At 32.4% G+C, this 60,948-nt stretch overlaps 7 protein-coding genes, 1 long non-coding RNA gene, 1 other non-coding gene and 1 pseudogene across 20 annotated transcripts in view; 5 read left to right on the forward strand and 5 right to left on the reverse strand.

The window, feature by feature from the left end:
• LOC107935542 (transcription factor TGA2) overlaps positions 1 to 1,483 on the reverse strand; it is a 5,360-nt gene extending 3,877 nt beyond the window's left edge. For 2 of the 9 annotated variants that reach the window (XM_016868162.2, XM_041109821.1), the window contains exons 1-2: positions 227 to 322; positions 15 to 152 (exon numbers count right to left, since the gene is read on the reverse strand). In XM_016868162.2, the coding sequence (XP_016723651.2) occupies positions 15 to 152; positions 227 to 307 (219 nt within the window). In that variant the 5' untranslated portion in view covers positions 308 to 322. Of the gene's footprint in view, positions 1 to 14; positions 168 to 193; positions 368 to 1,229 lie in introns of those variants that run through there. The other 7 variants (XM_016868160.2, XM_016868159.2, XM_016868165.2 and 4 more) reach the window with 7 other exon arrangements.
• Positions 1,484 to 16,702: 15,219 nt separating this feature from the next.
• On the forward strand, positions 16,703 to 16,853 carry LOC121225813 (U4 spliceosomal RNA). The gene has a single exon (XR_005923717.1). It is a non-coding gene; the product is annotated as a U4 spliceosomal RNA (small nuclear RNA).
• A 4,803-nt stretch (positions 16,854 to 21,656) lies between these two features.
• Positions 21,657 to 22,746, forward strand: LOC107935517 (two-component response regulator ORR10). The gene is made up of 3 exons (XM_016868131.2): positions 21,657 to 22,026; positions 22,110 to 22,323; positions 22,404 to 22,746. Exons 1-3 carry the CDS (start codon positions 21,921 to 21,923, stop codon positions 22,582 to 22,584), a joined length of 501 nt encoding a protein of 166 aa, XP_016723620.1. The 5' UTR covers positions 21,657 to 21,920; the 3' UTR covers positions 22,585 to 22,746.
• Positions 22,747 to 24,444: 1,698 nt separating this feature from the next.
• Positions 24,445 to 26,621, forward strand: LOC121225499 (uncharacterized). Its single transcript, XR_005923377.1, has 2 exons — positions 24,445 to 25,210; positions 26,226 to 26,621. It is a non-coding gene; the product is annotated as an uncharacterized lncRNA (long non-coding RNA).
• Positions 26,622 to 27,250: 629 nt separating this feature from the next.
• On the reverse strand, positions 27,251 to 28,612 carry LOC107935502 (polygalacturonase-like; annotated as a pseudogene).
• A 575-nt stretch (positions 28,613 to 29,187) lies between these two features.
• LOC107935501 (polygalacturonase) lies at positions 29,188 to 30,687 on the reverse strand. The gene is made up of 4 exons (XM_016868120.2): positions 30,272 to 30,687; positions 29,889 to 30,178; positions 29,564 to 29,792; positions 29,188 to 29,406 (listed from the first exon to the last, which is right to left on the reverse strand). The coding sequence occupies exons 1-4, from the start codon at positions 30,665 to 30,667 to the stop codon at positions 29,188 to 29,190; spliced, it is 1,134 nt and encodes a 377-aa protein (XP_016723609.2). The 5' UTR covers positions 30,668 to 30,687.
• A 2,512-nt stretch (positions 30,688 to 33,199) lies between these two features.
• LOC107935500 (polygalacturonase) lies at positions 33,200 to 34,951 on the reverse strand. Its single transcript, XM_016868119.2, has 4 exons — positions 34,350 to 34,951; positions 33,946 to 34,235; positions 33,630 to 33,858; positions 33,200 to 33,472 (listed from the first exon to the last, which is right to left on the reverse strand). The coding sequence occupies exons 1-4, from the start codon at positions 34,794 to 34,796 to the stop codon at positions 33,254 to 33,256; spliced, it is 1,185 nt and encodes a 394-aa protein (XP_016723608.2). The 5' UTR covers positions 34,797 to 34,951; the 3' UTR covers positions 33,200 to 33,253.
• A 3,688-nt stretch (positions 34,952 to 38,639) lies between these two features.
• LOC107935493 (reactive oxygen species modulator 1) lies at positions 38,640 to 41,429 on the forward strand. Of its 2 annotated transcripts, XM_016868113.2 has the most exons (4): positions 38,640 to 38,764; positions 38,850 to 38,964; positions 40,642 to 40,679; positions 41,155 to 41,429. In XM_016868113.2, exons 2-4 carry the CDS (start codon positions 38,892 to 38,894, stop codon positions 41,266 to 41,268), a joined length of 225 nt encoding a protein of 74 aa, XP_016723602.1. In that variant the 5' UTR covers positions 38,640 to 38,764; positions 38,850 to 38,891; the 3' UTR covers positions 41,269 to 41,429. The 2 variants fall into 2 exon arrangements, with proteins under 2 accessions (XP_016723602.1, XP_016723603.1); XM_016868114.2 differs by having other exon boundaries at positions 38,693 to 38,964.
• Positions 41,430 to 48,817: 7,388 nt separating this feature from the next.
• LOC107935551 (E3 ubiquitin-protein ligase DIS1) lies at positions 48,818 to 51,823 on the reverse strand. Of its 3 annotated transcripts, XM_016868180.2 has the most exons (5): positions 51,525 to 51,823; positions 51,204 to 51,263; positions 50,541 to 50,766; positions 49,625 to 50,011; positions 48,818 to 49,396 (listed from the first exon to the last, which is right to left on the reverse strand). In XM_016868180.2, the coding sequence occupies exons 3-5, from the start codon at positions 50,757 to 50,759 to the stop codon at positions 49,076 to 49,078; spliced, it is 927 nt and encodes a 308-aa protein (XP_016723669.2). In that variant the 5' UTR covers positions 50,760 to 50,766; positions 51,204 to 51,263; positions 51,525 to 51,823; the 3' UTR covers positions 48,818 to 49,075. The 3 variants fall into 3 exon arrangements, with proteins under 3 accessions (XP_016723669.2, XP_040965758.1, XP_016723670.2); XM_041109824.1 differs by lacking the exons at positions 51,204 to 51,263; positions 51,525 to 51,823 and adding an exon at positions 51,091 to 51,109; XM_016868181.2 differs by lacking the exons at positions 51,204 to 51,263; positions 51,525 to 51,823 and adding an exon at positions 50,860 to 50,967.
• A 5,242-nt stretch (positions 51,824 to 57,065) lies between these two features.
• LOC107935550 (uncharacterized) lies at positions 57,066 to 60,409 on the forward strand. The gene is made up of 2 exons (XM_016868179.2): positions 57,066 to 57,796; positions 60,042 to 60,409. The coding sequence occupies exons 1-2, from the start codon at positions 57,305 to 57,307 to the stop codon at positions 60,084 to 60,086; spliced, it is 537 nt and encodes a 178-aa protein (XP_016723668.2). The 5' UTR covers positions 57,066 to 57,304; the 3' UTR covers positions 60,087 to 60,409.
• Positions 60,410 to 60,948: the final 539 nt, after the last annotated feature.

Below are 60,948 nucleotides of genomic sequence, written 5' to 3' on the forward strand. Positions count from 1 at the left end.
GAAACAAAATCCACCTTATCCAAAGTGCCAATATAGCTGCGATCGGTAGGAAATGGTTGGCCACTTGCATTTGCAGAATTAAACACACCGTCTGCATTGCCACATGTAAAGCCGAGATAAAGGTTTGCCATCCACACCCTCAATTCTAAAAGCTGTGAAATTGTAAACTGAAAAGAATAAAGAGGGAATTTACAGAAGGTTATAAAGCAGTGACTAATTCCCTCACCGTGGATGCTCTCAGAAGACGTAAACAGCTGGCCTCGAAATGTGCTCTATTCCCATGAGCAGGGATCGAACCCCTAACCATGTGGTTAAGGGAAGAGGTTAGCAACCACCACACTACACTTTGCGATTGACTCAGGTGTAACTGTTAGATGCACGTATGTATCTAAATGGGTATGTTCAATCAATTATAAGTTTTTTCGTGTATTTGGAGGAACCTTGGAGGGTCATATCCTCATACACATCAAACATAGATGAATAACATACAACTCAACATCGAACATAGGAAAAGGGAAAATAGAAAATGGAGACATTTCCAAATACAACCTCAGTCTCACATTTCTACGAAGAAGCAAATCAAGATTTGCAAAGGTAGACTATCGAAAACCGAACATCCAAGCAAAGAATACAAACACCGTGGCCTTCCACAGATTAAATTTAAAACATATTGCCATCAATGCCATGGAACAAGCAAAACTCCTAAATACCATAAAAGCACTAGCTAACAATTTAGAAGACTATACTAAAAAAAAGGAACTTCTTGAAGGGTATTTGAAGATAATTTCAAACTTTTTTGAGGACTCATAACCCTGTTTAACACCAATACCATGTAACAAAAGTCACTAACAAGTGTGCTCTTTGGGCAAGTATTTCTAGGCCTCTTCACACTCTATGAGCTCAAAAGTAAATGTATCAAAGAACACAGCTTCATATATAGCAAACTCTTTCAAAAACCAAAACCAAATAATAAGTGTAAAGGACTAAATTTGCAGCAACCTAAAATTACATAAAAAATCAAAAACCCAAATTAGAGAAAACCTTAAAAAATCCAAATTGACCGTCAAAACAAAATCATACCCAGAAACCAAAATCAATGAAAAAAAAATCAAAATGCATAAAAAGTTTCAACTTTTCCAAAGTAAAAGAGTAAAAATTAGTCAACTTTCATGATTGTAATCCAAAATGATAACTTTAAAACAGAAAAGTTTAAGGACGACAAAACTCACCTGGTGAAAATTTGAGGATGATGATGAGGACGAATATGAAAATTGAAGACTTTGAAATTGAAAGTATTAATATCAGTAATTACTTTGGATAATGATATTCCAATCTGTAGACGTCCACTGAGAAATAGTTCCACTTCCCGAGAGCTAATGGTTCTTTAATTTTGCCTTTTCGATTAAGGAGTACTATTTTTAGTGGGTCACATTGACTTTACTTTTTGGGTTTTTTGTGTATTTTTTTCCTTCTGTTGTCACTGTAAATAGCGCAGAGATACGGACAGAGTAAAGAATACAGCTATGCTTTGCTACACTGTTTCTGTAAGAAAATTAGCTTTGGATTTCTGTCTCCGGTTTGCATATGCTGTTAGTCCCTATACTTTGAGCAACTTTTAGATTTAGTCTCTATACTTAAAAGTTAAAATTTAAGTTTACTATTTTTTATTTAAAAATCACATTCCAATCATTAAGATCGTAAGTATTTTCTGTCAAAACTTATCAATTTACAATTTTAATTAGATTGTCATCATATGACGTGACATATGATTGATAAAAAATAAATATATTGAACTGTCAATTTTTTATAGAAACTTCCAACGATGATAATGATTGGACTAATATTTTTAAATTGAAAAAGTAAGACAATTTAATTTTTAACTTTTAAAGTATAAAAACCAAACCTCAAATTTTACACATATATAAGGACTAACAACATAGTTTAAGCTAGTTTTTATCATCATATGCCTAGTTTTTATATATTTATGTTGAGTGGAACAACTATGACTCACACAGTGTTAAATTTTTAAGTTGTTAATTGCTTGTACCGTCAACTTAGAATAAAAGTGCATGAGAATCACTATTGCTTAGAATTATGAAAACTGTGTAAATAAAATAACGTAAAACACAGGTTTGTTTACATAATTCGATTTTTTTATATCTGTAGAGTCTAGTTTACTATTCAAATATAGAGATCTCACTTTTATATCTAAATGTCTAGAATTAGATATAGTCCCTCCCCAACCCATAAATAAGGGGATAATACGTATTCATGCACTTGAACTTACGTCTTCCTTTATTAGCACCAATGTTCGTACCAATCGAATTAAAACTCAATTAAGAGAATGTTTTAATATATTGTATATATGTATATATATACCATATTTTATATTTTTATATCAAATATATTATAATATTTTATAAGAGTAAATATTAAAACCACATACAAACTCTTACCAAAAAACCTTTATGCTAGCAAATGTGTAAAGTTAGTGTCATTTCGGAATTTTTTTTGTCAAATCGATTGAATTTAATTTTTATACTTTTTGAATTTTAAAATTTTAGTCTTAACTCAAACATAATGGTTAAATCTATTTGGTTAAATTCAATAATTAGTCATATACTATACATACAATTATAGATTTAGTCCATATTCTCCAATTAAATCCTTCTAAGTCTCTATACTTTTTCAAAATTTGAAATTTAAGCCTTGATCCAAGCAAAAGTTGTTATCTATTAACAGGATTTTAGTGAACAATATGTTATATATAAGGATTAAAAATACCAAATTAAAGTATAAGGATTAAATCCATAACATTAGTAAAGTACAGGGGCTAATAGCAGAATTTAACCAAGAAAACAAAAAAAAAATTCCCTCAATTGTCGCTGTCTCTCTCGAAGGTCTCTCCAGAACCTTTCAGTCAACATGGAAAATAAAATACATCAGGACGACGTCGTTGCATGTGTCAGCATGATGTAATTTTTACGACTATTCCACGAGTCGATCCATAATTCAAAATTTAATTGTCAGGTCTTTTTTCAACGTGGAAACCTATTAATTCTTTTTGACTTTTTGAGAAAAAAAAATCCAATGATACTTATCATTAAATGCTATGCTTTGTTGTTTAGTCTTTTTCATAGGACTTTTTTATATGAGTTTCGATTTTTTATATAATATTTATAATTATTTATAGTCTTTTATCAATCTTTAAATAAGATAATAATATGTTTTAGCGTACTGAAATTCATATTTTTTTTACACTGATAACAATATCAATACCAACTTAATTATGACTCAATCCACTTTTTTTATTGTTGTTTTGTGAGGTTTGTAGATAAATTTGATAATTGCATATTTTATGCGACAACTTTTACGGGGTTGGAGAGATATTGGGATGTATAAAGTAGTGGAAGAGAAGGTAGATTTAGGGGTTGTACCTCTTACGAATTTTCGCTATTAGTTAGGGTGTCTGTATCCTTCACCCAATAGGACTGGCTGTAGCTTTTTTGTTGGCTGTGTCATCAACTACCATCGTTGAGGTTGCATGTTGTCTATGCATTTATAGCAATTTGTTTGCTATCTTGGGCAAGGGGTCTGACTACTCGCACATTTCCAAACATCTTCAACCTTGTATTAAGTATAAAGTGCCCATTTAATTGGTTGTTTTATTAGAAATTATTCTTGGGTAATTTTCCGACAATATGGCTAAGGTAAAGTAGTGAGTTCTCTCAACTTATTTCTTTTTAATTTCTATTAACTTAGTTGTCACCTAAAAATAACGTATGAGCATAAATTAAAGAATTAACTTAGTTTCATTGGCATTATATGATTGATGAAAAGTAAACATGGTCACAAGTTGTTTGTTGTTGTGATGAATGACTTGATTATTATCTGATAATAATTGATTTTTTATGAGAGAAGTGTAATGATTACCGTGAGATAAAATAAGATCATATTGGGAGAACAGATATTATCCCAAAGAGATAAGGATATCCTATTAGGGTAATACACTTATGACAAGATCGTTGGACGATGATTAATCGACTTGCTTTCGTAATGGTATGTTGTTGGGGAGAGCTCAATCACGATACTATAGTAGAATGACTTCGTGACTAAATGAGATTATAATTAATAGGCGAAAAAATACTATAGTAGAATGACTTCGTGACTAAATGAGATTATAATTAATAGGCGAAAAACTGGAACTTAATTATAAATCATTTGAGTCTCAATTGCATATGGCCAATTGGTCCATTCGTAAGCTTCTTAAAGACAAAAATGAATTGCATGTTGAATCAAATGAACAAAAATTGTGAAATAGGAAACATTTGGAAATGATTAATGTTTTCTCCAAAATGAAAATGAAAATGGGGAAATGAAATTATTTGGAAATGAATGTAGTTTCACTTGATTCGACTCAACTCAAATTTTATTTCAGTAGACTCGATTTGAATTTTTTTTAAATTAAGTTAGTATGATAAAATAGGACTCGTCAACTCTATTAAATGGAATTTTTTTACTCGATTCGATCAAGCGTTCACCCTTATATCAAAGTATGAGTTATATATACATAGTTAGTCACTCAAGATTGAGGTGAGTTACACTATGAATATCACAAGTGAATTAATCCATAAACAAATTCAAGATAAATTCAACTTGGGTCATGTCCGATATATTGTCAATCCAAACAATCACACTTATGTTTCTATCTTTCTAGTAGCCAATCGCTCTAATACCTAAGACAATGTATCTCCTCAATTGGACTCGATAAACAACATAATAGTCCCTTGAATCAATTGTTCATTTGATTCCTCAAACCATGGATCATTTAAACTACCTACTAATATAAGTTGTTTTCTTGCATCATAATTAATACAAATGATACAATTTAATATTAGTTAAACTTTAGATAATAAATGAGTCAATGTCTACTTTTTTATTTTACTTTTCGTGCCAAAATTATTAATGATAATTATATAATTATTTAGTCATGAAAATTTTATTAACCAATTTGATTGAAAATTTACAAACATAATAACAAGATAACTATACTAAGGGCACAAAATCTCAACAAAACCCTCCACATTTTGGCTCAATAACAAAATCAAGCAAAGGAACCAAATGTCTATATCATTAGACTTTGCTGAAAATTCATCATTGAGTTGATGACACTACTAAAAGTAATGTAAAAGTAATGCACATTTGCACGTACATCTATTCATGTTGTTAGTATGGGGTAATCTAGTGCAAACAAACATGAACCAATACCTCATATTGAGAAGCAAAAATCATGACTTAAAATACAAGTATCCCTTACTCTTGCTAAATTTCCAAGTAACCCAACCCCATGTCAATGACTTGACAATAGCATTCAATTCATGGTCAGTAAGAAAATTTCCAATGAAGTCATCTTCTCAATATCAAGGACTCCACGTCCAACTTGAACAATCTCATTATAGGTTCTGATAATATTTACTATTTTTGACATAATGTCTAAAATTATTTATAGCCTCTCTCCAACCTATAAATAAGAGGATAATGCACTTCAGCGCACTCAAACCCACGTCCTACTACATAGATAACAATATGTATGTCAATCGAGCTAAAACTCAATCTACAGCAATTATAGAATGAATTTTGAAGCGAAAGAATTTAGCAAAACAAAATTAAGATTCAATGATAGCTTAAAACAATAATTTTATTGCCAAAATACTTGTAGTGAAATGAAAGAACAAAAAAGTCCATTGGACTTGGAGTTGTACAATCCACAACCAAAGTCTACAGTATACAAACAGTTGTTAAGAAGGGCCCAATGCTTTGAATTTGTTCAACGAAAATTCCCAGTCCAAATCCACTTGTTTTTCTGGCCATTTTCTAATTTTCTCCTATGCAATTAACATCATCGTTTGCACCATAAATTTCTTTTGTTCAATTTCCTCGAATACTATTGATGATAATCATAATTTAAGAGAAGGTCCTTACTACATTTTTTTTAATATACCTATACCCTTCAAACTCTTAAATCGAAAGAAAATTGTGTATATTTTTTCGTTACATTATAGAAAAATGTTTAAATTTTTATTTTAATTTCTTTATTTTATTTTAATTTGAGATTTAATTTCTATACTTTAATTTCTCTCGAATGGTTGATTCTTTTCGAAGGACAGTGGGGAGTTGCTATTTGAAGACCCCATTTCTTGTTTGGTTGCTCTCTACTCAGTATTGTTAATGTTTTGTTTGAGCAGCCGCCGGTCGGAATCCCATGGCTGAGGGTTTCCTTTTTGTGTTTTTCTCTTGACTGTTGGTTCATTTAATTGTCTTTTTACTTTGTTTAATTCATCAATAAATAGGTCGGCTTTTGAGATAAAAAAATAATTAATATAGTTAACTTTCTTTAATTAAAATGTTACGTGATTATATATAATTTAAATGCTATAAAGGTCTTTAAGATTAACACATCTTTTTGTTTGCCTTACTCTTTTTTCCTTATTATAAGAAAATGGACAAATTTTAGGTTTGATCCCTGTATTATAATTTAATGTTTGACATAATTTAGTTCATCTACTTTTATAATGTCTTTAATTAGTTAGATAGTTAACATTATTAATTATTTCAATTACAATGCTAACGTCATTTTTTTAAGAATACTATCAAGTAATCACGGGTTGAAACTCAATATCTATTAATGTTTAAATAAATATTTTACACATGCAAAATAAGATTTATAAATAAAATCTATAGCGCCTGATAAAATCATAAAGGGGATGATTTGATGTAATAGGTCTAATCAATGTCACAATAGTTGAGGTAAATGTCATGTAAAAATATAATGTCGGTAATGATAATATATCGTAAAGAAAAGAGAAATAAAAATAAATAACACATAAATTTTTACGTGGAAACCCTTTCGGGAAAAACTCACGGGAAGAGGAGAAAAAATTTACTATGTCGAATTCGAATGATTACAATAGGAGTTTCGACTACATCTATTTATAGGTTGAAAAAACCTAATTCTAATCAAAGTCAAATATATTATGTTAATAGATGCTAAATATATTATACTCATAAATACTAAATCTTTTAAAAAGAATATATATTTTGTTTAACTTGACTTACAAATAATATCTTAAAATTTACGTCACACAACTTCAACATGTCATAATTCTATAAACACACAATAAATGTATGTTTGCAAAAAGAAAAGCACATGTCATGGATTTCTTGGACTTCCAAAGTTCCCAACTTTAGTCAAATGAAATTTCATATTCCAATGTTTGATAAAAACCACATGAGGAATTGGAACTAAACATGCAAAACAAATCTTTTGAATGTAAGCAATTTGGTGGGGAGGGAGGGGAATCCTTTTTGGACTTCTAAAACCTCATAAATCAAATCAATTAAAACACATTAGGTAGTTCAAATTCATTCAATCTTACATTATAAATTATTTTGGTTTTTTTAATAATTACATCTGTTTTTATCCTTATGGTTTGGATGATATTTAGATAAAATCTTCTCAACAATGATTGTTTTAGAATTTAGATTCAATCTAAATGTTTGAGAAAGAATCGACTGTTACTTAATCTTTCGACTATTCGAAGACCGGTATGGTAGATTAATTCCCATTGATGAGTGGAAAACTATTTAAATAAAAGAATAGAAGAAAACTATTTAAATGTTGGTTTGTATATTTATGACATTTGAAGTTGTTTCATAAAAAACCGAACTATAGTAAAGAAGAAGAAAAAAAAATAAGAGCTTTCGATTACTGCGGGCGATATAAAGAGAGAGGCCATACAACAATAATTTTAACAGCTTAATAATTTAAATAAAAATTTTTAAATAATTCAATAATTATTTATAAATATACAAACCATGAATTTACCCTAAAATCAATCTAAAATCTAACTTCCAAATATGTAAAATGAATCCGACAGAGTGTGAGCCATCAGAGAAATTTGTAGATTTGTGTGCGCGAGTGGCGACTGCATGCGTTGAAAGCCTTCGTAGAATCATAGATAAAGAGTTTCACACTCCATCCATTGAACTAAGACGCCTTTTTATTATAAATTGAATGTCGGCTCCAAGATATGCCTTTTACCATTCTTGGACTTTGCTGTATCTTTCATATTCTTTCTTTAATTATTATTATTTGTTTATTTTTCTCAATGCATCTTATCATATGATATGGTCTTCTTCGTATCTACCTACATGTGCATCACAGTCACACGTATATGCTTTGTATATTTACGTATCTTTTATCTTTATTAATTTAAAATATTTTATCAATTAAATCTTAACTTAATTGGTATAAGTATTTTTGTCAATATAAAAACTCGTATCTTTATATAAGTCTTATCTTCTATTTATAGGTTTGAATGCACTTAAGCGTGCTATTCCTCCGATTTAAAAGTTGGCATTGTGTAAAAAAAAAGAAGATAAATATCAACTTTGATTCAATGTACAATTTAATACATTAACTTTAGTTCAAATATATACATTTAAAAAAAACGAATACACTAATTTTTTTTCTTCCGCTTGTCTTCAGCATGACATACATAATTTAGTATATTATAAATAAGGTCAAATCATGCTTTTAGTTTGTAAATTGTGGATGTAGCATCTATATTAATCTAAATTTAATCAATTTTAGATTTTGTACATTTTGAAATTTAAAATTTCAGTGTTAACTAAATGGTACCCATTAAATTTATTAAGTCAAATTATATTATTTTCAAAATTTTAGCCAGCTAACTATTTTCGTACAATATTCACACACAGACAAAAAAAGTCATTTTAGTGAATAATTTTAATGACTATCGTTTAAGTTATGTTTAAAATTTCAAATTTGAGAAAATATAAAGACTAAAAGTGATCAAATTGAATAATACAGATTAAATCCACGACTTACACATAATATGAAACTAATAACAGAATTTGATTCAACGGATTTAATTACTATTTTTTCAGGTAATGACTGAAATTTCAGAACTTAAGAAATGCATATAAAGTTTTAAGAGTTTTAAGTTGTATATATATACATCAATGAGTGTTGGGTATAGTGATAAGACATATTATATTTTTAAGAAGATACGTAAGTTCAAACTTTAGAAACGACATTGCTAAGAGGTATAACTATGAACCCTGAATATAAACTGTAAAACGAACATAAAAACACGAAAAAAGTGTATATATAATTAATACAAAAATACCCCTAAATATAAAAAATCTAGAAATTAGAGTTAAGAAATCTCCTTAAGATAAGATTTGTGCCAAGAATGTGAGAATCCATTTCTATTTTAAAAAAGAAAGGATGGAGTGATATATTATTTAATTTAGATATTTCTGGAATGGATAATACGTGTCTCCCATGTGCCAAATGAGGTTTGGAGTTGGATTTGCTAAAATTAGGGAAAACAAATAGTTTTGGAATAATTATGTATGAAATTAATCAAATAATCATAGGAAAATATTTAAGTATATTTTTTTATTTTAAAAAATTTTAGAAATAATTATAGATAAAAATTAATAAATCAAGATTTTGTCGCATTTTCATTTGTAAAGTCTAAAAGTTCAATTGGACATCGATTCAATCGTGTATAATAAATGTTTAATTTTACTTTTGTAACCAAAGCATCAATTGACTTTAATATGAATTTTTAATAATTATATTTGTTACATAAATGTTTTTTCAACCACATCGTGGCGTGTTATGCAAAAATTAAATCAATTGAAAATTAATAATTTCAATAAATATTATATTATCCTATAAAACTTTACGTTTAAAATTTGACTTTTGTTTAGAATAAGGTGAAATGTTTAAAAATTAAGGATAAATTGTAGAGTTTTTTTTATAATTTATAATATATATTTATAACAATCTAATTAACATGGATTTTTTAGAATAAGGTGCTGAATAATTGTCTTTAGTGCTCACTTTCGAAATTGACATGAATTAAATTGAGAGGGACCAATTTGCTTAATTTTAAAATTGAGAGAGATTGGAAAGATTTTGTTTACCAAACTTATTCAATTATACAGCACTAATACATCAGATCTCATCAGAACTCCGCAATTAAGCGTGCTTAGGCGAGAATAACACTAAGATGGGTTACCTCCTAGGAAATTCTCGTGTTGAGGACAAAGCAGCTATTATTCACCTAAACAATCCACCACCAATACCACGAATTTGAATATTGAATTCAAACTAATAATGGGCAATGAATGAAATTAGTCAACATCATTAACTCAATGCGTAAGAAAAAGAAAAATGGTGGGTGGGTTCATAAATTTGGGAATTTCCACATCTTCATTCACTTGCTTCCTTCTTGGCAATTCTCATTAATTTATGGACGGAAAATAATTTCCCCTATTATAAACGTGAGAAAGATTAATTTTGTAGGGTTTTCCCCTATTGCCCATCACTTGGTCCCCATTTTTGTAAAAACTAATAAATAATTTTTTTATATATATAACTAGATTTTATCGTACCCATAAGTCATAAAGTGGGTGAACTGAAATATTTTATATTAAAAAAATATTTCAACAAATGATTATTAGTGGAGTGACAATGTTTTTTATTTAAATTTATCGGCCTTGTATTTGATCAAGGGCAAAGTCAGATAACATTTTTAGAAATGGCCGAAATTAAAATGTAATTTTTACGATAGTAAAAATATAATTTCACCATTTTAATAGTCTATATTTTTATAATTTTTAAAATATTAAATCATTTTTTATTATTTTTAGAGGCTCAAAGTGCAATTTTACTTTTACTAATTTAAAAATTTTAAGGGCCTAAATAGAAAATTTTTCATTTAAGGGGGCTAGGACCCTTGCCAGTCCCCCTAGCTATGCCCCTGTGTTTGATTCTCAAATAATGTTTTTCAATTATTTTATTTGAAGATTATATAAAAAAATATATGAAAATACCCTTATAATAATATTAATTGCCCTTTAAAGTAAGGATATTTTAATAATTTCATAACTGAATTGGTGTCGAGTTGACTCGTGACACTAACTCAATCAATCATTTTATATACAATATAGATACCTTGTTGCCATCAAAAAGTTTAATTAAAGCTTAAAGAGTATGAAAAGCCCCTATACTTCAAAATAAAAATAAAGCAATCTAATCCTTCTATGAAAAAACACATTTAATCGTCTTTTGACCAATGTTTTCATTTTTGACCGTTATTGATGCTAATTCGTTTGGTTTTTGTCCATGCGATGATTCATGTGGTTGACTTTTGGTGATATTGATATTATTTTGTCGTATATGTCACGTTAAAATCTTATTTTAAAAAAAATTAAAATGCAAAGAAAAAAAACCTTAAAATATAAAAAGAATTAAAAAAAAGAAATAAATTTATTATTGAGTGAATTTTCAAGATCAAGTCTAGACAATTTTTTAAGCGAATCCTAATCAAATTTTTATTTCTCATCTTCAAGATAATGTATTGACAACCCTTGAAGCAAACTTCGTAATTTTACATCAACTCTCAAATACTTTTAAATTTAAATTAAATCAAATCAAATCCAAACTCGTTTTAAAATCAAGTTTCGGCAACACTTAAATTAAACTACATCAATTCAATAAAAAAATTTTAAAAGATTCATTCAAAAACTGTAACTCATAATTTCATAATAACTCTTTTAATTTGTTTCAAATCACTATTCAACTTAAAATTTGTGTTAATAATTGTGGAAGTAGAGTTTGTTTTTTTGTATTTTTTTAAAAATTCAATTTTATTTTTAATATTTTATTATATTGATCATAATGCTCTTTTTTATTTTTTAATATTTTATTTCATGTACCATGTATTTAGCTTCATGACAATTTCTTTGAAAATTATTTATTGTTCATAGCATCCAATTTTTTTTAGTATATCTAAAATATAAAATTAAAAAAAGTACAAAATCTTTTCATACCCTTAGCCTTCAATTAATTATTAAAAATCTCAATTATTTGAATTTATTTTTAAGAGCTTCAATGAGTGGAAACTTTTAGTTTTATGTTAGTGTACGTGTGTGTATCAAGGGAGTTTAATTTTGATATATTTTTAATTTTAGATTTTAACAATTTTATTATATATTATTATCATATATATGTTTTTTTAACATAATATTTACAATTCTTCCCGAACCCATTAATAGGAAAATAATGTGTTTTAGCGCATTGAAGCCCACATTTTTTTACACTAACAATAATATTTATATCAATCGAGTTAAAATTCAATCAGACATATCAAAATGACTTTACAACCAATCTTCGACATAAAGCATAAATAAAACATTTTTATATTATTCTCCTACTATACCTTTTCATCCAATAAATAATAACCATAACGACCAAAATAAAACACAAAAAAGAACTCGACATAAACATTTTTAATTCTCATAAAATCCACAAAAATTATTCACAACAATAAATATGTAATTTCGATAATATTTGATGCGGCCAACCAATAAGTATTAGGTGTAATGATCAGATATATTCTTAGAAAAAAAATAAATGTGCAAAACTTGTAGATGACATTGATAGAAATAATAGCCACAAACTCTGAATTGTAAGACAAACATGAAGAATTCAAAAACAAAATTAATATTAGAAATGGATTGATGGGTCAGACTAGTTAGATCAGGAATCAATCAGTACATCAGTCTGGAACAAGATAAAGTTTGGATTAACCTACCGATAGATCGGAGATCGGAAACGGGTGATTTGATTTAATCAACAATAACAAAAAAAAAATTTAAATTAAAATTAAATTTAGAGTTTGGGTTTAAGGATTAGATTAGAGTATTGATTTTTGAATTTATTTATAAGTTGATTAATAAAGTATGGTGATGTAGTTCACTCTGCATCAAATATTGGTAGAATATAATAAGTGATTTTTAAAAAAATACCCAAAAATAATCAGCTGAATATATTGGGATCTGTCTACTTTGATACGGAACATCAGCCGATACCAGATTTCTTGGTCAAATAAAACAAACACTCTCATCTCTTAAAATCAACGGTCCAAATGAATCCACTCCCAATTTTCAATTAATATATATTTACTCTTAGCTAAACCCATGTTCCATTTTTATTTCATTTTTCACATCCAAAAAAGAAGAAGTTTTCTTTCATTTACCTCCAAATGACAAAAATATCTTCGACGGCGACAAGTTTGATTGAAGCAAAGCAATTGTATCATTAAAAAGATGTCTGGATGTTTTCGGCCTTTCGGCTTTGGTGGATTGTTATTGCTGGCGGCATTGACGGCGTCTATGCTTGTTCTTCCGTTGGTGTTGCCGCCGTTACCTCCGCCGCCTTTGATGCTACTGTTCTTTCCCGTTGGGCTTATGGCGGCACTCGTGTTCTTGGCGTTTTCTCCGGCGGAGACTGTTGGGAATGTGGTTGGGAATACTTTGTAAGAAAACGAATATAGTGTATGTGTGCTTTGGTAGAAAGGTGGTCGGCGATTTGTTGGGCGGCGGGCGGCTCAGCTGAGTCTCTATAGGTTGTTGATTTTTGATGACTTTTTTTTTTTTTTATAATTCTATAACATTTATATCACTTTTTCCTTGTTTATTATTAAATATGAAATCTTTTTTGAGAAAGAAAAAAATGGAGAAGTATTGAGAAACATAGATTAAAATATTTAATTGTGAATAATTCCCATTTTCTTCCATTTTTATTGTTTAATTGTGCAAAATTCTTCCATTATGCATGAAGTTTCAAGTATTGTATATTTATGTGTTGGCCGAATGATTACAAATCATCCTCTTTGTCTCCACCGAAAATGTAAAGTATGATTTAGTTTCAATTGATTGCGAATAATTTCTTCTATACATCCACATGATGTTAAATTTTTAGATTATGTAATATTATTATTTAAAAGTTCTAGAAAAATTAGGACTATCTTGATAAATATGGAAAATAATCTTAAAAATATTTGTAATTTTTATAAGATTTGATTTTGTAAATCTAGAGAATTGAGTCAATTCCTTAATAATCTCAATTGTAGATAGGCTTTAATCTCGATTGTCGATGTAACTCAGCCTTCCTCCTCATTTGTCTCCATCTCATCCCATTCTTTCTTGAGTAATAGAATACTTTGAGAGTACTAGGTGTACACTATTTTTTTTGTGACATTTTTTGTTCTTTTGTTGCTCTTTCGTTTTGAGTTGCTTCCGCTTTAATTTTCAGTGCCTTTGAGAATTTCTAGCAAGAATTCTCACTTTAAGAGAATTAGGCTTAGGCAGATTTGAACCCAAGAAATCACCTAAGGTTGCATGGATTGTGAGACTAAAATTTTAGTCCCGTGACAATTGATATTAGAGCTAAGGTTTCGAAGGCGTCGTTCGAGATGACGAAAGGAGTAGAAGATCAAATTGAGCCTATAGAGACCCACAGAAAGTCTAGAAAAGCTAGCCGATTGAGGGATATGCTGTCAGTTTTGGAAAATGAAGTGATCAATCTCGAGGAGTTCATGAGGGACATGAGGGAGACACGTAAGGAAGTCAAATGACACATTGATGAGATGGACTCAATGAATGAGCAACTCAGAGACTTTGTGTTGGAGTCTCTTGGTTCCATTGCAGACAAGTTGGCGATAAGGGATAATGCAACAACAACAAAGAAAAGCAAAAAAAAAAAAGATGTCAAAAAGGAAAAGAAAAAGCATAAAAAGAAGAAGAAGAAGAAGAAGGGTTTTATCTTCATTGCTCGAGTTCATTTAGTGAGCTCTAGGTGGCGGTTCATCGATTCCTAATGGTGAAAGGGTAACAATTGAAGAGATGAGCAACATATCAACAAACGATGGCCATCCAGTAGAGGGTTCAAGAGATCGAAGTTAGGGATTTTCAAAAATAAAAGAGGGTTTTTTACGACCTTGAAGAGGGATTCTTAGGAAATTGATTGGAGATTCGAAGAGAGTAGGGGAAGAGGAGTATTCTAGTGGTATCTGATCGAAGCTTTGATGGTTATAGATGGCGATGACAATGAATAGTGGCTATCGAGAAAAAAGAGGGAAAAGAAGGGAGAAAGAAAAAGGGAAATTAAAAAAAAAAGAAATAAAAAAATGAAAGGAAAATACATGGAAAAAAATTAGGTGTATTATTTAGAGTGATTAAATTAAGGAAAAATTAGAAGTGACCATAGGTGTAGTTTGCTAAAAAAAACTCAACAAGGCATCCACATGGCCCAAAAAAAAACCATATTAGCTAATCGTTGCCCAGTTAATAGTTGAGTGACCTCAATATTCAATGCGACTAACATCAATGGCCAAGTCAAAAATTTTCACATTTGAATTACCGAAATGAAAGCGCTACAACAGTTGTATGATTATTAGGATAATTTACCTTTTATACTTTTAGTTCAATCTCTCCATTTTATATTAATTACTCTCTAGATGTGGCTCAATAAAATGAATAATTCATAATTATTCAAAATACTCTAAGATCACATGCCTATCAAAATTCAAGGAACCTTTCAAAATAAAATAACACAGTATCAAGTATCTATACTATTATTTAAAGGTTTGATAGAGTTGGTGTCAACCATCAACTAAGTCCCGACTTAATTGTGAATTTACTAAAAATTCATTATTTTGTTAAAAATAAAGAGTATTTTAAGAGTATTTTTTTATCTTTTATATAAAATCTAAGAAAACATGCATGATGTGATTTGAAACCAAAACATCAAAATTTTTATTATCTCAATTTTATTATTTCATTTAAAGCCACGTTTGATTTTTATATCAATTTTTTTTTTATAAATTTGTTACACCATCTTTCACTAACATAGTGGGTTATATCTATGTCAATGATATTGAAAAATAACATAAGAGGGGTCTATATTCCATTAGGCATAATGCCAAAATTTAGCCTTAAACGTTTACACTTTTTTTAATTTGGCCTTTATTTTTATTAAGCTAAAATTTCCCTTAAACCTTTAAAAAAGTCATATTTGATCATCAGCATTTCAAAACGAGTAGAATTGATTTTTTTTTAAATAGAAATATTGATTAAAACATTAAAGTTTTAAACATGGCAACCCATATCATAACCCACATAGTAATCCACATAATAATAAAGACACGAGGAAAAAAGGGCGAAGCTAGAAATTTTTTTAAGGGGGTCGAAATTAAATTGTAATTTTTACAATAATAAAAATGTAGTTTCACTATTTTAATAGCCTATATATTTATAATTTTTAAAAGATTAAATCAAATTTTTATCATTTTGGGGGGCAAAGTGTAAAGCTACTTTTAATAATTTATAAATTTTGAATTTCCTAAATGAAAAAAAAGTTATTTTAAGGGGGACCGGGCACCTGTCAACCCTTCTCTAGCTATGCCCTTGTAAGGAAAGAAGATGCTCTATTGTTGAGTCAATTATTCCATTAACTATTAAAATGTTATTAATTTATGAGAGTTAAATTTGTATGTGTTTTTAATATTAAAAATATGATTTATAAATTAAATTAAATTTTATATATAATTTATATTTATTATTTAAATGCTTTTATAATTTATATTTTAGTAGATTTTATTAATTATTTTGTAGTTATGATATGATGATTCTCTTCGATTACAAGTAGCACAAAACTCAACTAAATGTAAGTAATTGAGTCGATTCCCACATCGATTAGTTAGTAACATGCCACTCCGTGCCTTGGCTATAAAAGGTGAGCGAAAACAAGGCAAGAAGCATCTTTGCGCTTGGGGCAATGACGCAGCTAGTGAGGTTCCAACCGAGGCGCGTCTATTGCTGGTTGAAAACTATTTCCAAACCCCCTCTTAGGCCTGGGTTCAGCCTTGGCCTTCGAGAATTTCTGGAAGGGCTCCCTTCGGGGTAAAGCCCTACAATTCCTAGTTATCAAAGCTTTTTCTTAATTGGGTCCTTGGCGAGTTGCTGGAAGGGCTATCTTTGGGCTTAGTTTTTATAGTTCTTTGTTTTGAATGGGCTCAAGTTTTAGTGGATTGTTAAAATTGAGGAATTAAGTTTCTAAAAATTCTGTAAAAGAAGTATATTTTAAATTGTTACGAAATTCTTAACATGAAATTATGGAAATTTTAGTATTAGTGTTAAATGTTGCTATTGCTATTTGTTATTTAACTTATTTAAAGATTTACAATTCCATGAGCTTGGGCTTCTATTGTTGACATAAAAACATCTATACGTTTGTGAGGCTTTCGCGAAGTTTCAATAGTTTTCGCTTTCAGGATAAATTCTCCTGTTTGTGCATCATAAAAAGAACTACCAGGTTGATGGATCATTACCCTGATGATATAACATAATAAAATGTTCTTCTAACTCGCATAATGAGGTGAGAAGAATAGCTAAAAATAGCTAAAGAATAATAAGAAAAAAAAAAGATAGAAAGAACAACCGCACAGGTATTTTTGTGCATTGCATACGGCTTTACAATGGAATTCATTTTTTTCTTTCATCGAAAAAAGAAAAAGAAAATATAGAGAGCATCTATTAGATCCATATCACTAAATAATCCAATTATCTCCCTTCTTTTTTCTTTTTTTTTTGGAAAATTTCAAAAATACTATAATGGCTCCGTTGCTTTATATATTTATCTCGTCAATGATTCAGCAATTCCAAAGTTTTTTTCAAAAAAAAGACAAAAAAATAGTCTTTTTTTTCATACTCTTTTATTTTATAACATAAATATTGTTATAAATATTGTTAATAGCCTCTGGTGTGAAAAGAAAGAAGCTTGTGACGCTGAGATAGGCCCACGACAGTTAAAATAAAATTGGAAATGCCCTTTCTCTCATACTATTATTGGCGCAAATCCAATATTGGAATTTAAGATGAGAAATAAATTCCCCATTGGTAGCAAATGCTTATCCATTAAGCGGAAAAATCCTATTTAAAAAGAAAAAAAATTATGCTTCGACTCTTGCAAAGAACAGACTAACAAGGTTAGCTGCCCAATTAATCCTCATCCTTACATACCGTTGCTGTATAAGATAGGTCTCGTTGTAAAAGATTTATTACTAGAAAATTTATGAGTAGAGCCGAAAAGTGTGAACTGTATAAGTTACCAATTAAATGAAGGAATGAGCTTCGATGTACAGAGAGGACCTCACCGTTTAAGAAGTAACCATAGAAACGATGGAACCCACTATTTATTTATCCATTTCTATTTATTCCTTTATTTTAGTTAATATGCTTTTTTTATACCTAGTATCAATACAATTTCTTATTTCAAGGCGAAATGAAATGACTAGAAAAAAAGAAAAATTGTGGTCGGGACGGTTAGAGTAGCAAAAGCTATTGGAATTTTTATTTTATACATTGGAAGAATCTGTTTTGTTATTAATAGACTAGAAAAGAACAACTGAAAGAAAGAATTAGTTATTCATCAAAATTTTTTTTATTCAAGGATCAGAATTAAACGGGAGAGATAAATCTTAAAATTATACATTAATTTTGATTTAAAATGTAATTGTATACATAAACTTTAATCTCGTGTAATTATACACATGAAACTTTAAAAGAATAAATACATCAAATTAATTTCATGCAACTATACATGTGAAACTCTGAAAGAAAGAAATACATTTATTTTTATATTGGATAAATATAATTATTTATGTATACAATATATAAATATAAAATGATGTTATATCAATAATTATGTTGACAATTTAAAATAATTAGATCAAATCAAAATTTCATGTTAAAGTGCTCAAGAGTCGTTACTTTCTATTTTGTTGAATCTTGAATGCTTAAAGGGGAAGATTAGCCCCATGGGATTGGAATAGTACCGTTGAAAGACTAAAGCTTCCTAAATGAGGCTTATGAGGAACGTCAAAAATGGATGAAGCATTTCAATTTGGGAGGATAAATGAACCCATGACCTTGAAAATTTTCAAGTATCAAGGAATCCCTCTTGAGGGAGCCAACTACCGTGTTCTATGAACTAAGAGATCAAAATCATAAATGTTGTCGATTGGACTTGCTACATCGGCTTTTTACTCAATTAGAGGACAAAACTTTCAATTAATATCCATTAGGATGCTATAGTTAGCCATTTCGAATGAGATATAAGGTATAATTTGCGAATGAACTCCTCAATGGGAGAAGCGAAGGAGGGAACCTCTACTCATACCACTATCAGAATAGGGCTATGGAAATCAATTTGAAACCTCAATACCATTCTAGTGGTAGGTTTGGATGGGCGATTGGGTGCGATGCGGTGCGGTGCGTTTAGCTTACTTTTTATCTCACGCTATAGTATCGTTACAGTATCTAATCTCACCGCCACCGCTGTTTTTACACTAACCGCAGGTAAACGCACCGCTTATCTAAACTTACCCTAGGAGTTAAAATGTTCATATTGCTCATGTGCACTAATGTTATAACTTCTAAAAAAAATCTGACGAAACAACACAGAAGCTTCGCAATGGAGTGTCATAGATACAAACAACTAGTGGAATCTTCAGGACACATAATTTTCTTATGTCCTTATTTCACAAGCAGTATGGAGGGCACCAAGCTTCTATTATTATCTTTCTCTGATTTGGTTTTTCCTTTTACGTTGAATGGTGGAATGAGGTTTCCAACATGTTGAACCAAAACGGGTAAGGGTTTGATCTAAGCCGTAACTTGCAATTCCATTTGGAAAGTTTGGAAAGGGAATCAAATCATGTCCAAAGCAAGTCTAGAAACCAGATAAATTAATGGCCCAAAGCATTTCTCTTTCATCGCCATAGAAAGGAGTAGAACATCCATGGAGTACTACCTCTCAACTATTGGTACAATCAATGTTAACATGGATGATAGTTTTAGAAATGTGAATAGAAAGGAAATAATCATAGACATTGCTAGGGATTCACGGGAAAATATAATTAGTGGGACCAATACACTAATTCTTAGCTCATCTACATAAGTGATTTAGTCTCGAAAATGTTATGGTTGTTTAGTTTTTGTCCACTTATTGAATCTGATATTTTGAGTGTAATATATTTGTTTGTAAATTTTAATTTTTTAATAGACTGATTAATAAAATAAATTCATAGATTACATCAATATAATTTGTATAATTGTCCTCATATGGTTTTTGTACGTAAAACAAAATAGAATCAATAATTTATTGTTTGTCTAATGTTTAAACTAATACTAAACGATATTTCGTGGTCAAATCGTGATGCGGAAAGATAAATTATATTAGTAGATGAACCTAAACAAGTCTTTAGTATAATTGGAAATGGGCAAACTGATTGAAAGACTAATATGTCGTCTATCAAGTTCAACTGTGGAGATGCTTGTCTTGGGCATCAGAGTGAATGACTCTCAGAAATAGAGATAAGGATGTAACTGGCTAGACTACTAGTACATCGAACAGGACCTAAGAAGAATAGATCCTGAATTCGTTAATGGATTTATTCACTTGTGATGTTTATAGTGTGACATAACTAAATACTGAGTGGATGACGGACTACGTATGCATGACTTATATACTTTGATATAAGTAAAAACCTGAATTCAGATAGACAATGAACTGAAAGCTGGTGTATCGGATATACGACTTCTATAGTATGTAGCGTCATTCACAATAGTAGAATTCATAGTTCGAAACATGGGTAAATGATATCTTCTCATTGACATTACATAGTTAGTGAAAAGCAAAATCGCTTTATAAAATTATTTGTTTTACGCACGATACATAATCACATCTTAAGAGGAAGGAACAAGGCAGTTGATTAGGTGACAAATAAAATGTTCAATGAAAATTATCCTCTAAATAAGGAAAAGTCGAAAGTCAACTCTAATTAAAGTGTTTGAACGGATTATGTAATACAAAATCTAAAAATTCCAATTATCTAAAACCAAATCGAATTTAAAATTTATTTAATATAAAGTTAATTTTAATTTTTTTATTATATAGAAATACATGTAATTTATTCATGAATATCTCTCATTACTTTAACATATTATGTGATATCTTATGTTGGAATCTTACAGGTAGTTTCTACGAATTACGAAGGATATTATTGTGATATGTGCAGCATATTATACAGTAATGTACGGCATATCTTTTATTATATCTTACAAATATATTCGACTTGTCTAAAAAAGTTGATTTTTCATGTTCGTGGAACCTTTCGTAACCCCAAAAGGTCAATATTTGTGGTCATGATGGCTAGGATCTCAATAGTTAAAATTGCCTGTAACACAACATCATATTCAATTACGCTTAATATACCATTTAGTATCTAAGTTTAGTTTTAATATTTAATTTGATACCTAACTTATTTTTATCCCAATTTGATACCCAAGTTTGATTTTGTTGTTAAATTTAATATCTAAACCAAATGTCATCACATGGCTCGATGAGTGTTTGACGCATTTGCTTTAGTTAAAAAACGTAGGTACTTAATTGGGATAGAAAAATGCTCAGGTATCAAATTGAATATGGAAGCCAAATTGAGGTACTTAATTGGGACAAAAGAGAACTTGAGTATCAATTTGAAAAAAATCAAGTACCAAAATTAACATTAAAGCCTAACTCAGGTACCAAATTGAATATTGAATTCAAGTACGAAATGAAATAAAAAAGTTTAAATACTAAATTGAATAGCAAAGTGAAATTTAAAGTACCAAGTCTGTAAATGTTAAAAAATTGGAAACACAGACACCATCTTTGATTCTTTTCACGTTTTCCAAGTCAAAGAAAATCATAGCTAGAAGATCTGTGGAGATTTTATATTATATGTAATCTACCGCATCTTTACTTTCTCCGAACTGTCTGATTTTCTCCAATGGGGATTTGCATCTTTTGTTTCCCATTCCCATCCCCATCCCTTTTATAACTCACCTCCCATTTCTCCTTTTCCTCAACATTCCAATCTTCTTTTCTGGGTGTATTTTGCTTTGTTGAATTCATCATATCTTCTTCACTAATCATGGTTATGGCTGCTTCCGAGACTAAATTCCATGTTCTTGCTGTTGATGATACCCTGATTGATAGAAAGCTCATTGAAAAGCTTCTCAAGACTTCTTCTTATCAAGGTTCGTTTCTTTTCTACCAAACAGGTTTTTCTTTTTCTACCAAACAGGGTTTGTTCTTATACTTATATGGGTGGTGTTTGCAGTTACTGCAGTGGATTCTGGAACCAAGGCATTGGAGTTTCTTGGATTGAACAACAATGATCATCAAGATGTTGAAGTGAACCTGATCATCACAGATTACTGTATGCCAGGGATGACAGGCTATGATCTCTTACGAAAAATCAAAGAATCTTCATCATTCAAAGACATACCAGTTGTCATCATGTCTTCGGACAATATCCCATCAAGAATCAACAGGTTTGGCCTCTTGAAAACATGTTATTTAATCAAAGTTGGATTCATCAATTTTAGCTGACATGAAATTTTATTGAAATCAGATGCCTTGAAGGTGGAGCTGAAGAGTTCTTTTTGAAGCCAGTTCAATTATCAGATGTAAACAAGCTTAGGCCTCATTTGATGAAAAGAACGCAAACAAATGTAAACAAGAGAAAGGCGATGGATGAAATTGTGTCCCCTGATAGAACGAGGGCAAGATACAATGAACTGGAAGTGAATTGAATCACCAAATTCATCAATATTTTCTGATTTATTATTAGATCATCAATTAGGGAAAAGAAATTCTGGACTCTCTCTTTGCTTAACCAAAATCAGTGTATAGGAAAGAGGAGAGAGGCTATGTAAATCACCATAAGGAAGAAATATAGCTCAATTTTTTTGAAATGAATTTCATTTCAACATCAATTTAAACAGATTGCTTATTACAATAATTAAGGGATGTTATTTCAATAATGAACAGAGGAATTCTATGGTTTAGGGTTAGCAATAGAACTGACAATTTGGTCCGAAGTAGGAGGAGGATTTTTCTTTTACGACTGTGATTCCAACTCAGATTATATTTAGAGTATATGAACATCTGACTAAGATAATTTTTGTTCTCTGTTCGAGAATTCTTCTCAAAGCTTGAGATGAATTAGATTACAACTATATTTATTACGATGACTTACTATAAGTAGAATTAAACATTACGAAGCAAAAAGCAAATATAACCTACCTAGAGTAAAATAATTCTGGATAGGATCTGGACGAGATTTAAGCAAAAATAAATCTTTTTTTTTTTTAAATTGACTTTTGGTTTTAAAAAATAAAAATTAAGGTTGCCACCAATCACTTTTAAGAGGCGCGATCGAGCCATCTCGTAATTTGATCGTTTTAATAAGAGGTCTGATTTATTAAAACAATATTTTTCGGTCTACAAAAATCTAGAAAATGAGTTTAGGAGTCAGTTACGCACGAGGAAGGATTAACACCCTCGTCACGCCCAAAATTGATACCTAGCTGATTAATTGATGTCTTAGTATCGAGAATTGAAAATTTGAAAATAGTTTAAAACACAACCCCACTTTGCATCATGTTATTTTCAATTTAAAATCGCTTGAATAAATAAAAAATGTATGTAAAAGACTCTCTTATCTCGAGGTAACAAAAGGTCATATCCCGTAAGTTAGGATACGACATCCCGAATCCTCGAAAATAACTTTGCTCTTTATTGAAGTTACTATTTAAATCTCATGTGTTTTAATTTTAAAAGGAATGTTTGGTCATCTAAGTTCAAAGAGAAAGTCGAATCCCGTAAGTTACGGCACGACTTTTCGAATCTCTAAATACGGAACATTACCTTAATTTTGGTTATTTCTTATAAGTCGTGTAAAAAACGGATTCACTATTTAATATGATATGTGATTGAGCCGTAGTGAGGAAACAAATAACTGTATTTAAACCTAAGGGAAAATATAGTATAGACTAAATAAAAATAAAATGGCTACTCGAATAAATAGAAGAAAAATGGAAATGATCATAGTAAAAAAAAACAATAATAAATAGGTAGCTGAGATCACGATAATCTAATAATAATAATGCAACACAAATTGATCATAATAATAACGATAATGGTTATAATATGATTAATATTTTATTTAATAACATAATAAAGAATAATAATAATGCAACAACAATTTATAATAATAATGGTATAGTAATATGCATAATAAAATATAAAAGTATAGCAATAATATTAATAAATCATAATATTAATATGCATAAATAATAATTATGAAAATGATAATATAAATAACAATAACAATATATAATAACATAAATTATAAATAATCTAAATTTTTGAAAGTTCATAAAAAGTAATAAATAAATAAATAATGGAATAATAATAAAAATGATAATGGCAAAATAAAAAAATACAAAAAACAAGCCAATTATAAATATATAAAAAGAAGGAAATAATAAAAAGTGAAAACTAATAAAAGTTTGATTAAAAATTGAAAATAAATAAATAAATAAAAATAATAAATGAAATAGTTTAAAAAATAAAAAAATTGAAGTTAAATAGACTAAGGATTTAATTGAAATCGGAATGAAATTAGGGGTACAAATTGTACATAATAAAAAAATAATAAAACAGAAATAAGCATCAATATAAAATGCACGAAAAGAATTAGGGACCAAAAGGGAAATTACCCCAAATCCCTAAACTCGCCATTTAACGAAGGACTAAAAGGAGACAAAATAAAAATCAAATGGTAATTTTTTTTAAAAAAGAAGCGAAATAGGACTGGATTGAAATGCTATTAAAAATCGGAAGGACTGAAAGCATAAATATACCATTTAAAAAAACGGATCTAGTGGGTCAGATCGGGTCGGATTGGGTTTGAATCAAAACGACGTTATTTTGACGTCTGAAAATCAGCCCAAAACGTCGCTGTTCTATACCACCTATTTAAGTAAAAATTTCCTAAAAAATTTAATTTTAGCTTGGTTTGAGAAAAAAAAAATTAAAAACCCTCTTCTCTCTGAAACGCACCCTAGGGCTGGTCTTGGGCGCCGTAGTGGCTCCGCCAATGCCACCGGCCTTCAGTGACGACGGCCGCCGCCCACGGTAGCCGGAGTCCACTAAAAAAACCAATTTTGGCTACTTTCCTTCCCTAAACCCAAGATCTGAGACCAAAATCCTCAAAAAAAAAAACCCAACAAAATACCCAAAAAGACTAAAAACTTTTCGATTCTTAACTTCTCCGCCGTGGCCTCGGCCGGAAATGGTAACATCGGCGGCCCATTTCAACAGTATCATACACAAAGTACATATGGTAAGACTCTAGACAGTCCCAAACACATGGTAAGACTCAGGTCCTGTTTTTCTATTGGAAATTGTAGATTGTAAATTCATTAGATATTATTAATGGATCACTTAGTGTGATTCATGAGCACTTAAAGTGATGATTCATTAATCCAATGGATACATTTGATTTTCATGAGTCATATTTTTTCTAAGAAGTATGTCCAATACGAAGGGTTGTGATTATTCTGTCAATTGAGTGCATATCAATAAAGGGATTATGGTTCTCAAAACATAATTATTATAATCAGTCCAATTTTAGAAATTAGAGTAAGAGTTAGGTAATTCCTCGATTTACAAATCAAAGTAAATAAAAAAGTTTCGTTGTATACTGGGAGGACCTTCGTCTTAACCTTCTAACAACTTTGTGTGAGGACAAATTGTTCTCTTTGAAAAGCGTCACCCATATCTCAAAATCTATTGTTTTAATTTCATATCATCTCTGAATCTATTGTCTCCACTCAAATTCTCCATATTTTCAAATTCTCCATATTTTCAAGATCCAAAGACTTCAATTTTTGACTTTTTAGTAACGGAGACAAACTCTCATTCACAAAAGATTGGTTTGCGATTATGTGGTGCATTTTTACGAGTCCACTAGCTCTAAGTGGAACCAATAATTGCTTGAAAGATGAGAGGAAAATAGGCAAGGATTGGTTAGCAATTATGAGTGGATTTGCTATATTCCCACTCTAGTGGAACTAAAACTTGATAATGGTCGTTTGAATTGCAATCAATTCATAGCTTAAAATGAAAAGCAAGACATGGTTTGTAGAATGATTAGACATTTGGTTGGTAATAACACTTGAGTGCAAAGTGACAGGTATAATTGTATGCGTATCACTTCATTCCCCACATTACATTAGTAGAATCAGATTATATATATGATGGCCATTCCCTACCAACGGTGTGAAGTAAAAGAAAGCTTTTGATTTGGCATCTCTTATTATTCTTATATCTCCACATGCCACTTGATTCTACTATTGAGATTTAAATATAATTTTCTGATTTGCAGGGAAAGAGACCGCATTTCCTATTATTATTAAATGACAACCTAAAACCAATGGGCAATTAGGTGGAAGTGCCCAACTAGATGCATACATAATACATGGTCAGGCACATGCATGTTCATGTGTGTATGGATGGTTCTTGTGCAGGCAGGCAGTGAGCAACTGGGTGGTTCCATGAGTTGCCATGAAATATATTCAAATGGAAGTGGTTCTTATTCAAGAGCGATTAAATCAAATATTAATCCATGTCTAGAAATATAATTTGGCTCTAAACCTTATACTGTATTTTCCTGTTTTAAACATAAATCCATTTTAGTTCCTAGTTGGTGGTGGTCTTTGTTTCTGGCTTGTGCTGCTTGTAAACCACAATCCTCAATGGACACATTGTTTTTTTATTGGAACTGATGCGTACTGGTACAATTATACATCTGGTGCTTTCACATCTATGGATCATAATTATCGTCCAGTCAAATGCTGTTTTATTAGATAAAACGATTATTGTTGGACATTCTTATTCTCATTAATAACAATTGAAACCTCTAAACATAGTAGACTTACATAAACTTATTTTAAAACTGAAAAATAAAAAAAATTAAATTATTACACCACATGAGGATGCACATAAAAATGCATGTGAAGAGTCTATAGAAAGTGTAAAAGTATAGAAGCAATGATAGGCATCCTTAGATGGGGGGAATTGATTCATAAACTAAGAAACATTGCATTTAAATTTAATTAGAAATTTAAACATGCATCTCATCAACCTTGCTTGATCAATTAAACAAATTTTATGAGATTTATTTATTATTATACAAAAAATAATTTTTTAACTTTCGATAAATACATGTGTATAATTTACTTTCGGTAAATACATGCGTATAAATAAAAATATACAAAAAGTTTTCTCTCAATTGATGTCCAAAGTTTATAAGCAACTTTTTGGTCGAGCTAAATTCAATGCTTTCCAACGAACATTAGAACAAGATAATTGAGTAGGTTTAGTCAAATATGACAAATTGACATTTGCAATCTAATCCTTGGAGCTACAATCAAATTTTATAACCACTGGTGTAGATGATATTTCTCGAATACCTTCATTTATGATATCTTCAACTTTTATTCTGGATACTTGCAATCATTGAAATATAAACAAGATTCAAGGGAATTTTTCGTTACCATTGGTTCAACAAATTTTAAGCTCAAAATACTTAAAATTAATATTATAATTGCAATATATTATACCAGATTGGGACAATTTAGATTGAGTGGCAATAATTCTAATCAATTATGATAGAATTTTGAAAATTTCTCTTAAAAGAATCCATAAATCGAATTTCTTGGATAAACCCAATACTAGGCCTGCCCATGACTTGATGCTCAGCCCAATTTGAGTGCCCAAAAATTGTCTTTCTTACGGTGACATTCTGGACCTCCTCTGTTCAAATCTTTTGCTAAACTTTCAATGCTGCAGAGTGCAAATAAATTACCAAAATAAACCAATTATGTCCTTAATAATAATAATAAATCAAAAGGAATTTGATTTTATATCCAAGTACCTAATGCTATGACCAGGACTGTCCATAAAGTCTTGGTACCGGGACCAATTGAGATGCAGTCATCTCCAGTTTTGATTGAGCATTTTGCAATATTGACATTCTTGGATAACTAGACATGGATGCCATCGGTGTTAGGGCTATTACCAGCAGCGATGATCCTAACACCCTGGACGTCAACATTTTTGCATCCATTGATCACGATGTGAACCATTTTGCTATTTAAGGACAATAAACTACGGATCCTAATGTTCTTGGAGTTGGTAAAGCTTAACGTTTGCTCTCACACACAAATGAAAATTAGCATGTCAATTACATGGATAATAAAGACTTAATTAGAATCATACAGGAACTTAAGTGACAAATGAAAAGTGAAATATAATAGTACCGTGGCTCCGGAGGACAGTTGCAGTGGGAAGCTTTGCGAGCCCAGAGAGGTGGTCCTTTGGCATCAAGGGCACCACCAAGGATTGAAACGCCATTCACTCCTTCAAAGCTCAGCCAATCGGTAGATTTGCCTAGTACTCTATAATCCTGAGGGGCTACCAGGGTGCCGTTGATTATATCATAGTGATTTGAGGGCTTTTGCAGCCACCTTGGAAGGCCATAGAACCGAGTAAATACCGGCCTTTGGGTATAGATATCATAGTGGAGTCAGCTGAGCTACAGGTTGCTTCCCATGCCATGAGGAAAGCCTTGGTGGAGGAGTCAGTTTTTCCATTAGGCTTAGCCCCAAAGTTAAATACATTGTACTTTGTTGTTGCAGACGTTGAATTTATGGCTAACATGAAAAGGAGAATGAGGAAAAAGGCATGAGAAGGACGTGTGAGGCTCATCATTTGAGACAGAGTGATGGAAGTAGTGAAACAAGGTGAAACTGAAAGCGAGTTAAGCTGTATTGTTTGATAAGTAGGTGATTGATGAATGAGAAGAGTTACAGAGAAAATAGATATTTATAGTTTAGCAGATTGAGGATAATTAAGTTTAAGAGCAGAAAAGAGTATCTGTGTATAATTGTGGAAGTGTAGGATTAAATAAAGCTGGCGTTTTGTGCGTTTGGAGTACAACCACCATTCAAATCTAAGTTATTCTTGAAGAGAAAAACACTAAATCGATAGGCCAAAATTTAAAATTTGGAGTACAAGATGTTTTATTTCTTTCAATTTTTGGTTTGACTCACAATGGCTAATTGTCTAATTGTTCTCCTAGGTAATTTACAAACTAAAGAATGAAGTAATCACATGTCAACGACTGTCACATTAAATCAAATAAAATTTTGTTGGTTAAGAAGGATAAATCAAACGTTTACATTTATTTATTATTATATAGAAAGAATAAATAATTTTCACCCAATAAATACAAGTATGAAAAAGAGAAGGAGAAATTTCGTCTTCCGTCAATTGAACTCCAAGATTCATATGCAACTTTCTGGTCGAACTAAATTCAATGCTTTCCCACGAACATTGGAACAAGATGATTGAGCAGGTTTATTCAAATACGACAAATTGACATTCTGCAATCGTATCCCAGTGCATGGATTCTTCGGGCTACAATCAAATTTTATAGCTACCTCTGTGGATGACGTTCCTCGAATACCTTCATATATAATATCTTTAATTTTAATTCCGGATACCTACCCTCATTGAAATATAAGAAAAATTAGTTCAACCGCTTCAAGTGACATGTACCAAAAATAAATAAAAATCAAGGGCATTTCCATTTCCTATTGGTTTAACAATTTTTAACCTAAAAATATTTGGAATTAATACTATAATTGCAATATATTATACCTGATTGGGACAATTTAGATTGTGTGGGCAATAGTTCTGATCAATTACAATAGGATTTTGCACATTTCTCATCAAAGAATCCATAAATCGAACTCCTTGAACAAATCCAGTACTAGGCCTAGCCCATGACTTGATCCTTAACCCATTTTGAGTGCCCAAAAAGATTGTATTTCTTACTGTAACATTTTGAACCCCCTCCTCTTTTAAATCTTTTGCTAAACTTCCAATGCTGCAAAGGACAAATAAATCGAAATAAACCAATTATATCAATAATAATAATACATAATAAAAAAATTAATTAATTTTATATCCAAGTATGAAGTACCTAATGCCATGGCCAGGACCACAAGTGATTTGTTCGATCCATAAATTCTTGGTACCGGGACCAATCGAGATGCAGTCGTCTCCAGTTTTGATTGAACATTTTATGATATTCACATTCTTGGAAAATTGGACATGGATGCCATCGGTGTTGGGGCTATTACCTGCCGCGATGATCCTAACCCCTTGGACATTCACATTTTCACATCCATTGATCACGATGTGAAACATTTGGCTATTTAAAGACAATAAGCTACGGATCCTGATGTTCTTGGAATTGGTAAAGCTTAATGTCTGCTCTCACACACAAACCAAAACTAGTAAGTCAATTACATCCACGATAAAGGCTTAATTAGAATCATATAGGAAGTGAAAAATGAATACTACCGTAGCTCCGGAAGGACAGTTGGAGTGGGAAGCTTTGCAAGCCCAGAGAGATGGTCCTTTGGCATCAAGTGCACCACCAAGGATTGAAACGCCATTCACTCCTTCAAAGCTCAGCCAATCGGTAGATTTGCCTAGTACTCGATAATCTTGAGGGGCGACCAGGGTGCCGTCAATTCTGAAAATGATTTGAGGGCTTTTGCAGCCACCTTGGAAGGCCATAGAACCGAGCAAATACCGGCCTTTTGGTACATATATGATGGTGGAGTCAGCTGAGGCACAGGCTGCTTTCCATGCCATGAGGAAAGCCTTGGTGGAGTCAGTTTTTCCATTAGGCTTAGCCCCAAAGTTTAACACATTGTACTTTGTTAATGCAGACGTTGAATTTATGGCTAACATGAAAAAGAGAATGAGAAGAATGGAATGAGAAGGACGTGTGAGGTTCATCATTTGAGACAGCTTTGCTCTAAAGAAAATTGAGACAAGGATGGACTAATATATAGATCAGAAAATTGAGTGAATGAATGAAGCTGAAACTGAAAACGGGTTAGGCTGTATTGTTTGGTAAGAAAATCGATTGATGAATGAGAAGAATTTATGAGAAAATGGATATTTATAGGTTAGCAAATTCAGGATAATTAAAGAGTATAAATGTATAATAGTGAAAGTGTAGGATTAAAGAAAGGTGCCGTTTTTGTGTGTTTGTATGAAATACAGTGTGCTATTCGCAGCATGCTTGGCTACAACTTAAGCTGCATTTAACTAATTAGATGCTAATAATACATTTGGTGTTGAATGTAAGAAGGAATATCATCACCTTCTTGCTTGCACATGAGACAATCTAATTGTTCTTTTATTTATCCCAAAGATACGTTTCATCAAACTCCCGCAGTCATATAAGCTTATATTGTATTTGGCAATGATTGCTGTTGAACTCAGTTTCCTGTTAATCTGGCATAGCAATGGGGAGTTCTTTTAAAGCTACCAAAACCCTGAATTTATGGTAGTTTATACAATCATTGCTCCTATTTTACAAATTCAAAAGGGAGTTTATTTAAAGCTACCATTATCCATATCTATATTATTAGAAGAGGAGATGCATCTCAAACAGCATCACTTCCAACCAAGTCAAAACATCTATATCTATACTAATATTAATGTTTTACTGATACACTACCTGCACCTAGAAAAAAAGACCCTATCAAGCTTCACTGTTTCTTGGGATTCGCTTTGGGCTTTTCCTGCGCAGCTTAGGTGGAAGGCGGAAAAGGCCTCCTTCGGGGGCCCAAGCTATCACTGAGATATCACTTTGGAAGAGCTAGAATTTCAATCTTGTGTCAGAACCTACGGGCCAATATGTCACCAATTAACTTCACATCAACTTAATTGTAAAATTACTAAAATATTTTCTTTTATATAAATTAAGTTATATTTTTACGAGACTATTTTAATCTTTTTTATATATAATAAATAAATAAAATTTTGATTATAATTAGATTTCAACCCGAACATCATCTATAATAAACATTTGACTTTAGGATTATAATTAAAATATGGGTTAAATTTTATATAAATATTTAATAAAAATGGAATGAGATTGAAGTAGAGGTGCTCATGGGCCGGGCGGCCCGACGGTCCGCCTAAAATATGGGAGGGTTTAGGTAAAAATATATGCCCGAAATATGGGCTTGGGCAAAAAATGAGGCCCGTTTAGAAAGAGGGCCGGGCCTCAGGCACAAATTTTTTGGCCTGGGCCTAGCCCGATATAATAAATATATTTATTTTTTAAATTTTTTAAATTTTAAAATATTTTTAAAATACTTTTTTTAATTTTTTTAATTTTTAAAATAAATTTTTGATATTTTATTAAAAATGGGCCGGGCCAGGCCCGGGCTTATGATTTTTTCTAGGGCCGGGCCTGGTCAAAATTTTAGGCCCATATTTCGGGCCGGACCAGACCCGGGCCAAAATTTTTTATGGGCCCGCCCATGAGCACCTCTAGATTGAAGGCAGGCCGTTTAACTTCATGTTGAATTAATGTAAAGCCTTGTTTTATTTTTGAAGGAACGTAAAGCCTTTTCTAATTTATATGTATGTATTCTTATCAAGCGAAAAGTTGGTTTATCTGGTTTACAATTTACTTTATAATTAATTTTTTTTCGAAACAATGATTATACTCTCTTGTAATTACAAAGAACTATAATTCCCAAGATGTATTTGGTTGATAGCGGGTAATGACATCATAGTTTTCTATATTATATTTGGCAGTACAAATTGTAATTACACAGTTACATGATTTATATTTAAAAAATATTAATTACTATAAAAAATATTAGAATGATAAAAATAATTTCTAAACAAGTAAAAAAATTAAAATCAAATCATCATATGTATCATGCTAGTCTAAAAAATTAGTTAATAATACAATTACTAATAAAAATAAGAAGAAAAACATTGTTTTTCATGTTATACTAAGGTGATGTTGCTAATACGGAAAATATTTTTTTTACAACGTCTTTGCATACAATTTTGATAGTTATACATAACTCTATTGAGAAATGTAGATATAAAAATGTTTGGCAAAATTCAATTAAGAGAGCAATTGACTTATGCTATGAGAATGAGTGATCTAATTTAAATAAATCGTGCATTTGAGTTTGTTAATTAGAATTGAGTTGTTCTAATTCGTTAGGATGTTGGCAAGTTAAATTTTAGGAATATCTCTTAAGGTTATTCAACTTGCAAGGGCTAATTGTCGAGCTGTTCACGCAATTAATTTACAAACTAAAGAATGATGCAATAACATGTTTCAAAAATAACGATTGTAACATTAAATCAAATTAAATTTTGATGGTAGAGAAGAATAAATCAAACAATTTTTACATTTATTTATTATTATATAGAAAGAATAAATAATTTTCACCCAATAAATACATTTATAAATAAGAGGAGAAATTATGTTTTCTGTCGATTGATCTCCAAGATTTATAAGCAACTTTCTGGTCGAACTAAATTCAATGCTTTCCCACAAACATTGGAACAAGATGATTGAGCAGGTTTATTCAAATACGACAAATTGACATTCTGCAATCGTATCCCAGTGCATGGATTCTTCGGGCTACAATCAAATTTTATAGCTACCTCTGTGGATGACGTTCCTCGAATACCTTCGTATATAATATCTTTAATTTTAATTCCGGATACCTACCCTCATTGAAATATAAGAAAAATTAGTTCAACCGCTTCAAGTGACATGTACCATAAATAAATAAAAATCAAGGGCATTTCCATTTCCTATTGGTTTAACAATTTTTAACCTAAAAATATTTGGAACTAATACTATAATTGAAATATATTATACCTGATTAGGACAATTTAGATTGTGTGGGCAATAATTCTGATCAATTACAATAGGATTTTGCACATTTCTCATCAAAGAATCCAAAAACCGAACCCCTTGAACAAATCCAGTACTAGGCCTAGCCCATGACTTGATCCTCAGCCCATTTTGAGTTCCCATAAAAGTTGTCTTTCTTATAGTGACATTTTGGACCCCTTCCTCTTTCAAATCTTTTGCTAAACTTCCAATGCTGCAAAGTGGAAATGAATCGGAACAAATCAATTATACCAATAATAATTAAAAGAAATGAAAAGGAAATAATTTTATATCAAAGTACCTAATGCCATGACCAGGACCGCAAGTGACTTGTTCGACCCATAAGTTTTTTGTACCGGGACCAATCGAGATGCAGTCATCTCCCGTTTTAATTGCACATTTTATGATATTCACATTTTTGGATAATTGGACATGGATGCCATCGGTGTTGGGGCTATCACCTGCGGCGATGATCCTAACTCCTTGGACGTGTACATTTTCGCATCCATTGATCACGATGTGAAACATTTGACTATTTAAGGACAATAATCTACGGATCCTAATGTTTTTGGAGTTGGTAAAGCTTAACGTCTGCTCTCACACACAAATGAAAATTAGCATGTTAATTCATGGATGATAAAGGTTTATTTATTATATAGTATTGTGTAGCCTAGAATCATATAGGAAGTGAAAAATGATTACTACCGTAGCTCCGGAAGGACAGTTGGAGTGGGAAGCTTTGCAAGCCCAGAGAGATGGTCCTTTGGCATCAAGTGCACCACCAAGGATTGAAACGCCATTCACTCCTTCAAAGCTCAGCCAATCGGTAGATTTGCCTAGTACTCTATAATCCTGAGGGGCTACCAGGGTACCGTCAATTCTAATAGTGATTTGAGGGCTTTTACAGCCACCTTTGAAGGCCATAGAACCGAGAAAATACCGGCCTTTGGGTACATATATCATAGTGGAGTCAGCTGAGCTACAGGCTGCTTCCCATGCCATGAGGAAAGCCTTGGTAGAGTCAGTTTTTCCATTAGGCTTAGCCCCAAAGCTTAACACATTGTACTTTGTTGTTGCAGATGTTGAATTTATGGCTAACATGACAAAGAGAATCAGAATAATTCCATGAAAAGGGCGAGTGAGCTTCATCATTTGAGACAGCTTTGCTCTAAAGAAAATTGAGACAAGGATGGACTTATATATAGATCAGAAAATTGAGTGAATGAATGAAGCTGAAACTGAGACCGAGTTAAGCTGTATTGTTTGGTAAGAAAGTCGATTGATGAATGAGAAGAATTTATGAGAAAATGGATATTTATAGTTTTAAGAAGGTGATTGATGAATGAGAAGAGTCTCATGAAAATGGATATTTATAGTTTTGCAGATTAAGGATTAAAGAGAATAATTGTGGAAGTGTAGGATTAAAGAAAGCAGCTGTTTTGTGTGTTTGTATGAAATACAGTGTGCTACGTGGAGCTTGCTTGGCTACAACTTAAGCGGCAATTAATTAATTAATTAGGAATAATACATTTTGTGTTGCATGCAAGTACAAGATTCATTCAGCTTCTTCCTTGTACATGACACAATCTAAATTTTGTTTTATTTATTAAACAGATAGGGTTCATCCAATTGCCGCAGTCACATCATGGTACAGATGGTTAGTGTTTATAGACAATCTCTTTTCATAGAAGCATGTTTATAAACTTATTGATAAAAAGATAAAAGGAACCCCAAAAATAGATTTAGATAATATGGCAGGGGAAATTTTGGATAACATTTTAGGGGAAGTTGAATTCAAGCAAGTCAAGTTTGCATACTCTTATAGGCCAAAGAGCATAGTTTTCAACATTTTTTTGTCTCAAAATTCCTGCAAGAAAGACTATGGCCTTGGCATGGGAAGTAGTGGATTAGGAAAATCAACTATGATATCATTGTGGCAAAGGTTTTGTGACCCACTTGGAGGGGAAATACTTGTTGATGGTGTTTCTATTAATAAATTGCAACTCAAATGGTCAAGGTCACAAATGGGGTTGGTTAGTCAGAAGCCCACATTGTTTGCAACAACCATTAAAGAGAACATACTATTTGGAAAGAAAGATGGTAGAATGGAAGAGGTTATTGAAGTTACTAAAGCTTCCTATGCTCATAATTTCATTTCCCAATTGCCTCAAGGATATTACACACAGGTTTGCTTGCTTATCTTTTGTATTTTATTACGTTTTATCATGTAAAAGTATTGTAGAGGCTTCTGTATTAAGAGTCAGATTACATTTTGCTCTATCTATTAATTAGTTCCTATATGTTAGATCAAACAGTAAATTGATCTACCTGTTAAAAGTTTCATCCAATTCTACTCTTAAAAATTAGTTTTTGTTCGCCAACAAGAGGTACAAATGGCATATCATGTGTCATTGCCTAGTTATTCTGGCAACTATACTAGTTTTTAACAGTACAAATGTATGAAACTTTTAACATAAATGACTAATTTACTCTTTAATCTAACATATAGGGATTAATTTGCCTATTTTATTTAATATAGGAAACGAAATAAAATCTAACTCCTAATATATAGATTTTCATGTATTCTTACCAATTTTATCAACATATCCATTATAATGCACACACTAATTAATTATATATACAAGCATAACACCAAAAGAAGAATTTAATAAGAACTAATGTAGAATACTCACTATGATGTTAGCTATCCTAGATAGAAATCAACAAATTGCTTAACTAATTTTTCCTAAGTGCTGTGATTAAATTTAAGCACATATCTTACTACTAATTTCAATCTCTTTATTACAGTTTTCAACTTCACTACTAAAATATTTAATCTCACCACCATTATTATTTTCAATCTCATCGGAATCTTCTATATATTTTATTATCTTGACTAAGTCTATAGATCATATATATGATCTAAAGATAATTGTAAACAGATTGCCGTAAGAGGGGTTCAAATGTCTGGTGGACAGAAACAACGAGTTGCTATAGCAAGAGCCATGATTAAAGCACCCAAAATCCTTCTATTAGATGAGGCAACAAGTGCATTAGACTCGGAATCTGAAAGTATTGTACAAGAAGCTCTTATAATGCCTCTGTTGGACGTACAACTATTACCGTTGCACATCGTCTTTCCGCCATTAAACATGCAGATTGAATTGCTGTTGTCCAAGAGGGCCACGTCAAGGAAATTGAGTCACATGATGAGTTAATGGTCAACAAATAGACCAAGTACTAGAAAAAGGAAATAATGATTTATCTATGGATGGCTTAGCTTATACAACAAACATGGAAAACAATATTACAACAAGTTCACTAGATCATGCTTCACTAGTTGGAGAAATGAATGTTGAGGATAAAAACGAGCAGAAAATGACCAATTTACAACACCATTAATAAAGTGGGGTTGAATAAAAAATGTGGAAATAACCAAGGACTTATCAAATTTATTTTGACTTTGTAAAACTCAAAATTAGAAAAAAAATCTAATTCTATTTTTTATTAAATTTTAATTATGTACTCCCATTTACATTTCCTTATTTTTACAAAATTTGTTTAATTGCTTTTTAAGTCCCTTCCCTTCCCAACTTCCATTTTTATTCAAATCCAATTCATAGCCAACTAAAGTATGATTAAATTCATGCTTTACTAAATTCCAACTTAGCTTTAGACCGGTATTCTTTTTGGTCATGAATCGTGAGATATGTATCCGTACTAAAAATCTTTCTAATCGGTATTCACATTTTTCCTAAGTATCGGGATTGACAGCTCATCACTTAAAGTTAACTCGATTCTAAGTCAAAAAGCGCGTTGGGTTGGAGTCGTGTTTGCAGACAGTTGTGCAAACGAGTCGGTCGTGCTGTATTCGGATCTCCGAGAACAAATCAAGGGAGAAGTGATCAGGTTTAAACGACCCACGCGGTTGAAGCCGTTAATCCGAGTTGGGTTCTTCAAAGCGCAAGGCTGCGGAATCTTGAATTGGGAACGCGAGTATCTCGATTAGATAATAGGTAAAGGTTGGTTTGCAGGTCGTACCGGGGCTAGCTACGAGAGGAAGAATTGGCGGTTAGGACATTCTTAACTATTATAACCAGCTTATTGTTTGGAGGAGAAAATTAATTTTCGAGGATCGATTTAAAATCCGGAATCCACTGAGTCTATCTCTGTTTACAAAATCCGAATTTATTTCTCAATTTAATTTATTTAATTGTTTATTTATGTTGTTTCAATTATTTAATTTCTAAACATTTCAAAACTCCCCTGATTTATTTATTTATTTTTCAACAGGTCCGTTTAGAGCCGTGGGCACGATTATTGCCGTGATTATCGACACGACAAAAATTCTAATCACAAGTTAAATGCGAAAGTTGATTATAATACCAATACCTGTGGATTCAACCCTATTATCACTCTTTACTACTATTTAGAGTTACTTTTGTAGGAATTATTTTTTGTGGTTTCAACGTCCATCAAAATTGATAAGAATTTTTTTTTGAATTGATAAAACTGTATTAAGTCACCAAATAGTAAAATAGTTTATTTAAATTTCTACTTGAAAACAATATTAAGTAATACAATTAACAATTTTAAATAGACTGTATGTTATGGATGGGTCAATCCCCAATAATTATTTTTTAATTTAATATGGTTGCTGTAAAATTTACCAAGTTATTGTTATGATTTATGCAAAAAAAAAATAAATATATAAATTTAGGCTTAAATGGTATATTTTTACGATAGTAAAAATGTGATTTTATCATTTTAATAGTCTATATTTTTATAATTTTTAAAATATTAAATTAAATTTTTATTATTTAGGGGCACAATATAATTTTACTATTACTAATTTAAAATTTTCTATTTTAGGGGGATTGAAACCCTGCCAGCCCCTCTGATTTTGCCACTCAACTATTACAATGTAGTGTCTATAAAAAGGAATATTTGGATATAGAAAATAATAGATGAAATTTATAAGATTAAAATCATAATAAACAATAGACGAAATGCTTAATCAATGCCAACTTTGTTAACAAAACATTGGTTATCAGAACCCTGGGATGATGTGCCACCTTATGCCTCCGCATCCGAATGCAGATGAGACTCTACTATAGCACGTAAATATATACACACCACTTTACATGTCATAAATACTCTTCATTTTTTTCTTTATCATTGTCACCTCAAATTAGATTCCATTAGGTCAATCCGACCGGAAGCAAATAATACGTGGTAGATACTGACATGGCAAGAGACAGCTGTTTGGCTCGCGTCACTGCCGGCGTTGCCGTCGGAGGAGCTGTTGGCGGCGCCGTTGGTAAGTCTCCGACTTTTTTCCACTACTCACTAAAACCCTAAACCTCATTGTTCTGCTTCTGGTTATCATAAAAATAATAATAATAAACAGCCACAAATCAATTGCAAATTTCAATTACAATAAAGTTTAATTATTTGCAAAAGCATGAAATTATCTATTTTCTGTTTTGAATAGTGACTCTGAAACTTATTTCTAAATTACTGTCAATTGCAATTACAATAATAATTATTATTGTCAAATTTTAAGCATTTTCAAAAGCTTGAAATTATCCGATTTCGGTTTAGTATAGTGACTCTAGAACAAATAATAAGTATCTTCATAGTATTTTCTTTTTCCTTTAGATTATGGATTTTTCGGATTTTAATTTTCAGTGTTGATAGTTTGCAGGGAAAGTTATCGGTGAATGCACTTGAGAGGTCCCTCTATTATAGAGACCTGATCAAATTAGTCCCTTTAGTCCCTGTACTATTGAAACAATCAAATAAGTTCAAATTGTAACAAGGTAACATTTAATGCATAAAAGTTGTTGTTTACTGTTTCACAAAGTTAATATTTTTAAAGATTTTATGGTTCTGTAAATGAAATCTTTTGTTTGGAATTGACCTGCAATTGAAAAAATAATTTTCAAGACATTTTTTATATGGTAAATGTTAACTATGTTACAATTTGGACTTATTTGATTCTTTTTAATATAGGGACTAAATTGATCCATTTAATAATAGAGGTACTAACATGATCCAGCCCCTATAATACAAGGATCTTCGAGGTATTTTAACTGAAAGTTGTTAGTAAAAGAAAGCGCCAGATAATCAAAGAAAACATTGTTTATTTTTCAATTCATAAATTGATTAAGGAAAAACTTGCTTCTGTGATTTTCTTAATATGGTCTCATTATGAGTTCTAGCTAGCTAATTACATGTTTTGAGCTTGTTGCCTTCATCATTGAAAAGCTGTTTTCTTGTTTAATATTTGCTGTTAGATGGATGTGATTAAGTGGGGATAAATTTAGCTAATTACATGTTTCAATTGGCAAGTTAAATTCCCTGGTATATTTATAGTGATGATATGTAGAAACTATAGACTAGGAGACAATGTAATTGTGAACTTTTAGTTTTGCTCATAGAACTGAATATTGTTATTTGTCTTTTGGCACATAATAAAGCACATTGGTCTCCGCTCCTTGGGTTACAGCTATAATAGGGCTACCCTTCTCCATTCCATTAAGCTGTCCTTCCTAAGATTCGACCTTGAGACCTCTAAGCTGGAAGTTTAAGCTTTAACTATTGGGGACGTAGTGCTGGAGTTTAGTGCATATGCAGATAATGGACAACCATCAAGAAACATGCATTGCTATTACTTTGTAGTATATTTGGATTTTTACGGACAGTTGCACCATTCAAGGATAATGTTCTCTGGGTGTCAAGAGAGGTTAGAAGGATGAAGATGGATTATTAGGAGAGGAATTAGATTACTGTAGAGAGGTGGATTGCGAAAGGGGATCAGGGGCAGGGGTGGGGGTGGGGAGGTCTTCTGTTAGAATCTTTTAAATGTAGCTGCTCTCTTTCTTTGTTGCTTTGAAGCAGTCCTTTCCTGGATCATATATTGTCCGTGCTTTGATTTTAATCTTTTATTCTTGAACGGTAAATAAGTTTCTTTTATGTGATTGCGCTTGTGCAGGTGCTGTTTACGGTACTTATGAGGCTATTAGATACAAGGTAATGTCCAACATTTTACTTTTCTTTCATGAAATTAAACCATGTTGATTCTATGTTTGCGTTTCTGCATTTGCCACCCCAGTCATAAATAGTGATAAAATTTACATGGATCATGATCCGTATTTTTATAAACCTTGCAAAGAGGTCTTCCTGTGTCATTTTGGTATCTGGCCATGTGATGACTTGCCTGTGTCATGGATGAAACTTTTAACAAAAATGACCAATTTGCTCTTTGATCTAATTTATAGAGACTAGTTTGTCCATTTTTTGAGTAGAAGGGACAAAATGCAATCAAACTCTTAGTACAGAAGCCTTCATAGTACTTTTACAGATAAAATCATGATTCCGTTGCTGGAGATGACATTGGCATGTTTAATGAGTACCTTAACATTAATGTTAAATGCTAAAAGAAAGGTTTTGCGTGTATTAATAATCTCATTCATTTGGAATTGATTCATATTGTGGCGATATGCAGGTCCCGGGACTTCTCAAGATTAGATATATTGGGCAAACAACTCTCGGTAGTGCTGCGATTTTCGGTCTTTTTTTGGGTGCTGGAAGCTTGATACATTGTGGGAAATCACACTGACTATTCTTTGTTTGCCTTATAACCTTGAGATTATATTCTTTGGATGATGCTAGCATAGTTTTTAGATGGAAGGTGTAAAATGCTTTTGCGTAACCTTTGGTTTTGTTTTTTTTCAGTTTCCATGAATCTTGCCCTAGAGTGGGTGAAAATTTGAAAATCAATTACTTCAGTGTCACAAATTTTCGCTTTTGGGTTTCGTTTTTTCCCCTTAAAGAAAACCCCCACTCATTGTTAAAAAAGAACTCACTCATAGCAGAGATGAGTGCATTTTATTGACCTTTACTTTTGTCACTTTCATCCACATTGAACATTAGGAAACCATGTCTCGATTTGCTCTGATGTCCACATTGAGCTTTAGGAGACCATGTCTCGGTTCGCTAAGACGTGCAGGGCTATTATAAGTGCCAAAACTCATCCGCAAGAGATGTCTCTTCCGGAAAAATATTTGCCCTTCATCAATTTATATCAAAGAGAGTATGAGTTTGCGATTAAGCGCCACATAAAAGATAAAGAGCTTTCCTTTTCAACATTGAACTTTCATCCAGATGTTCTCTTTGCTATCATCGTGGGTGCCCAAGGTACATTGGAATCTATCTTGGGACATACAAACCCTTAAATTTTTCCTTCTTTAAGGCTTGATCTTTGCTAAAGAAAAGAGATGTTGTTGGAACAATGGCAGCAGCAAACATCAAACAAAGTTACAACACAGTGTTTGCAAGACTGAAGCAAGAAGAATCGAAGCAAAGAAAGAGCAAAGCAAAGCAAAAATTTGATCAAAATTGAATACTCAGCAAAGTTGTAACTGAACATTCATCATTTTTCATTCAAATTTGAAATATAAAAGAGTTACAATGTACATTGACAGTTACCTAATGTATTTAACTGCCCCAACTAATACAAACCTAATCACTAGCCAAAAATAATCAAATATAGCTGACCAATCAGCCATTACATCAAAAGATCTTATCACTAACTTAAGTTTAACTAGTATTACAAACAAACTAAAATTGAACCGAACCAAATTACATCAAAACAAAACAGCAAAGTTGGTTGCTTCATTCGGTTCAAAAACCATTCGTGCGCACCAAGCAAAATGAGCTGAGCTCGATAGCTGCTGGTCTCGACAGTAGCAAGCTTCTGGCTCCATGTTGCATTGCAGTCCAGCTTTCAACACTCCTCCTTGGACTGTATGCAACACATTCCAATTGCACTTCTCAAAGATTCAAATCGATCAGCCCCTAAGGGCTTGGTCATTATGTCAGCCAATTGTGCTCCTGAGCTGCAATGCACAAGGCTGACTTCCTTTGCTTGTTCAGCCTCTCTAACAAAATGCAGTTTGATTTTAAAATGCTTAATCTTACCATGGAACACAGGGTTCTTGGCTATTGCAACTGCAGACTGATTATCCACCCAAATTTCAGTTGCTTCATCTTGAGTTTCATTAAGGTCGTAAAGCAGCTTCCTTAGCCAAATGGCCTGATTAACTGCTCCTGCTGCAGCAATGTACTCTGCTTCAGCTGTGGACTGAGCAACAGTTTGTTGCTTCTTTGAACTCCAGCAAAACATGCCCGATCCAAGTGTGAAGAAGTATCCAGAGGTACTCTTCATGTCATCGAAAGATCCTGCCCAGTCACTGTCAGAGTAGCCTTCTAGTTTCAGTTGGTTCCGACTTTCAAACATTACACCAAAACTAGCAGTGCCCTTAATGTATCTAAGGACCCTCTTTGCTACCTTCAAATGTGCCTCATTGCAACAATGCATAAATCTCGATAACAGGCTGACACCAAACATGATGTCTGGCCTGGTTGCTGTTAGATACAACAGACAACCAACTAGGCTTCGATAGTGCCTCTCATCAACCCTCTGCTGGTCACCACTGCTAGTCAGCTTTTCTCCTTGAGCCACTGGTGTGCTGACTGCTTTACAGTTATACATGCAAAATTTGTCTAGGATCTTCAAAGCAAATGAGTGTTGGCTGATGAAGATACCTCGATTAGACTGGTGCACTTCCATGCCAAGGAAGTAAGTCATGATCCCCAAATCTGTCATCTCAAACACTTACTGCATTTGGACCTTGAACTGATCAATGAGCTCAATTTTGCTCCCTGTCACAAGCAAATCATCCACATACAAGGAGACAATCAGCAAGGTTTCATGTTCTGACCTTTTAACATACAGAGTAGGCTCACTAAGGCTCTTTACAAATCCAAGTTTGGTCAGGTAAGCATCAACTCTGTCATACCAGGCCCTTGGTGCCTGTTTCAGGCCATAGAGGGCCTTTCTCAACTTATACACTTTGTCCTCATGTCCAACAACTTCAAAACCTTCAGGTTGCTCGATGAAGATCTCCTCCTTGAGAAAACCATTCAGGAATGCTGATTTGACATCCAATTGGTGAACTCTCCACTGCTTCTGAGCTGCTAAAGCAAACAGCAGCTTAATTGTATCCAGTCTTGCCACTGGAGCAAAAGTTTCTAGGTAGTCAACACCATACTGCTGACTGTAGCCCTTCACCACAAGCCTGGCCTTGTGCTTGTTCAGTGAGCCATCAGCATTGTACTTGGCCCGGTACACCCATTTAACTCCTATGACCCTCTTGTGTTCTGGTCTGCTCACCAACTCCCAAGTCTGATTTTTGTTGATCATTTCCAACTCAGCTTCCATAGCTTTCATCCAGCTTCTGTTCTTAGCAGCCTCTTCAAAGTCTGAGGGCTCAATCACAGCAACATTGCACCTCTGATAAACATCAGCCAAAGTTCTGGTGCCCCTTACTGGTATATCATCGACAGCATCATTACTTGGTCCTTCTTCTACAGGTTCAGCAACCAAGTCTAACTGGTCCAATTCAGACAAGTCAGTCTCAACACCATTCCAATTCCACACCTTTTCCTCATCAAACTTTACATCCCTGCTGACTAAAACCTTCTTTGCTGTAGGATCATACACTCTATAGCCCTTCTTGTTGCTGCTGTAGCCAACAAAGATTCCTGGAGTTGCTCTGCTCTCAAGCTTGGTCCTTTTCTCTACTGGAATAAGTGCATAACATACACAGCCAAACACTTTTAAGTGTGTTACCACAGGTTTGACTCCATGCCAAGCCTCAAAAGGAGTCTTATCCTTGACTGCTCTAGTTGGCAGTCTGTTGAGCAGATACACTGAGGTGTTGACTGCCTCAGCCCAAAACTGACTTGGAAGCTTGCCTTGAAACAAGAGGCACCTGGCCATGTTCAGTACAGTCCTATTCTTTCTCTCACAGACTCCATTCTGTTGAGGAGTATAGACTATTGTGAGCTGATGGTGAATCTCAGCACTGTCACAAAGCTTCTGAAATCTCTCAGACACATATTCAGAGCCATTATCAGTCCTCAAGGCTCTAATTTTGCAGCCTGACTGATTTTCAGCATAAGCCTTGAATTTGCAGAAGGCTTCAAACACTTCTGACTTTTGCTTCAAGAAGTAGACCCAGCACAACCTTGTTAAATCATCTATAAACAGGGCAAAGTACCTGTTCTCACTGATTGAAGGTGTTCTCATAGGGCCACAAACATCAGAGTGCACCAATTCGAGCTTGTTTTGAGCTCTCCAAGCACTGTCAGCAGGAAAAGGCAGTCTAGCCTGCTTACCAAGCTGACAAACCTCACAAACATTCCCACTAACTTCAATTTTTAAAATGTCATCAACCAAATTCAGCCTATGTAACAGATCGATGGATCTAAAATTTGCATGGCCTAGTCTCCTATGCCACAAGTCAGTGCTTTCAACAAGGCTGGTGTATGCCTTTCTTTCTATTTGGCTAACATCCAGCATGAAGCACCTATCAGTCATAGAGACTGTGACTAACTCCAGACCATTCATGTCTTGAACAATACAGCAACCATCCTTAAAAACCAATGTATAGCCCTTTTCAACTAATTGGCCTACACTAAGCAAATTCTGGTCTAAGTCAGGTACAAAAAACACATCTGAGATCAGCTTGTTACCTGAACTAGTGCTAATCAACACACTGCCCTTGCCTTTAGCCTCAATCAGCCTACCATCTCCAATTCTAATCCTCGAGTGGAAGCTCCTGTCTAGGCCTTTAAACAGCTTCTCATCTGCTGCCATATGGTGTGAGCAGCCACTGTCTAGTAGCCAATCATTGCTGGCCTTGGTTGTTCCAACAAAACAAGTTGCTGTGAACACTTGCTCCTCCTGAGCTTGAATGTCCTCAGCAGGTCTAGCTTGTTGCAGAGCAGCCTCCCTTGGTTTCCCCTTGCACACCTTCTCCACATGGCCAAACTGCTTGCATTTTCTACACTGAATATCTGGCCTAAACCAGCAATACTTTTCTGAATGTGTTGTCTTCTTGCAATGAACACATGGTGGGAACACCCTTTTTGCTTCATCTCTTCCTGACTTGACCCTTCTATTGTGCCAAGGCTTCTTGCCTTTTGCACTCACACTCGAGCCTTCACTGGCTTTAGCCTGGAAAGCAGCTTCAGGATTCTCCTCCTGCCTATTTGCCCTCCTTTGCTCAAGTGCATACAGGGAGTTTATCAGCTCAGACAATGAAATGGCTGATAAGTCCCTCGAGTCCTCAAGTGAAGAGATTTTAGACTCAAATTTCTCAGGGAGAGTTGTAATAACCTTTTCAACAACTCTGCTCTCTGTGAAGTCCACTCCCAGGGGCCTAATGCTGTTGACAATGGCCATTATCCTGTCTGAGTACTGCTTGATGGTCTCAGACTCCTTCATCCTCAAATTTTCAAAGTCTCTCCTGAGGTTGATCACTTGCTGTTGCCTTGTCTTATCAGTCCCCATGAACTCCTCCTTCAGCTTCTCCCAAGCCTGCTTTGGTGAGTCACAGGCCATGATGCGAGTAAATATCACATCAGAGACTCCATTTTGCAAGCAGGCCATAGCCTTATGCTTCTTGGCTCGCTCCTCAGTATGTTGCCTCATCTGTGCAATGGTGGGATTGGCTCTCAATGGAGGTGGTTCAGCATCATTCTCGATCACACTCCAAAGATCATGTGCCTGGAGATAAGTCTTCATTTTAACTATCCAAATGTGATAGTTTTCTCCAATGAACACTGGTGGAGGTGGTGGAGTGAAACTCATTCTGCTAAATTGATTTTAAGTGCTTCAATCTTACCAAATTTTGAACTTGCTGTTGGTTTTGATTCGAACACAACAGATTGCATACAAAGGCCCCTCAAAGACTCGGGCTCATGATACCATTTGTTGGAACAATGGCAGCAGCAAACATCAAACAAAGTTACAACACAGTGTTTGCAAGACTGAAGCAAGAAGAATCGAAGCAAAGAAAGAGCAAAGCAAAGCAAAAATTTGATCAAAATTGAATACTCAGCAAAGTTGTAACTGAACATTCATCATTTTTCATTCAAATTTGAAATATAAAAGAGTTACAATGTACATTGACAGTTACCTAATGTATTTAACTGCCCCAACTAATACAAACCTAATCACTAGCCAAAAATAATCAAATATAGCTGACCAATCAGCCATTACATCAAAAGATCTTATCACTAACTTAAGTTTAACTAGTATTACAAACAAACTAAAATTGAACCGAACCAAATTACATCAAAACAAAACAGCAAAGTTGGTTGCTTCATTCGGTTCAAAAACCATTCGTGCGCACCAAGAAAAATGAGCTGAGCTCGATAGCTGCTGGTCTCGATAGTAGCAAGCTTCTGGCTCCATGTTGCATTGCAGTCCAGCTTTCAACAGATGTTTTGTCCACATTTACCAAAACACTATGGTACAACTGAAGATATGATTAGTTTTTGTTTATACGTGAAAATGATGCATTTAAAGACCCTAGTGACTGATGACAGGGGTGACGCTAGCGGCAGATGTCATAGTCCACTCGTGAGCAGGCCATCCAAAGGTGTGGAGTAGGTCCCTAGTGCATTAGAAAAAAAAAACTTGAGTTAATTTGCATTTAAAAGCAAAGTTGAGTTGGTCTGGAGACAATCTCATTTAGGTATTTAGGTCTCGAGATGAGTTGTCTTTGTTTTGAGATGAGAAAATATTGAAAGCTTTATCCAACTCTTTGTCTTGAGACATTCAAACATCGAAGCAAAAATAGAAAAATAGGGAAGGTTTGTCTCAAGACTTGAGGAATTCTGTCTTGAAACATGATATTTATTGTATCGAGACATGCTTATATAAAAGTAAAAAAACTAAAATTAAAAATGAAGCCTATCTCAAAACATGGGATCTCCTGTCTCGAGACATAAATTTGACATTTTAATTTGGATTTGAATCCTAACTTTGAATTTGACTTAGTATAACTCTATATTGGAATGAAATAGATTCTTATGTTCCATAAATGTATGTATTTGATCATAATGAATAAGTTTATTGTTTTAAATGATGATTATGAATTTAACTGTGAAATTATGTCAAGTTAATCCAAATTGCTTCAGCAACGTAATATGAAGTCACATATTTAGATTTGAAAATCGAGTCAGGTGTGAGGTGTCTCACTCAAGTTGGGGTTTTGAGAGACACAGACATAGTGGAGGAGGTAGTGCCTATTACTGTTGGCCCCCCAAAGGTTTAAGGGAGTCAAATAGAGGAGAAAAGAGAAGGTGGAGAAACCTCTGCACAACGAGACATTACAGAGATCGATGATTTGCTGTCAAATTTCTTACATGGTCACACAAACAATTTTGATGCATCCGCCGTTTGCGGATGAATATATGCAATGCAATATGATCTCAATAAAATTTCAAATTTAATTTTTACTTAATCCCAATTTCCTTTACATTATAAGTGTAAAAAACTAATTAGCTGAAATAAATCCTATACCATTTAACATTAACCCTAAACGTGTACAAAATCTTAACTCTCGACCTTCTTCGCCTGCATTGGTATAGAATATATAAAATCTCAAGAGTTCCATGAATGAGTTTGTAGATATTATTGCTCGTAACAAGCTAGGCAGTTCTCTTTGCACCTTCCAGTGCAATATTCACAACCAAGTATTTAACCAACATTTCATACCAAACCTTCTCCCTATGGTGCCCCTCGTCACAAAATGCCATAATCTATCTAACTTTATGTGCTACATAAATAAATGTTTCCCTTAAAATATTATATTTCTACATTTTTAGCCTAAGATTAGTGTAACACAAAAATAAGTTTCTGCAGCAGCCGGTTTACAAAAATTATGTGTTCAACAATGCATGTGTTGTTATGGCTCAGAACGAGAAGCAAAGATTAATCTTGATTGCATCTCAAGATTAACCTTTGCTTCTCATTCTAAGTACAAGAATTAGTTTAACAATAAAAATTAATGAAATTTTTGATAAAATAATCAACTTGCTTTTAAATCTAACATAAAAAAATTAATTTATTTATTTGTTCAGTAAAGGAGACAAAATGCAATTTAAATCTTAGTATATTTTAATATAAAGGCCTCCATGATGCTTTCACCACCGAAGAATAATGAGAAGACACTGTAAAGGAGACAAAATACAAATTAAATCTTAGTATATTTTAATATAAAGGCCTCCATGATGCTTTTACCACCGAAGAATAATGAGAAGACACTGTAACACCATAAATCTTAATTTATGGCCATCTAAATCATTACAGATAGATATTAGTTTTACAGGCATAAAAGTTACATCTTTCCCATCATGTATTTGATGCATGGATAAGCAAGAGTGTTTGCCCTCTACAAACCAAAAAATACATGACCAAAAGACCCATAAAGCTACCAAAAAGATACACTAATCTATTGCTTGGGATCACAACAAAACAGAATGAGGGCAGATTTACAGGCACAACCCCATCACTGCTCTTTCCATATCCTTCCTGTCACTCTAAGCTTCAATTCTTTCCGGTCTCCCCCTGAGAAGAACAAAGCCATGTTGCGTTGGATAATGAGACCATCGAAACTATCACGAATCTTCCGGTGACTGTCCCTTATGCTCCTAGGCACCCCTTGCCAAATCAGCTTCCTCCCGTTCCCACCCACCTCGAGGCTGTAGCTATAGTTCTTTGCCTCGTTATTGTCACCCATAAACCGCAAGAATGCTATATAAACAGGAGCTAATCCGATATGGAATGCTTCAAAATGCAGGCAAAAGTACTGACCAAAGCAACTGAAAACCTAGAAATTGAGAAAACAAATCCAACTATAAGTTGCATACCCTTTGCAAATCCTTTATATGAAGTATAAAAATACATATAAAAACAATTTCTTATCCAAAAGCAGCTTTCAATTTTATGTAGCAAACCAACTTCAATAAATTGTCCCATCTATTATTGTATTCTTCTCCTAGAGGGTTGGGAAGAAACCAAATTTGATAAATATAAAGCAAGAATAAAGCAACGGTACCGTTAGCATCCATGTAGCATTCTCAACCTCATGTGGATTTGATTTGACATAGCGGTGGTTAAAGGTGCAGCCATTGTGCATATCGACTTTGTGATCATCTTTTAGGTGGGCCACTAGATGAGGAATATCACCAATGACTGTGCATTCTGACCCAGCATAGGGGCAGCCATATGGTCTATAAGAACATTGATACTCGTGTTTTGGCTTGCTATAATATGGATATATGCCATTGCACCCAAAGCTTTGATATTTACAGGGAAGCTCAAGAGAAGCAGCAAGTTTCTCCAAAGCAAGACACCTAATATTCCCGAGTTCATGCCTGCACGTAGGGCACCGGTTGTCAACCTTTGGCTTGCAACCAGAACACAATGTGTGACCATTTAAACACTGCATAAAGAAAGTAAACCAGCAGTTAACTTCAGTATTAAGTTCCATGTTAAGTTACGATAATGGCTGTATAACAAAGTAATATACGACATAATATTTACAAGGCAATAAAGGGGATTCTGATGCAAGAATTTCATGCCATTACACTACCAAGCATACATTGTAGCATTATTTCCCAGTGTGAATCTTCCATTTTCAGGGGCGCATTAATATGAATATTGATCGATTTTTCCCCCTTCCAAATTCCATATCAAGTTAACAAAACTTACTTCTGCGACATCATCAAGTCTATAAATAAATCAGGGTTTAGTGTAATGATTAGAAAATAAATGTAAAACAACATTCAAGGATAATGAAAACACGACACATTGAGGCTTCATGACCTTATCAACATGTGAGGTTAAATCTATCAGCATAATGGATAGAGTGCGATAAATAGATATCATCTTGCACAAGGTAGTTTAAAAACGATGACTAATTACTTTATTAAAAGTAAGGCATCAATCATAAGGTGTGATATGAAACCAACCTGAAGAATTGGTGGGTACATCGAATTACAACAAACAGGGCATTCCAAAAGCTCTCGAACACTGCTAGACACAGTCCCATTAGGTTTTACAGCAGCTTGAGAAGGAATATTCAGAGACTCACAATCCATAATGTCTTCATTTTGTGGATGATCAATAGCCTCACCCTTGTTCTGCAAGTCATCGAAAAACGGATTCCCGGATGCCATGCTAGTATCCATTCCCAGTCTGGAAATGAAAATTGCAGAAATCAGTTAACATTCCACGTACCATAAAATGTTTAATATGAACAAAAACTGAAGCAAGATTATAAGATAGTACATAATAGTCTCATTCAAATTCCAAAAAATAAAAGTACTTTTAACACATCAGCTTAAGTGATGGGTAAAAAAGCACTTTATCTGCTGAAAGAAAGCATAATTATATGTATATATGAAGAAAGAATAATCAAACAAAAAGATAAAGACTGATGTTTTACTTTTCAAAAGTTCATCAAAAAATAATAAGATGAATATAATTAATCAATGATTGATTATTTGAGTTAAAACCAACCTAATTATCAGTCTATAATAACAGTCGAGGTCCCTCAATGCCAATCTTCAAAATTAATCAATCAATTTACAACGAAATTTTCTGAAATATATTAAATGACAACATATGCTTACCACCCAATTTTGTTAAACCCTCAAACGTCACCCTTTTTCTGTCTTAAGTTCATCGGCTGGCTGTAAATTCATCAGAAAATTAGGTTAAACTTAATTTTCCTCTTAATTCCCAACTAAAAGTGGGGAAAAAATTCAGGTAACAAAAAAATGGAAAATCCAGTTGTATTGCCAAACCAAATAGGCATTATATAAAAAAGAAAAACAAGAAAACAAAAATCTAAAAATTCCAAAAATAAAACCAATTTAAAGACTATAACGGATCTAAAGGAACTTAAAAAAAAAAAACCAAAACCTCCAAAAGAGAAATCCCAGAAAACCCACCTTTAGTTCGAACTAAAACAACCCAATTGAATCAAAAACAGAAAAATGGAAAAACCATTGGGAAAAAAACGAGTGGACGGCCTCCCAAAATGAAGAATATGAGAATTTATAAAGAAATGGGCGGATGTTTCTTTGTTTTTCCTTTTTTTTTTTTACTTTCTATGAAAGTAACAAATAGCGACAAAAAATTGAAGCCGAGAATTTCAAATTGAGAAGAGCGAGCGATTGAGCGTGTTTGCCTGTTTCGAAATAGGATTGAGAGAGAGAAATTTTCCCGAGAAAGTACAAAACAAAAAAGAGAAAGAAAAAAGTTTGTTTTTTTCTTTGGATAAATATACCTTTTGGTACTTGAATTTGGTCCTTGTTCAAATTAAGACATTTTAGTCCCATCATTAAAAGTGGGATGATGTGCATTAATCAAGTTGTTATGTGTGGTATATATGTCAAATCATCAATTGAATGTATTTTCTACATTTTTAAAAATAAATAATAATAATAATTATTATTATTATAATAATTAAATTTTAAAAAAAATTAGCTAACATTTTAGAAAGTAAAAAAAATCTTACAATGAAAACCTGTGTTGACTTGACGGCCCAGGTGTTAACCACCCTAGATATGACCTGAGTTTGAGTCGCACAAGTAAAATTCATGTACCAAAAGGTATATTTATCCCTTACTAATTACAGTTACAATTAATACATGAGATAAATTTTAAATTTATACATAAACTTTGATTTAATTTACAATTTGATACATGAATTTTAATTTGGTACAACTATACACAATAAACTTTGATTGTGGTTTAAATGTATACACGAAACTTTAATCTCAATTCAATCATACACATTTAAAGAAATAAATACATCAATTTATTTTTATATTAGATTAATATAATCATTTTTATATGCAATATATAAATATAAAATGATGTTATATCAATAATTATGATAATAATTTATGAGAATTTGATCAAATCAAAAGTTCATGTATGGTTTTAAGATTTATCCCATTAATGCATACATATAATAACTACACTTGGATCAATTAGTACAATGCATAGATAAAATTACAATTACAATTTTCATATAACTACGACTAGAGTTAAACTATTATAATGCACAAACAGACGAACAAATAGCAACAATGTACTCGAACTTTGACCAAAATAAAATTGGACAAGACCTACACACAATGGGACTGGAACCAAACTAAAAGCTAAAATATATATTGTTGATACAAAGTAAAACAAGGGAGGAAGACAAGGTCGAACGAGGAGGAGATCAATGTAACGTAATAGAGGTTGATTGAAAAGATAAATGCTCATAGTAATTCTAGGGTATATAAAGGGTTAATCCCTTTCCCATGGTTTTCCATGGTATTTATAGGAAAAAATCTCATTATCCATTGGTATAATATTAGCTAGATAAGCATTTAATCATGTTAAACGCGTAATGGATAATCATGGGCACGTATTATATGATTCCATTGGTACAAGGTAATTAAGTTTAAATAGACTTCTTATTAGCTTGGAAGAGTGTTCACATTAAGATAATAGTTTCCTATGAACATGGGTGGTAAGTTTCGTTTGAAGTAAGTCGGATGATTGTGCTTAGAAAATCAATGCAGAGTCAACAATGCTTTTTGGGCTTGACACATCTTTCTGACAGGGTATAAAATATCAAAACTTAAACCGAAATAAATTTGGACAAAACTCATACATTGTGAAACTTAAACCATAAAAGCAATTGAAACAAAAAAACTAACGCATGGTAGGACTTCAATCTAAGACCTCAGCCTTTGATACATGATTTGACTACTAAACTTAAATCATAACATTGTCAAACTCTCAAAAAAAAAAAGTTAATGCATGATTTGACCATTAAACTATATTGTTTTTGCCACTTTGATACATAAACATTTTCTTTTTACCCAGATTGATACTTAAATTTATTTTTTATTATTCAATTTAATCCAATGACAATAATATACTGATTGACTCATGACATCTACTAAAAATGAAATCATGGCAGTTCTAACTATTTAGAATATGACATATGATGTTGGTGTGTATTAAAATTGAATATACATTTAGATAAATTCTAAAAAGTCAGTTAATATAAAAAAAATAAAAAACAAGTAAATATTTTAGAAAATTATCGTTGACTTTGACGACTCCCATTAACCGGTGTTGACTGAATTTTAATTTGATTTTTTAATATTTTTTAAACTTCAATAAAGTTTTTAAAAAAATTATATATTGAGTTTTATTTTTCAAAAAAAGTGTTCTTAAAAAATTAATTTATAGAATTTATTTACTTCAATCTTTCGAGAATTTATATGAATTTTTTTATTTTTGTAATTTAATTTTTTAAGTGTAATTTAATTTCTAAATTTTAAAAATATATATTTTCTAATTTTTTAATGTTTTATTTTTGGGTTTAATTTTTTAAATATTTTTAAAATTATTGTAGTTATTCTAGAGTTTATAAATATATTTCCAACTTTGATTTTTTTTGTAATTTTCAAAATTATAACTATTTTTTATTATTTTCATATTTTAATTTATATTTATATATTTTAGAATTTTCTAATATATATTTAATTTTAGAAAAAAATTATTTTTTAGAATTTCAACTATTTTTAAATTTTTATTTTTTTGAATTTATATTTATATATTTTACACTTTTCTAAAAACTTATTTTTAAAGATTCTTTTAAAATTTATATATAGATGTTCAATTTCTATCAACATAGATGTCACATGCCATATTATAATTAAATTAAAAACGTTACGTGATGCATTCTGATAAGCAGCGTGTCTCGCCTTTTTTTAATACTTTTATATGGCTATTGAGCTAAAGGTAAAAATATCATAGATGTCTTTATATTAGGAGTCAGATTACATTCTGCATTTTCTATTAAGAAAATAATAAGTTAATCTTTTTTGTTAAAAATTTCATCTATTTGTATCGTTAAAAATTACTGTGACTTACACAATAATCAAACAGTAGAAACATATCAATTTTTTAACAGAATGACTAATTTGCTCTTTAATCTAATGTATAGAGTCTAATTTACCCATTTTTTTAAGTATAAGAAGCAAAACAAAATCAAACTCTTAATGCCGAGGTTTCTAGGGTACTTTTATCTTTACTAGGCCGAAATATGAAATATACGACTTTTAAGGACTAATATGAAAGAAATTGAGTACTAAATGAGAAAATTTATATAGAATTTTCAAGGGTGAGGCATAATAAAAAAGTGGTGATATTTGGAAAAGGGAAGGGAGTAGGGACCATTACATGATATTTATAAATTTTAAAATAATGAAGGGGGGAGGGAAATTTGTACGTTAATTTACTTCTTGCGCGTACGTAGGGCGCGTGGAGAAATTGAAAAGATTGAAATGAAATGGAAGGAGCAAAGACGGAAACAGGGGCGGCGCCCGGCTTTTAAGGTCTACTGTTTCCTAATCCTACTTTTTAACTGTTAAATCACTATTTAAGACCTAAATTTAGTAATTATTTTTATAATTGGTCTAAACTTTTTTCATCTAAATTAAATCCTAAATTTGATAATTATTTTTATCTTGAGGTCTAAACTACACAATTATTCTCAGATTAAAGTTTGAATTTTTTTATCCAAATTTGTCTCCGAACTTATCAATTATTTTCATATTAAGATCTAAACTTGACAATTATTTTCACATTGAATCTGAACTTTAGGGCTTTTAAGGAAAAAATCAAGTCTTAATTTGGACAAAAAAAAAGTTTGGGCCCAATGTAGTAACAATTGACAATTTTAGCGTTTTAACTTGGATCAATAAAAAAAAGTTCAAGCCTCAATATAAAAATAATTATCAAGTTTAGGCCTCAAAAAGTGATTTAACCTAAACATGCTCATGGATCGACCTGACCCAAAATATGAGCTTAAAATTTTACTTAAACCTGCTCATATCTGTAAAAAAAAAACTAACTCAAGCCTATTTTAGGCTTGTCTATATTATTTTTAAAAATATTTATTTTATTTATTGAATTTTTTATATAGTTATCTTAACATTATTTAATTGTTTACATTATGGTAGTATTATATATTTAGTATAAAATTTTTTAATGTATTATAAATTACATAATATAAAGTACTATAAACTTAAAAATGGGTCAGGCCAGACCGAGTTTGAGCATTGAATGTTTAAGCCCGAGCTCAACCCATATTTTTAACAGGCCTAATTTTTTTGCCTAAGCCTATTTTTCGAACCTAATATTTTTGCTTAAACCCTTTCAAATTTCGGACGAGACTTCAGGCATAGATGGATAGCCCGACCCATTAATAGGTCAAATTTAATCCTATCAATTATCTATTTCGTCAATTTCTAAAGGGTTAGAAAAACAATTAAGAAAAATTGAAACAACAAAATTAAATAAAGTTAATAAAATATAATGATTTTGATGCGTGTAGAACACTTTGTTTAAAGCTTTAAAATTCCTCTAAGATACAACAAATACGTCAACAATCCAAGCCCAATACTGAAAATGATTAATAATAACTTTGAGTGGAATCAAATCTCATTCATTTTTTGTAGCCCATTTAGTTCATGGGTGGGCTTCCTTAATAGTCCCATTCAACTCTTTTGAAGGTTGCTTGTGGTCGTGTATTTCAAACACTAGCATCAAAGATTGTAGTGTAGGCCCGTATTTAATGGGGATAGAGAAGTAGGTGGCCTACTTACTAGTTACTACCAAGTTTGTACACAACATGCCCCTCGTCTGCTCCCTTTTCTATATGCAATTTCCTTTTTTTATGGTAAAAGCTTGAACCGGAAGTGAAATTCATAGAATGAGAGCAACTCATCAGATCAAGCAATGCACAACTATCTACTAAGGGAATAGTGTTTGTGTCATTTAGGGTTTGGGTTCAAACTTTATTAATGATAAATGAGCACCATTTCCTTGGTAAGAGGTTGTGCATCGCATAGCCCAATTCGACAAGAAACTTCTATTCCATGAATCTCACCTCTAACTTGGCTCTCGAGAGAGTTAGGAGACAAAATCCTAGTTCGACTTATGGGCAATATTGACTTGTTGATGGTCCGTCGACTCTGGGTGGGCGACACTTTGAATACTTTCCAGAAGGAGTCTAGCTTACTCTTAACAATTCGTGTTTGGTTTACATTCGTTAAAAATCAAAATTTGTGTCTATGATCAATTATTTAAAATTATGTATGTTTACATTCATTTGTTTAAGTTAAATGAACTTGTTATTGTACATTAAACAAACATTCTTAAGAACACATTTGAGAAAATATTTGTTGATACATGATACCAATAAAAGTGGACAATAAGGAGGAGAACGGTACTGAAAAAGGCCAATTAATCCATTTTAGAATCGAGAATCGAATAAGAAGAGGGACTAAGAATGAATTCGTAGAGTGTATTAGGGCTTTATTCATTTGCTATCTTTTCCATGCTTATCTTAACTAAGTTCACCATATCCTATATCGATTTTTACTATTTTTATTTAATTATTAAAACAAACATTTGACGAAAATTCAATAAAAATGACAAAAATAGTTTAATCCCCACATCATATTCCAATTTTAAATTACAAGATTGCATAAAAATTGACAAAAACATCATGTTTTTTCTAAAATAAATAAAACCCCACCTTACCTTACCAAACACCATAGAAACAGAGCCTTAATAGGCCCAAAAAATCTTCACTAAAATTTTCAATTGTTTTTCACACACAAAACAGAGACCTTCCTCAAGTTTCCCATCAATGGCGGCTAACAAGAATTCCCATCTGGGTTTCTCTTTAATTTCTCTAATCTTTTTGTTTTCAATCCCTAAATCAGTCTCAGCCCTTGATCCTCAACCCGCAGTTTGGGATATGCTTCCCAAATACGGTCTCCCTAGTGGGCTTTTACCCAGCACAGTCACCGATTATGTCCTCCACGAAGATGGGAGGTTCATCGTCACGTTGGGCAGCCCTTGCTACGTTCAATTCGAGTACTTGGTCTACTACGATAAGACCATAACCGGAAAACTGGGTTATGGTTCCATTACTGATTTGAAAGGTATTCAAGTGAAGCGATTCTTGTTTTGGCTCGATGTCGATGAGATCACCGTCGATCTGCCACCTACCGGTTCTATCTATTTCCAAGTTGGGTTTATCAACAAGAAGCTCGACGTTGACCAGTTCCAGACCGTCCATTCTTGCCGTGATGGGGTTACTGGCTCTTGTAAATATTCTTGGAAATCAGTTCTTCAGGTATTTTCCCGTTTTGAGTCCTCTGATTTTCTTTTGAATTTGTAAATACTTGCTCTTAAATTCCTTTCCTTTATTATGGGAGTTAGTTGAACGTGCTGCTGAGGTATTGGGTTACTAATATTTTTGGCTTTAATTGAAAAGACAACCTTATATTACGTGAATCTCCGGTTTTCTGGGAACTTGGTAAGCTAAGGCAACCTTATAATTAACATTTATCTTGTTATTTAGAGTAAATATAAATGAACAACAGACATAACCCCTGAAATCTGTAAGATCAGCTGTGGGGGTGATTCTATGTTACTTGATCTGGAGTGTTCATGTTTGATCTGGGCTAGGAAGAGAGACGGTGACGGAGATGTGCGGTTCACTTTGTTTGGTGCAAGGCAGTGAGCCATCGAGGAGAAAAGATCTCCTCGCTATCCAGTTGTTCTGGACCTTATATACCCTTAGTCCTTTATACCTAGACACCACATGTTGAGCTATTAGTGGTGGGTCAGAGTCAAGTGGGTTTGATTGTCTAGGTCTAGGTAGGGTGGCGCTGTGCTGTGCCCTCTGTAACTTTCGATGGGACATTGCGATAGGAGTCTGGTGTTACGGTTAATGAGTGGGGCTGCTCGGCTGTTGGCCCAGAGGGTTTCTGTGAGGGGTCTGCTTTGCTCAGTCTGGACAGTTTGGTTGTAACATCGAGTACAGTCGGTTTGTCTAAGTTTTCTTAGGAATTTGAAGGGTTCTTGGAGGTCATGTCCGTATATTGATATCCATGTGTCTGATACGAGAGTCGTAGAGGGGTGATTCATGTGTAGGCCATCCTCTTTACCCCTTTCCGCCATTGCTAGTACTATTTTGTTTCATTACAAATAGCATGGATTAGTGCATAACAATTTACAAGCATTTATTTGTTTTTTTCCATATAAGGATTTTGTTCCTTTTGAATTGTCAAATTGTTGGGAACTTCAGTTTTCTCTATCTCTAATTCTTGGAGGAGAATAAGGGGAACCTGAGGTAGGTAAAGAACAAAAGTATTTTGGTTTTTTGGTACATATCATGGGTGAGGGGACGACAATCACAGGGTTTGAATCCTGGTTTTTGGAATGCCAACAAGGGGCTTAACCATTGCATCTTTATGATGTTGGCAAAATTTTATGCTTTACCATAAAAGTAATTTGTTGAGTGAGTTGGTTTCTTTTATGCTTTATAGTCTATAGTTTAGTCAATGCTTGACCTCGCACCTGTTTACTTGTCAGGCAGTATGAAAATGTGTGCATGACACCATTTCCTTTGTAGGTGCCCTTAGATGAATTCTAAAGTATTTTAATGCAATGGTTAATCCTGAATACCACCCCTGACTTGAACAGGATTAAGCTTAGACCATAGAACGGATGAGAACATCTGTAATTATACCAAAAAATGGAAGTTTTACCTGGATTTAACAAACATCCTTTCCGGGGTTGTATGATAATAGACATCATAGTCTAAATCCTCATCTTATTATATATTTTCCTTGTATATATATAGAATATGATTAATTGTCCACATCTACAAAGCAATTTGGTTGCTACTTTGATGTCTTGAATCTTCTTTTGCTCCTCAATGCTTATCTGTCATAAATAGATATATGAGATAATTATGCCCCTTGAATCATGGTTAAAGATATTTTTAGCATATATGTAAAATGTTTGACATGGCATGTATTTGTTGTTTTCTTAATATGGTAATAGTAGTACAGGAAAAAGCTCAGAATGGACATGAAAAAAGTGCAAAAATGACAGTTAATTTCTTCATATGAACTTAATACACTATCTAAGTAGGGTACAAATATTTATCTACGTATACTTGATGCTCGGTATCCCACCAATAATTTCATGCTGTGTTGCTATCCTGTGTCTATATCTGCATGCCTTGATCTAGATTCAATTGCTTCTCTATTTTGTAGTTTGATCTAGAGTGAAACCAATGCTTATCGAACAATTTTTACTTGCTCTTTACTGCTTGAATTCCATTCACTTGTTCACATTTCATCATAATCATGCCTCTTGTTGGCTTAGGGCAGCACAGGCCATGATTGTGGGGTCTTTTAAGTGAAAATATCATTTGTAAACTACTTAGTTTGATGCTGATAAGTCCATCAATACATGTTCTTTTGTACTCCAATGTATGCTCCTAAGAGTTCCATTTTGGGACTCTGTTTTTGATGAATGTTATACTCTTGAGGCTTGACATTTTGATCCCGTGTTTGTTATTTCAGCTTCCGATGCCAACAAACGATATTCAGATGCTAATTACCGAGTAGCTGCCAGCCACAGAGTACTGTTGCTGTATGTGAAACCGATAAGAGTAAGCTTTTATCTATCACTTGTGTATAAAAGGAATGGGATGGCTGTAGACTCAAAAAAGATGGGTCTGGCAAAGGCTTGCCAAAATGTGCTATAAGTAAAAAAATTTACTTATATTTGAACTCTAGTTTTAAAGAATGAGATGTGAAGAACAATGTTGGTCACAACTTTTGTAGTGACATTGTTATATGGATACAAGTATTTGTCCAATACCTATATTATTAATAAGTGAGTAAATAAGTTACTCTATAAAACAAATGGAGTAATTATGGAGTAAAAAGTATCTCCTCTTAATCCTCGCTCTCGAATGAGCCTTTTTGTTTGGATCCCATTGATTGAGGTAGATGGATTTCTTGCAAGGTTATTTGGACAAATAGGTTTTCATTATGATTTTGAGGGATTCTAAATGATCAACACATGTTCTACTTAAAAAAGTGATATATGGGCTTATACACGCATTCCAATAGTGGTATAAAGATCTCGCCATGTTGATGTTATCTCTCAAGTTCGAATCATCAAAGTGTGACGTCTTATTGTTTATCTTCTTGTATACTCGATGATATTATAGTCACAATCAACAATATTAGGGTTCAATAGATTCTCTCCTCCTTATCTAGAAGATTTCCTCCTAAAAATCTTGGCGTGCTCAATTTCTTTTGGAATTGAAGTTCTCCAAACCAATGGTGGTCTATTCCTAACCCAGTCCAAGTATCTCATTAATTTGTTAAATGAAACAAAAATGCAAGAATGCAAAGGTGTAATGTTGTCTTCTCAGCAATTGAAACTTCATGAAAGGACCTATCTTGCTGATGTATAGAG

The sequence above is a fragment of the Gossypium hirsutum genome, chromosome D13, assembly GCF_007990345.1.
Source record: "Gossypium hirsutum isolate 1008001.06 chromosome D13, Gossypium_hirsutum_v2.1, whole genome shotgun sequence".
NCBI lineage: Eukaryota > Viridiplantae > Streptophyta > Magnoliopsida > Malvales > Malvaceae > Gossypium > Gossypium hirsutum.

Bases quoted from the DNA above. Each gene is read 5' to 3' on its own strand.
- LOC107935517 (XM_016868131.2), top strand. From the start codon at position 21,921: ATGGTTATGGCTGCTTCCGAGACTAAATTCCATGTTCTTGCTGTTGAT. The intron at 22,027-22,109 runs GTTCGTTTCTTT...TGGTGTTTGCAG, and splicing joins CAAGACTTCTTCTTATCAAG to TTACTGCAGTGGATTCTGGA. The intron at 22,324-22,403 runs GTTTGGCCTCTT...TATTGAAATCAG, and splicing joins ATCCCATCAAGAATCAACAG to ATGCCTTGAAGGTGGAGCTG.
- LOC107935501 (XM_016868120.2), bottom strand. From the start codon at position 30,667: ATGTTAGCCATAAATTCAACGTCTGCATTAACAAAGTACAATGTGTTA. The intron at 30,179-30,271 runs GTAGTATTCATT...GTGTGAGAGCAG, and splicing joins ACTGTCCTTCCGGAGCTACG to ACATTAAGCTTTACCAATTC. The intron at 29,407-29,563 runs GTATAATATATT...CAATGAGGGTAG, and splicing joins ATCTAAATTGTCCCAATCAG to GTATCCGGAATTAAAATTAA.
- LOC107935500 (XM_016868119.2), bottom strand. From the start codon at position 34,796: ATGATGAAGCTCACTCGCCCTTTTCATGGAATTATTCTGATTCTCTTT. The intron at 34,236-34,349 runs GTAGTAATCATT...GTGTGAGAGCAG, and splicing joins ACTGTCCTTCCGGAGCTACG to ACGTTAAGCTTTACCAACTC. The intron at 33,473-33,629 runs GTATAATATATT...CAATGAGGGTAG, and splicing joins ATCTAAATTGTCCTAATCAG to GTATCCGGAATTAAAATTAA.
- LOC107935493 (XM_016868113.2), top strand. From the start codon at position 38,892: ATGGCAAGAGACAGCTGTTTGGCTCGCGTCACTGCCGGCGTTGCCGTC. The intron at 38,965-40,641 runs GTAAGTCTCCGA...GCGCTTGTGCAG, and splicing joins AGCTGTTGGCGGCGCCGTTG to GTGCTGTTTACGGTACTTAT. The intron at 40,680-41,154 runs GTAATGTCCAAC...GGCGATATGCAG, and splicing joins ATGAGGCTATTAGATACAAG to GTCCCGGGACTTCTCAAGAT.
- LOC107935551 (XM_016868180.2), bottom strand. From the start codon at position 50,759: ATGGATACTAGCATGGCATCCGGGAATCCGTTTTTCGATGACTTGCAG. The intron at 50,012-50,540 runs GTTGGTTTCATA...TTCTTTATGCAG, and splicing joins TGTACCCACCAATTCTTCAG to TGTTTAAATGGTCACACATT. The intron at 49,397-49,624 runs GTACCGTTGCTT...CTCAATTTCTAG, and splicing joins ATGCTACATGGATGCTAACG to GTTTTCAGTTGCTTTGGTCA.
- LOC107935550 (XM_016868179.2), top strand. From the start codon at position 57,305: ATGGCGGCTAACAAGAATTCCCATCTGGGTTTCTCTTTAATTTCTCTA. The intron at 57,797-60,041 runs GTATTTTCCCGT...TTGTTATTTCAG, and splicing joins CTTGGAAATCAGTTCTTCAG to CTTCCGATGCCAACAAACGA.